We start from the raw sequence: 72,089 nt of genomic DNA, 5'->3' as shown, positions 1-72,089 counted from the left end.
CATGCGGCGGTGACCAGAGCAATACAGGCCCACTGGGGGGCTGGCCTTGAGGAACCTGGGACCGCGGCAGCGTGCCAGTACACTATGATGGCGGCGGGCACGATCAAGGCGGTAACGTGCCTGTACAACCGAATGGTCAGAGAGGCTGCTCCCCCCCTTCCAGCCCTAAAAGCCAAGTGGGAGGCGGACCTGGGTAGGGACATACCCGACACAACGTGGGCACAGCTAATCCGTAGGGCTCGCAACAGCACGAGAAACGCTCGGTTCCAATTAATCCACTATTACATATTACACAGGGCGTACATGACCCCGGGGAGGATCAGGCGGTATTTCGGGGCGGTAACAGCAACTTGTCCCCGGTGCCCGGAGGAAGGGGCGGAATTAGTGCATATGCTATGGGCGTGCCCGGCCCTTCGGGATTACTGGCAGGAAATAGGGGAAGTGTTGAATGAGGTGACAGATAGGACCATAGACTATGGACCGGCGGAATGTCTCTTGCATTGGTTCCCCCATACCCCCAAGACCAAACTCACGAGCAAATTCATCGATATGGGGTTGATGGTGGCTAAGAGGGAGATCACTAGGAACTGGAAGGCGAGGGTGGGGCCAACTCCACGGAGGTGGCGGCAGGAATTTCTAAAATGGGCAGCGGCTGACAGCACACATAGGTACCAGCTGGCGCGCAGGACTCCTACCCAAACTGCAGCAGACACTGCGACCTCATGGGAAGTGATGGTTCAAGCACTCAGGGATAGCGAGGCTAACGAAGAGGAGGAGGCCCCCGACGTAGACAGGGCGGGAGAGGCCAGTTGAGCGCCCAGTAGCAGCAGTTATGCAGGGGGGCTCTTACCAGTACCCCAGGCATGTCCGCTAGAGAAGCCTTAGTTGGGTGGTGGTGGGTGGGAAGGGGCAAGGGGGGGGGGAGTTATAGGAATAGCGCAGGGGGTGGGAGTTGGGGGTATTAGCGCACAGTTGGGTAGGACTATAAAAGTAAGCATACACATGATCCGATTGACAGCCACTCCTCAATCTAGAACGTCAGGCATGAAAGAGCAGAGACATCATCGCCGCCCAACCCCCGGGTTGTGGGCATAACGGCTGTGTACTGGTTGACGTACCACACTGTATACCTGCTCGCTCTTATGACGCTGTTTCTATATGTAAAGGCCTGTACAGGTATGCTTACAATAAAAATTATTTAAAAAAAAAAAAAAAAATGATTTACATATCAACCATTTTCAGGGCTTGGCTGGTGCATGGGCTCGATCTACACGTGGTTTGGCTCGGCTGCTCTCCCTGTTAAATTGTTGGCTCAGCCACCTGTATGTGTGTGTAGTTTATTCAGATCAGAATTTTACTTTGATTTCTGGAACTTGTAGTCCTAATTTAAATAATGAGAGAAAAATAGTACACATTCTAGAATACAAGGGAGAAAAAACAACTTGGACTAGGTAAAGTACTGATGCTTGGACCTGGGATACGTGAGGGCTCAGCCACTGCAGTGACACCCCAGGCAAGAGGGGAACGCAGCCCGTGCCTTACAGGTACTCAGAGAGGAGCTATCCATCTTTTAAAGCGCATATTATCAGTATTCGTGAAGTGGTAAGACGGGATGCGCCGCCTATGTGTGAATAAAAAGTGATCTGAGCAAAGCAAGCGACTCTCATGACTGTACATCCATCCTTCTGACACTTTTATTGGCATTTTGTGCTGCGAAACTAGTCCGAACCTGCTGATACAGAGTGGAAGGCTTCTTTTCATTACCGCTAACGTTTTTTTTCTGCAGTTGGAGAAATTTGTAGCCGCTCCCGAATACCGCAGAAATTTGTTTGAGCCATTAGCAAGTTGGAGTTAAAGCGACCCATAATCCGGGCGGATTTTTACGAGGTTTTAAGAGTGACAGCGGGTTAGATCAAGCAGGATCGCTGTGCACTGAGCATAAGGCGTGTGCTCTGATCTGGGCTTGAATTCAAGTGCTTGAAGCGCTCATTCTGTTTTAATTGTGCGTAGCTGTCGGCGGTTCAACCGGTGCAGCGGCACCGGGACCCAGAGGTGCGGGTGGGGCCAGCGTGCCTTGCTGACATTCATTTAACAGCCCGCCACAATTTCTTCCTCGCTGGTATTTTACTGTGCCTGCATCAGTGTTAACTCTTCCCCGGAAATGGGTGGATATTGGGGGGGGAGGTGGTTGGGGGTGAAGGTGCTCTCTGGGGTAGGAAGTGTAACGAAGCGAGCCAGGAAGTAAGTTGTAAAAAAAAAGCTAGGATTAAAAATTTTTACTGACGGAGAAGAGATCGGAGAGGAAATGAGAAAAGGCATGAAGAACAAAAATGTGGAGAAAGGTGGAAGGGAAGATTGTACGTAGAGAGAGAAAGTGTGAGCAGAAATGGAGAATGTGGGTGGAAAACAAGGAGAAAATGCGAGCTATGGAGGAAAGCACGATAAGGGAGAATTGGAGGAGTAAGGAAAAGGGGGGAAATGAGAATATCAAAGTGAGCAGGAAGAGGAAAGATAAGAAAAGAGTGCAGGAAGCAAGAACACAAGAGAAACCATCGAAGAACACGAAAAGGAACAGGGAGGGGGAGAAAGAGGGCAGAAGTTAGGGGGCCAAAGAGGATGCTTTAAAATGAAGCGTGGTGTGCTGCGCTGATCCTTTAGCAAGCAACAAAAACAAGCTCTTGGCATTGCTGGGGGGGCGGGGTGGGAGCGCATGGCTTTGAAGTCTGATGCTAGGCTGATGGGTTTGACGTGCACACGCGCGTCTCACACGACTGCATCACATGAACTGGACGTAATCCGCAGTTGGTAGAGATTTTGTTTGGCCTACTATATACTCGCCTTTTTATCCCTGCGGGATATAATAGGCGAGACCTAAAAAATGTGCCAGCCAGGTGGGACCAAACACAGGTTTCCCTTCCCATGCCGTCGGGAGCTGGGAAACAACGGTGTCCCGGGGGTGGGTTCAACAGGACACAGCATTTGAGCCAAAGGCATAGGGAGAGGGGGCCATGAGCTCCACCTACATTTCTCTGAACATTTCAGCCTTGGCGGTGGGCTCCCCGGGGCCTTTAATGGCTCAGGAGGAGGTCTCTGTGCCCCCGCCCCTTATCAAATGTGGCAAAGGTGGTCTCCTCGGGGCCTACAATGGCTCGGAGAAGTGGCCCACACACCCTCTCCTCTTCTGAAATGGGATCCCAGGGATGAGCCCCCCCCGGGCATATAATTGATCAATGCGGCCCGGTCGCAATTTTTGTTTTGTTAAAATTGGGTTTGGAGGACTCTCACGAGAACCCAATCATCCAGATATGCAATTATTTTTTAACTTTCATTTCTCAAAAACGAATTAATGGATTTACACCAAATCACAAAAGTCAAACGAGACCAAAGTTATTAGCAAAACAAGAATTATTTTTCTATGGAACAGCTGACCTAACAATAACTACTCAGTAGGAACCACCCCTGGGTTATATTAATATATAAATATATATATATATATTCACTGGAAAAAAACAAGGGTTAGAGGAAAGTTATAGTTAGGATATTAAATAAAAAAAACTTACAAATTCGCTGGAAAAAACAAAGGCTACAGAGACGTTAGTTATAGTTAGGCTCAGGTGTCTCTCATACAAGACCAGAGAAATTCAGCCGTTATAGTTAGTGAGCTAACTATAACTCGAGCCCTGGCAATGCACTGCTTATGACCTCACATATGACATCACTTTTTTAATATTAAAACAGGGCCGATTTTGCCCACAGGAACCATATCCTCCGGGGCACGGAATTTCTTTTTTTTTTTTTTTTAAAGGTAGCGGGACCACGTGGCCCACACTTCACTGCCCAATTTTGGCCTCGGGGACCCCATCCCCCGGGGCCTGCCCTTTATTTAAATTATTTATTTATTTATTTTCATGGGAGAGGAGCTATGCGCCCCCCCCCTCCGGTGGCCGGGTCTGGCCTCAGGTACCCCATGCCCGAGGCCAGACCTTTATATATATTTTTAACAAAGGGGAAGGGGACTGCATGGCCCCCTCCCTGGGCCGATTTCGGCCCCGGGGACCCAATTCCCCAGAGCATGGCCACCTCGTTGGGGAATGCAGGGGGGGGCCTTAAGGCCCCTAAAGTCCTTGCCTGCTCCCTGCCTTCTGCGATAGCCGGCATTGCTTTGAGACCGCTGCAAACCTGCAGCTCCCTGGATCTCAAAGCAATGTCTCTTTCCCTGCTCGCTTGATAGCGGGCAGGGAAACAGACATTTGCTCTGCTTTCAGTAAGAAAGAACATTTTTCATGCTCTCGCTTGGTGAAAGCAGAGTGTTTGCTATGGCTTGGTGGGAGCGGTGCTCCCGCCAAGCTATAGCAAACTGCAATGTCCCGGGGGTGGACACCCCAGGACATTGATAGAGCCAGCCCTAGAGGGTGGCGGTCCCCATGGCCATGTAGGTCTCCATGAGGGAGGCAGCACGGCCCCCTCCAAAGTAATTAAACACAGGGGAGGTGGTGGTCCCCGCGGCTGCGGGGCCACATAGCTCCCATATGTAATTATAGAGAGATGCCCTGGGGAGGCAGAGGTCCCTATGGCTGGGTGGGGGGCCGGAGCTCCCCCCATGCCTTTTTATTTAATCTATCCCTGGTGAGGTGGCCGTGTGCCCACCCCGCATTTGTCTCATTTAGCCCCAGGGAGGTGGCAGTCCCCGGGGCTGTGGGGGGCTATGCAGGACTCTGCATCACTTTTCATATCTTTGCCCCTGGGAGGTGGCGGTCCCCGGTTTTTGAATAGACCGAGGAGAGTGGCCTGTGTAACCCCCTTCTATATTTACGCATACCCCTGGGACCTGACCCACCCAGGGGCCAATTTAAAATGAAGAACAGGAGCCTGCGCTTCGTTTTTAAAAAAAATTTGGCGGAGACGCTGATTTGGCGCGACTCCAGCTGAATTTTATTTTTTTATGCATTTTTTTGCCTGGGGGGGGGGGCCTGTGGGACCACTGCAAGAGGCCTAGGGAGTCAGGGTGTTTCTACCTTACCCCTTTTGTTATTGATTTACGTTTTTTCTTGTGACTCATTTCAACCGAGTCACATGATGCCTGCCAACACTCCCTGGTTTGAAGTGTTGGCAGGCAATCAGATCTCAGGCACAGGATTGGGAGGGGTTGCGGATCCTCCGCGGCCTCAATTGTATATCTTACAAATCTTTAAATTTCTCAGCAACTACTGAACGAATTTACCCCGTTTTATAAAAAGATCGGTTTCTGGACCAAGACCTACCTTTCTGCCAAATTTGGTGTAATTCCTGTTGGAACCGGGACTGCCGGTCCACTTAGGGTTGCATGGTCCTGGGTGGAAAGGCTAAATCAGGAAGGCGACTGTGTCGTGCTTGCATCACACTCACTACAACACCCCAGTGCAAATCCACCAAAAATGACACCACACCATCTGAGTTGTTTAGTAAAAATATTGAAGCTTTATCTCTTTATATTGTGGAGGTCAAATGAGGATTTCAATATTCAGCAAATTGTTCTTGGTCATTCTTTTCAAAAGTTAAATACAGTATCTGGACAGTACATCAAATCACTTATGGCAGACCAAACACCCAAATCTTAAATACATTCAGCTTGAGCTACAGTAGACAATATTCATTGAATGGTTTAACTGTATCTTGGTGTTATTTCTCTGATCAAAAAGGTACATTGACTAATAGCATAACAAATGTGTGCAACTGTCAAGCATAAAAGATTAATGACATTCCATGTCAGCAGGGTTTTTCCTTTTTCTCATTCTGAATTAATCTGGAGAAGACATTTATTCTCGAGTCATCAATAGGGAGAGTTTGAGGGCACTTCCCCTTTACCACTGGGCAGAAATATGCTGAAGCGGGATCTATCTCTGGGTGAGTCTGAGGATTATTATCTACTCCCACAAATCTTAATGTCACTTTTGGTTCGTCGAGTGAATTCCTCTGGTCCTGGATTCTGTCACATTCCCCACTCCTTGGCAGACCTCCCTCTCCCTACACATTTTCACTTCTTTCCTTCTCTACCCTTCGCTATGGGGGTTCCCGGTTTACCTCTGCGCCTTCTTCAGTTTACCGGGGATCGAGTCGGCAGTCCGGTCTTCCTCCTACTTCCCCACTCGGTCTTAACACTCTACCCGAAGTGGAGCGGGGACTGAGACTGGACCGCATTGTAACTCTTCCTGGGCCTCGCAGCGGTCAGGCCACACCCCGCGCACTCTCCCGATCCGCTGGGGAGTCAGCCGCGGGACAACCTGGCACCGCTGACAAGCCGCCCTACTTCCGCCACAGCAGAGCGCCGTCTTGATAAGAAGTAATGCGCTGAGCGGGAGTCTGGTTGCTAAGCGACCCCGCCCAGCGTCTCTCCCCGGCTGGCGCTGCTCCACCTCACCTCACGCCTTGAGCGGGAATTGCTTAATCACGCGATCTCGGCGACACAAAAGCTCAGGAAGACATGAAGAAAGGGGTAAATACAAGAGCTCTATCCAAGTCACTGAGGTCAGAGCTAGCGATCTGTAACCTCAGGTAGTACAGCACCACACCATTGAGGCAAATCGGAAAGTCAGAGCAAGCTTTATATCTCTAGGCTATTCCAGGGGGTTTAATCAAGGTTCCTGCTTCCGCTTGACAAATTTTCCAGCAGCACCACCCTCAAAGGTTCCTGAGGTAGAGCCAGATCACTCTTACCGGTTAGTTATATAGTTTAGTCCTTTTCATCTGGTGGACATCTGGGAATGGTACTCTCTCCTTTTCCTCCATCAGGGTCAGATCAGCAGGAAGGAGGGCAGCCCCCACTACTAACTAGCAGCCCCTAAGAGCAATCAAGTCAGCCTGAGTCACAATCCCCTACTCTACAGTCTACACTCCAGCCAGCCTAGACATGAACAAAATGGCCGCCCAGTGTCCACCCTTATATAGCCTGGGCCCTGGTCACTAGAGTGGCCTGGAAGGTTCTGGAACTCTCCAATGTTATCCTATTTCCCAAAAGCTCTGAGGTAATTCCTGACAGGCGTCCATCTTAGGAACCCGTCCACCATTTTAGGAAGGCACACCTGTACCTCAGTACTGGATAGCAGTGGTGGGGCACCCGGAGACCTAAAGACGCACACAAACAAAGGGCTGGTGGACAAAAATAATGGGAGGCAGAAAGGGACTAAATATATAGATATATATATATAGATAGGAGTCCACCCAAAAAGCTGACTGGTCTAACAATTCCCTTTAGCAGTTTCCTGTGGAAATTAACATTGAGAAAAAGCATTTTGGGACCCCTCCCCTTTTTCTCTGCCCCGCTTGACGGATCACCACGAAATTTTTCAGACAGCAGCTGAAGTGACTGGCAAATTATTTTGAAAATTTCACAAAGATTCGTAAAAGGACACCAAAGTTAGTGGCAAAAAAACGCTCTTCCTATGGAAACGACATCCTAACTATACCTACCTTACAGTTCGCTCACTATCTATAACGGCTGAATGTCACTGGTTTTGTATGATTGAATCCTGAGCCTAACTATAACATCCCTGTAACCTTTGTGTGTGTGTGTGTATATATATATATATATGTATATGTGTGTGTGGTCCGACACCTGCTCAGTGGCAAAGGATGAAATTTAATGCCAAAATTGAAATGCATGACAGGGGGTTTGCTGTGTCCATGAAACGCTGGGCAGGCGCCTTTCGGCTTTCTTCAGTGCCTATTTCACCTCAGCTTGGATGTTGCACCTAGGGGCCAGATTTTAAATCTTGGTAGGTCTTCTCCCATTGGAGTGCAATGCTGGCCCATCCTCCACGGCATCTGACTGCGCTGTTCCTGCAGCTGATCCGTGCCAGGTTTTGTGCCTCCCGCTGCGAGTGTCAATTCAGTAATTAATACACAGATATATAGATATTGCGCAAAAGCACAATAAGCAAATTACAGCTTCCAGAAAATAAATGCATTATTTTAAAAAAAGGATGTGATGAGGAGGTGTGGATAGACTTTGATGAAAGCAAGTAAAAGCCTTGAATGTTTGAAGTTGGGATGCTCGGGGGTCAACAGTAGGTTTGGGGTTTAAAAATAAGTGAGGCAGTATTGGGGAAGCAGTAGCTGAGCATGGGGGAGCAATATGGAGAGTGCAGAGGGAAGGGGGTGAGGATGTACCTGTACATGAGGAAAAGAGCAAGATAACTCATGCATTCCAATGGAGTGAAGAAGAAAAAAAAAAAAAGGAGTACCCTAATGTGAAACCATGGAAGGATACAAGTCATCCAATCAAAAGTATGTTAAAGAAACAATACTCGAGGGAAGGGACCACAGAAGAGGTAGGAAAGCAGTCAAATAATAAGCAAACAAATGAGAATACCAAGAACGGCATCCAATGGGCAGCTGACCCAAACCGCAGTCTCCATATTAGTATTGTACACAATAGTTCTTATACAACAGACAGATGAAAACTGCAAGCTAGACCTAAAAGCAAATTCAAAGGTTAAACATTCTTATCCAGTGGCCTAAGGCCCGAGGATGAGAATAGGAAACTAGAAGAAGACTACTGCTGTGAAAAAGCCAATTTCAACCTACAGAAGTTACAGAAAAATAGCAAGACCTGACAAAGCCCATAGTGTGTTTTTTTTATAGTGAAAATGTTTTCTCACAATTTACTATACCAAACAAGTATACCATAATTATCAGCTGAATTGCAAGCTTCCTACACATAAAATATGGAGCAGAATTGGAAACTTATAGTTCATACACAGGACACATACAATTACAGCAGCAGTGCAAGCTTCCCTCGCATACAGAACACACACAGGACTGGCAGCGGCAGTTCAAGCTTCCTTCACACAGAGAACTCATACAGTACGGACACCAGTAGAAGTTGAAACTTCCCAACACACAGAACTCATGTACTACTGACAGCAAAAGCTTAAGCCTCTCTCATACACTGAACACATACAGGATTGGCAGCAGCAGTTCAAGCTTCTCTCATACACAAGAACACATTTGGTCCCAACGCCTGCAATGCAAGTTTCTCTCGCACAGAACGCAGAGAACTGACAGAAGTAGTGCACGCTTCCCTCACACACAGACCACATACAGCACCAAACATCAGTGCCACCTTCCCTCCCACAAACACACAATATTAACAGAAGCAGTACAGGATTCCTTAGATGCACAGGACAGATGTCAGCAGGATCAGGGTAAGCTTCCTTGTGCACACTGGATGAATCCCGGATTACATGCACAAGACAGAATCCGGTCGCAGCAGTGCAAGCCTTTCTCACACATGCCGGTCAAAAATTGGAAACCGCAGTGAAATGGAGTAATCTTTACCTTTTGAACAATAAATCGCAAACAGCACATTCATTAGGAAATCACACAAAATAATATCTAGCTGTCTGTTCAAGCGAACTGTAGAATAAATGCCTTGTTACCAAAGAATAATGAGAATTTTAATTACATTTTTTTTTCACTTCCAAAGTATCAAAAAGTTATTAAAATGACAAATATATATTTTTTAGAGAAAGGTGACTACTCTATCAGCAAGAGCGGTTATAAACAACTGGGTTAAAAATGTTCTCAACCAGAGGAAATTTTAGAAATACCTTTAGACAGCTACCTGTCCACTGAACTTTCTTAGGCATTTTTTTTTGTTATTGCATTTATAAAGCGCTAATCACCAAAGGTCTCTAAGCGCATTCTTTTGGAAGTTAAGTCATTCAAATGGCTCACAATGGGTCCATATCCTTTGACAAACCTCCTATAGTACCCAGTCAGACCCAAGAAAGCTCTGACCAGAGTCTGGGTGGTTGGAGCAACCCAGTCCATGATGGTCTGGATTTTGGTTGAACCTGACCTCAACCCACAAGGTGGCCTAGGTATAAAACCTGACTCTGCCCTATCTGGCACTTGGTGGCCTTGATAGTGAGGCTTGATTTCTGCAGGGCCTCCAAAACATTTCTCAGGTGGACCAGGTGATCCTCCCAGGTGGAGCTAAATACAGCAATATAGGCTTCCAGGCCTGTAAGGACTTTGTTCACCAACCTTTGAAAAGCGGCAGGTGCAAAGGGAAAATGGCCGGGGAGCTGGTGGAGCCTTGATCAACCCATCAAAACACCTGCTCTGAAAATATGGTGGGGTCATCAGATCCCCAAAACAATCCCCAGTTTTGGATGGATCTAGAATGGTAGGGCTTCCAGGAGGTGGGGGTCTATCAATTGGATAGGCCAACAAGGATCTGGGAGATGCATCCTGGGACTACAAAATGAACTTTGAGAACCTCCTTTTATTTTTCACAAGAAAGTGGCGAGTTATGTAACAGGGGAAAGCAGCAAAGACTAGTGTGAGATAGAGAAAACGCCTAATCATGTAATCCAAAACCAGGGATATATATGTACAGACAGCAAGGATTTGTACATCCCGAGGAGAAAAGTCCTAAAAAAGAAAGACTCTATTCCCCATAATACGAGTCACATGGGCGTTGAGAATCCACATTAAATTTAGCTTCCTTGGGATAAGATAATAAACATCTAATTCTGTTCCGACTCACTTGAAGCCTATTGTATATGTTTCCTCCTACCAACTATCCCTATAAGGACAAACAGGCTGACCCAACTCCCACTCTATGTACATGTAATGCATTGGAAACTATAGGTCTTGCCAAAAGCCAACTAAGGCGGTCTCTAGCAAAGACTTAAAATGTACCGGCATCCTGCTACCCACTCTTGCCTATCTATGCACATTCCCTTCCATTCTCTAGCTACTGCATCAATCTCTGCTCTGAATGTGAGATGGTGAACTCTGGGTGAGTGGATGCCATCTTTGTGTGCTCTTGCTGATCAGTGTGGGCTTGCTTAGACCCATGCCTGACAGTGGAAACACTTGGAGCAAAAGTATCACTTTGAAACCCTGCCTCCCTTCAGTCTATCTCATCACCCTCATCATAGCATTTGCTTCCGAGCCTGGTGTATCTGTTCTCGGATGTCGAAGCAGGAAAGACAAAATTGTTGTTTTCACTCTAAATGAGAGCAGGACTCAAGAAGTTGATTAATGCAGGGGGCATTGTGAAGTGTGGATTCTGCAAGCCTGGCCATTTGGCATTTGGACATGGTGTAGAGCATCCTGCCTTAGATTGATAGACTTGACTGAGCACATGTTTCATGGAAACAGCTTGGAAACATCTGTGGGGCTTAATGCAACAATGCATCTTTTGACATTTAAGTGGGGCCCTAAAAACCTACAGCCTGCTGGGGAACACTAAGGATGGTATTTTACGCAGTAGGGCCCCAGAAACGCACAACCTGCTGTGGTGCTCTGAGGATTGTATCTTACACAGAGGGATCTACTACAGAACCTGGATAAGTTGTAATATCTGTGAAACTGATGGCTGTCCTCGTGATGTCCTGCAACAATGGTATGTGATGTAGTCCACTGATGAACTAACCAAATGTTAATTGCGATGGGTGATACTTTGCCCATGTATGTGGGTACTGGTGTTGATTGCTGCAGGCAAGACTGATATTAATGCACTTTGGCTTACCATTAAAATTGGTTCTCTGCTTTAAAAAAAAAAAAAGGGGCAGGTGCATTCCTCAAACCAAAGGACATCACCACAAATTGGTAGTGCCCACTTGGGGTTGAGAATGCTGTTTTTGGCTTTGCATTCTCAGCTAATCTGATTTGCCAGTAGCCAGCTGCCAGTTCAAATGTACTCAGAAACTTGGCTGAGGCCAAAGTATCTATAAGTTCATCTGCCCTGGGTTTTGGATTGGCCTCAGTCCTAGTGACTGCGTTGAGACCCCTGTAGCCAACACAAAACCTCAACTCTCTCTTACCATTCTGGGTGTGAGGCTTTGGTACCAAGACTACTGGACTAGCCCAAGGGCTATCTGAGGGCTCAATAACTCCCAGGTCCAACATTTTCTGGATTTCAGTCCTGAAACAGTCCCCGACATGGTCAGGTTGCCTGTAAATTTTATTTTTAACAGGCAGACTGTCCCCAGTGTCCACTTCATAAGTGCACCAGGTAGGCTGACTTGGAGTCAGTGAGAACATATGTCTAAACTGATTCAGAACTTGTCTGCAATCAGTTTGCTGATTGTCAGTGAGGCTGCCTGCCAAGGCTAAACCATCAACTGAACCATCATCAGTGTTCTGTGAGCAGGTCAGGGAGTGGATCACTCTCTTCCTCCTGTCCCTCATCAGTAGCCATGAGCAAGGCAATGTCTGCCCTGTCAACATATGGTTTGAGCCTGTTCACATGGAGCACCCTATGGGGGCTCCTGGGAGTTCCAAGGTAGGTAACCTCTCCCTTTTGCTCAATGATTGTATGAGGGCCACTCCACTTGTCTTAGAGGGCTGCTGGGGCCACAGGCTCCAACACCCATACTTTCTGTCCAAGCTGATAAACAGTCAACACAGCCTTTTGGTCACGCCTGGCCTTTTGCAATTCCTGGCCAGCCTCAAGGTTTTTGGATGCCTTCTTCATGTACTCAGCCATCCTGGAGCAGAGACGAAGCACATAGTCCACAATATCCTGTTTAGGGGTTTTGAGAGGCAACCCCCATCCCTCCTTCACTAGACATAAAAGGACCCCTAACTGGATGTCCAAAAAGAAGTTCAAAAGGGCTGTGACCAACCCCCTTCTGAGGAACCTCGCTGTAGGCAAAGAAGGCAGGGCAAAAGTGTGTCCTATCTACGTCTGAGCTATTGAGGGAGACCTTCAATCATGCCCTTGAGTGTGTTGTTAACCTTTCAACTACCCCATTGCATTGTGGGTGATAGGGGTGGTAAATTTGTAATTTACTCCACATAGCAGTCAAGTAACTAGACATGAAGGTTGCATCTCTATCTGATACTACCTCCTTATTAAAAGCCAACGCGGAAAAGATGCCCAGGAGCGATCTAGCCACAACTGGAGCTGTGGTAGTTCTATGGGGAATTGCCTCTGAATTCCTAGTGGCATTGTCCACCACCACTAGTATAAATCTGTGTCCAGATGCCGTTTGAGGATCCATGGGACCAACAATGTCAATCCCAACCCTCTCAAAGAAAACCCCCACCACAAGTAGTGGTATTAGGGGGGGCTTTGTAGTACCACCTGCCTTACCACTGGCTTGACTGGTGATACAGGAGCGACAAAACTCCTTTGTGTCCTCAGAGATGTGAGGCCAATGAAAGTGAAGGACAAGCCTGTCCCAAGTCTTGTTTTGGCCTAGGTGACCTGTTAGTGGGATATCATGTGCCAGTGTCAATAGGAAGCCCCTAAACTTCAGAGGTATAACCAACCTCCTGGTAGCACCAGGTTTGGGGTCTCTACTCTCCGAGTAGAAGAGTCCATCATCACAGTGATCATATGGGTCCCACTGGCACTCCCAGCAGACGCTTGCTGTCTGAGGGGTACAAGAGAGGGGCAGCTCAGCTGCTCCTGTCCCCAAGAACTCAACCTGATCAGGTTCAAGTCCCTCTGAGACAGATCCTTCTTCAGGACTAGGATCATCTCCCTCAAGAGACTGATCTGTACTCCGAGTCAGGGGGGGAAGACACTGCCTTACCCCTACTGCTCCTTCTCGTGGAAGTCACATGGTCCATTATTCTAGAATCCTGGGCCTGTTCAGTGGAAGACATTTTGCCGGTGATCTAGTCATAGCAAACATCTGCAGGGATGCCCAACATTTCTGCATGTGTCCAGAGTTCCACCTCAGCCCAAGCTGAAGTTTCCACATCATGCCAAATAAGCATTCAACAGGGAGGTCTGCACTTACCACAACCTTCTTAGGGCCAGATACCCCTCACCAGGTGAAATTCACAACTGCCAAAGAATGGTCTGTCCTGACATTGCTTGCATTGGTCGCTTGGTACATCTCACAAAGTAGGATTTGCTCATGGGCCATAAGATCTTTTTTCACCATTGTTAGACTTGCACCTGTGTCACTGAATGCCAAGGCCTCCTTTCCATTGATCAAAGGCTGTTTATGTTTGCCCAGATTACTGGGACTGACAAATAAGGAGGCCATATCCATGCCTCCATCATAGACCAACACAGACCGAGTTGGAACTGTCAAGGCCAGATTCCATCTCCGCTCCCAGGGTTAACCACCCCTACTACACCCTTATTCTGTGTACCACCACTTTGAGCTGAACTAGGGGGAACAGTTGCCTTAGGGAGCAGTGGTGGCTGGAGTGGAGTCCTTGGTCTTTGAACAATCATTTGTCCAATGGGTCTTCTGTTCACAAATATGACCCCATGGTTTCGTCTTGCCTTTATTCTTGTTTGATTGTGACTCCCCACCAGATGAAGACTTTTGGGGCCCTTGAGAAGACTTCTGGTATCTGCCCTTCTCCCCACCCTTATTTGAGGTTTTAGAATCTTGCTTCTTTGAGTTCCCACCTTGGTTCTGACCCATTTGTCTGCCTTCTGGCCCAATTCTCTGGGAGAGGTCAGATCAGTCTACCAGATACTGATGCAACTAGTTTTGACAATTATTAAGGATCTGTTCCCTCATAATTAAATTGCCCAATCCTTTGAAATCAGACTTTACTGCTAAGTAACCAGCCTTCCAGCGCCTTAGTAGCACAATCTACAAAGTCAACCCAGTCCGGAATCGGTGCCTTCTGGGTGTCTCTTAACTTAATCCTGTATTGCTCAGTGGTTACGCCAAACCCATCAATGAGAGCACTCTTCAAGACTTTGTAATTAATCAGCATCCTCTTTTCTTACAGTGAGGAGGTTGTCTCTACCTTTGTAAAGGAGAGCCACAGGATAGCCGCCCACTGCTCTTGAGGGACCCTCTGTACTTTACAGGCCTTCTCTAGTGCAGTTATCCATTTGTGGATGTCATCCCCACTCTAGTAGGGAGGGACAATCTTGTTCAGGTTCCTATGATCAGGAGTATATTCTCTAGCTCTAGGGACACTGTTGCTGCCACCATTGGGCTCTAGCCCCAACCTTCAGGAAGCTCTTTGGAGCTCTAGGGATTCCCTGTCCAAGGCCAATTGTTCCCTCTTGATTCTGAGTTTGGTCCTCTCACACTCAAGTAATTGACACTCCTTCTCATAATAGGATTCCCTTCTATGAGATGCAGAGTTCCCTATAGAAGTACCTGAATGATTAGATTCTTGAGAAGGAGATCTTGATCTTTAGGTCAACTGTTTACTCTGGTGGAGTAAAGAGAGGGCCACTGGGCCTTCTCCCCCACCTGAAGGAAGAGTTGGATTTTCCAGGTTAGAATAATCTTGATCCTCCTGGACAGTGTTTGAGTCCATATCAAAGAAGTGTTCACTTCCTGGTCTTTCCTCATCTCCTGTCCCACCCAACTTGCCTCCCTCGTCTTTCTGGGGTAATCTAAAAGCAAAATCTCCTTGAGACGTTGGGTGCTTGCACTTCTTCCTGCCCTCAGTTTCCTAGATGTACACATATTTCTCAGTTCCTGAAAGGTGAAATGGTCATATTTAGTTGTCAGAGACCCACTGGCTTCTGGCCTAGAGGACATACTAGTGTTATGTGGTGTAGGCACCTACCTAACCTAGTGGGAACTAAACTCTCTTGAGTTGGAGAAAGGGTGTGCTAGACCCTGGACTACCCAACTCCAAGTTCAGTAGAACTTACTTATTCTAGTCTTGATGTATATGTACCCAATACCTTTAGTGGTTTTCAGTTAATCACTCAGTGAGATTTATCCATATACTAAGAAAGTGGTATAAAACCCCGACTTAACTAGACAGTGCCTACAGCACGTAGAATCGCTGGGACCCCAAGGAACCACCCAAAGTAATAACACAGGTGACCCATGGAGGACGGGTGCAGTGAGAGTACACAGGCGCGAGCTCCGTACAATACTATGGGAAAGTCATGGTTGGAATTTTAGAGTTTAAGGACACTTCAGAGAGAACTTCAAGCAAACCCTTTTAAAACATAGAAGGTTCTAAGGCCAGCACCCTTGAGAGTACCGAGATACATGTGTTGCCTATCCCAGAGGAGCTAGGTGCATAGGGGTCAAGTGATGTTAGAAACCTTCGTCGTTTTAATGCGTGATGCGAAAAAGTGCTGCTGCTGGGAAGATGAAGTGTCAGGTGGAATCCAAACCTGGATCCAAGGTGAGAAGAACCTGAAAGCAGAGGGGACAGAGTCTGGGTCACTTCAGGGTGACCAGGGGCTCATACGAATGCCCACAGATGTCTGGTGCGAAGATAGGATGCTTGACTCTGCAGCCACGGGGAGCATGGGACGTTGACAACAACCAAAGTCCGGAGGTGCGCTGTCCCGCGAGGGATGTCGAGTGCTGGAAGGCATGGGGAAACAAGCTACGCTGAGGACCAGCAAGGTCCTGGGGACTCTCCAAACAATGGAGAGTCAGGGCACATCTGGAGCAACCAGGAAAGTCAAAATTACCTTGACAGGGGCCAACGGACCAGGGATCGCAAAGGGACCTCTAGCTGAATCACAAAATACAAGCCCATGGAACATTCGCTGAGTATAGGCAAGAAATCTTTGGTGCAATTACTGCTCGGGTCAGGACTACACATAGCCCAAAGCACGGCCTCAGGGATCGCCAAAAAGCATATACTGCTGCAAAAGTACACTGTGCACAGGGGTTTGGGATACACGGTCTCCACGAGGGATACTGGTGTCAGAATTGCTGAGAGGTTAGATCAACCTCAGGGACGCTCTGGAACCCACCTCCTTTGTTGTAGAAATCTTTCGAGTCCTCAGGAGCTTGAGAGATGCAAACCGGTCAGATGCGTTTAGGTGCCTGCTGCTGCAGGGGAGTAACTGCTTTACTCCAAGGGAGATTCTTCAGTCATCCAGCGTAGTGTAGATCGAAGTACTTGGTCTCTGCTTGCAGGGTTTAGTCCAGGTAAAATTCAAAGTCCTGTAGTCAGGGTTCCTACTGTATACCCAAGGAAGGGGTGAGACAAACTATGGGGACCCACCTAGGGGAGGGTCAAGACAGAGGGGTGGCTACACCCATGTCCTTTGTCCAGTTTCACACCAGAGCAGAGGCCAATGGCTCCTGCAACCGTTTTGAACTGAACTATGCACAGGGACACCACATGTGCCCCCAGTGAAGACTTCAAACACTGAGTACACCCACCCAGCCCCAATACACTAAATACTGTCTGGGAGGTGGTCACACCTTCCTGTGACAGGAAACCTATTGTCAAGCCTTCCCCTGCTAGCGCTTGGCTCAACAGCAGGAGGGCGGACTCGTGTCTGTGGCAGCATCAATCTTGTGATGCCCAGGTCGAGAAAGCTGGTTCCGGGTTGCCCGGTGTGCCACAAGTCCCTCTAGAAGGGTGGAATCATACCTCCCACAGTTACTGGTGTGGAGGTAAGATTCCAAGGTGTTTGACACCAAACACAACATATTTCTAAGCAGCCGTTTTAAAGTTCGCAATTACCACAAGGTTATAATGCACTTAAATATATATGGTTGGCTGTGTCACAAACAACCCCGGAAAATAGGTTCCAGAAGGGCTCTACTCATGCAGGGGAACCCTCACATAACCCAGCACCCTGCCTTTAGGATTGATAAGAGTTGATATAATGAACCTATATCCAAGTAAGGAGCACATGCACCACTTTATACAGGCTGCAGTAGCAGACCTGTGGTGTCAGTTTGAATTGTCTCTCAGGGGTGACATAATACATGCTGCAGCCCCTGGAAGGCCTCTGTGGTACCTATGCCCTGGGTACATAGTATACCTTATACTAGGGACTGATAAGCGTACCCTAGAAGCCAATCTGGAGTGTACCTAAAGTACATGCAATCAATTTAGAGGAGAAAGCAGCTAGACTGGGGTCCTGGATAGCAGGATCCCAGTCAATCTAATTTGAACAGTGATACATCAGCAAAAAGTGGGGGAAACTATAAGAAGCAGATCCTACTCTCCTACAGTAATTACTCAGTTTTTAAGAGTGCTCTCATTGATGGGGTTGGCTTCTCCACTGAGCATACAGAATTAAGTTCAGAGACATCCAGAAAGCACGAACCCAGGGCTGGGTAGATTTTGTGGATAGTGCTATTAAGGATCTTGAAGGTTGGCTACTTGGCAGCAAAGTGCATGAATACCAAGGATTTTACAATTTGATCACGAGGGAACAGATCCTTAATAATTGTCAGAACCAGCTTTTGCACCAGTACCTGGTGGACTCAGATCTGACTTCTCCCCCAAGAATTGGGAAAGAAGGCAGCTAAATGGGCCAGAACAAGGGTTAAGCAGAGCAATAGTGGTGACAAGAAGAAACAGGATTCTTCAAAATTCCAGGATACAGGTGCGGACAAGGGCAAAGACAAGAGTCTTCTCAAGGGCCTCAAAATCCTGCAGCTGGGAGGGGTCATCACAATCATCCAAGAAAGGCAAAATAAACCTTGGTGTTACTTTTGTAAGGTGGAAACCCATTAGACAAAGGGTAGTGATTGTCCAAAAGCCAACAAGGATATTCTACTACCACTGCCCCATAGGCAACTGCTACCTCTAGCACAATTACACGTTGTGGTACAGGAAACAAGGTATTAGTGGGGTTAACCTTGGGTTCCAAGATGGGTTCTGTCAGAACTCCAGCTCAGGCTGTTTTGGTATGTGTTGGTAGCATAGATCTTGCCACCTTACTAGTCAGTCCCAGTAACCTGTGCAATTACAGACAACAGCCTTTGGTTAATGGAAAAGAGGCCATGGCCTACAGGGGCCAGTGTCACAATAGTTACAGAAACGTGTGTCTCCTCACCAAATCATACTTGGACAAATGTACAAAGTACCAATGCTAACAATGTCAGGACTGATAATTCCTTGGTGGCAGTTAATTTCAGCTGGGATGGGGTAACTGGACATAAAAGGGTTGTGGTATTTTTAGACCTACCTGTTGATTGCTTGTTGGGCTAGGATTTCCAAACGTCAGCCTGGGCTGAAGTGGAGGTCAGGATTCACGCAGAAATGTTGGGCATCTCTGCAAGTGTGTTTGCTGTGACCAGGACACAAGCCTAACAGCTTTCCACCAAACAGGCCCTGGATCCTGGAACAATGGACCAGGTGCCTTCCAAGAGAAAGAGCAGATGGGGCAAGGCTGTGTCTTCCCCCCAGACTCGGAGTGAGGATCAGTCTCTTGAGGGAAGAGGATCTGAGCCTCTGAAGGAATTGCCCCAGTTGAACTTGAACCTGATCAGGTTGAGTTCTTGGCGTCAGGGGTCCCTTCCAGAGTAGATCTGAGTTTGGAGCGGCAGACCTGCCCCTCTCTTGAACCCTTGAGACCACAAGATGCTGCTGGGAATGTCAGTGGGATCTACTTGGATGAAGGACTTCTGTACTCAGAGGGTAGAGACTCCAAGCCTGGTGCCACCAGGAGGTTGGTTATACCCCAGAGGTTTAGAGGCTTCCTGCTCACCCTAGCACGTGACATTCCCCTGGCAGGACACTTAGAGCAAAGCAAGACTTGGGACAGGCTTGTACCTCACTTTCACTGGCTCCATATGTCTGAGGACACCAAGGTGTTTTGTCACTCCTGTGCCACCTGCCAATCCAGTGGCAAGTCAGGTGGCATTGCAAAAGTCCTCCACTTCCAGTGGTTGGGGTCCCCTTTGAGAAGGTTGGGGTTTATATTATTGGCACCATTAACCCTCCAACTGAATCTGTGCACAGTTATATTCTAGTGGTGGTGGACCATGCCACTAGATGCCCAGAAGCTATTCCCCTTAGGACCACTACAGCTCCTATGGTGGAGAGGGCACTCCTAGGATTTTTTTCCAGAGTTGGCTTCCCTAAGGAGGTCTTAACTGACAGATACAAACTTCATGTCAAGTTATATAACTGCAATGTGGAAAGAGTGTGGAGTGAATTGCAGATTCACCACACCCTACCATCCTCAATGCAATGGGTTAGTTAAAAGATTCAACAAAACCCTAAAAGGTATGGATCATGGGCCTACCAGGAAAGCTTAGGTGAAAATGGGATGTCTTTCTACCCTGCCTCCTCTTTGCCTATAGAGAGGTCCCTCAGAAGAGGGTTGGTTACAGCCTTTTGGAACTTCTGTTTGGGCATCCATTTAGGGGTCCCTTGGGTCTGGTGCAGGAGGGATGGGAGTTAACCCTCAAACAATATAAAGTGGACTATGTACTTGGTCTGCGCACTTGCATGGCTGAGTACATGAAGAAGGCAAATAACCTGGAGGCTAGCCAATAACTCCAAAAAGCTTGCCATGACCAAAAGCCTGTCCTGAATGTTTACTAGCCAGGTGTGGGTGTTTGAGCCTGTGGCCCCAGCAGCTCTCCAAGACAAATGGAGAGGACCCCACACTAAGAACAAAAGGGGGGAGGTCATCCATTTGGTAGACCTTGGCACTTCTAGAAGTCCCCATCGGGAACTTCATGTGAACAGGCTAAAGCCTTTTGTTGACAGGGCCGACATGGGCTTGCTCATGGTAACTGATCAGGGCCAGGAGGAAAAGTGACCATCTCCTCTCACAAAACCCTGATGATGGATCAGTTGATGGAGTGGCCTCGGCAGGCAGCCTTACTGGTCAGCAGCAGATTGATTGCAGGAAGGTCCTCAATCAATAAAGGCATATGTTTTCTCTGACACCCAATCTAACCACCCGTTGTACCCATGAAGTGAACAAAGGTGAAGGTCTACTTGTCAAGAATAAAATCTAAAGGCAGCCTGACCATGTCAGAGATTGCTTCAGGTCAGAGGTCCAACAGATGCTGGCGTTGGTAGTGACGGAGGCCTCAGATAGCCCTTTAGTCCTAGTACATAAACCTCACACCAAGGGTGAAAAAGAGATTAGGTTTTTGGTAGACTACAGGGGACTCAAAGCAGTCACTAGGACTGAGGCTCACCAAATTCCCAGGGCAGATGAGCTTATTGACACTTTGGACTCAACCAAGTTCTTAAGTACATTTAACCTTACTGCGAGCTATTGACAAATCAGACTAGCTTAAGATGACAAACCAAAAACAGCATGTTCAACCCCAAGTGGGCATTATCAATTTATTGTGATGCCCCTTTGCTTGAAAAAGGCACCTGCCACATTCCAAAGATTGGTGAATAAAGTTCACAGGTCTGGAAGCCTATAGTGCAGCATATCTAGAGGATATGGGTGTCTAGTTCCACCTGGGAGGATCAATTTGTCCACAAAAAATGTTTTGGAGGCTCTGCAGAAAGCAGGCTTCACTATCAAGGCTACTAAGAGGCAGATAGGGCAGAGTAAGGTTGTGTACCTGGGCCACCTGGTAGGTGGAGGCCAGGTTCAACCACTTCAGAGCAAAATGCAAACCATAATTGAATGGGTTACTCCAACTACCCAGAGTCAGATAAGAGCTTTTTTGGGCCAGACTGGTTACTACCGAAGATTTGTCAAACAATATGGGTCCATAGTGACTCCCTTGAATGATCTTACATCAAGGAAAATGCCCAATAAAGTTCAGTGGACAGTTAGCTGTCAGAAGGCATTTGATGACCTTAAGCAGATCATGTGCACTGCTCCCATTCTGCAAAGTCCTGACCACTATGAAACATTCACTGTCCAAACAGATGCTTCTGAGTTGGGGGTAGGGGATATGTTGTCACAACTTAATACAGAGGGCCAGGATCAACCAGTAGCTTATCAGCAGATGGTTGACCCCCATAGAGAAACACTGGTCAGCTATAGAGTGAGGCCTTTGCTGTGGTCTGGGCCCTGAAAAAGTTGAGGCGATACTTGGTTGGCACTTACATCATTGTTCAGATAGACCAAAAGCCCCTCTTACGGCTTAAACAGATGAAGGGTGAAAACCCTAAACTTTTGAAGTGGTCCATTTCCCTACAGGAGATGGACTATACAGCAGAACATACACCTGGGTGTTTCTCCCTAAATTGTTATGTTCAGTACTTCGGTACACCCCAGATTGGATACTAACGTACCCTTCTAAGTCCCTAATATATGGTACCCATGTACCCACGGCATAAGTACCCCAAGGTCACCCATAAGCTGAAGAATGTATGATGCAACCACGAGAGAGCATTCGAAATGGAATTAAGAGGATTGCCATTGCAGCCTGTGTAAGTTGGTGCTTACTTCATTGCACTTCAAACCAATGTCATCCCTCTAGCAGGCCTTTGCAATCCTGAAGGCAGGGTGCTTGGTTCTCACTAAGAGGGTGCCCCTGCATGAGCAGGACACCCCTACAGAGTCCATTCTCCCAGATGGTCAGTGAAGAAGCCATATACTATATAGAGGGGCACCGCGTACACCATAGGTACTTACAAACTTTCTGTCTGGGGCCAAAATAACAGTGTGCTTTGTGGCCGAGGGCCGCACTGTTAGGGGTGGGGTTAGTGGGGACGGGATCAGTGGAGGCGGAGCTAGAGTAAAAAAAACGTTTCAAAACATTAGACAATGCGACAATGCTGTATTTCAAAATCGTGCACACGCAGAGATGACTACGCCCCCTCCCAGGGGTCTTAGGTAGAAACACACACACTCAAGGTCTCAGCAGACAAATAGGTGCTCCCTAGCCACCACACCTTCTCGCTGGATAAATAAGTCGGCCATGTTACATCTCAGAAAGCACGTACATGCACAGCCTCAAAGTATCACGGCACGGGGTAGGTTCTCGGGAGGACGCACCGAGGGCCTCGTTGGCTGCACTGTTAACTTCAGGGTTTCTGGACCCTGGTGAGTATAGCGCTTTGAAATAAGAGTTGTATGAACAGCCCACCTTTCTTCTCAGAAAGGAGGCGGCTTACAGCACCCTAGGCTTGGAGGTTACAGGCGGGTGAACCCCCCTTACGCCCCGGGTAGAAGGGTACAGGTGTGCACAGTCTCGGGTGGCTGGTGTTCAATGAGGACCTGGTGGAACATGGGAAACAGTTTGGAGGTGCAGGTGAGCGCATGAAGCCACGTGCACGTCTGAGATGACATTTGAAATGGAAGTCACCCCTACAGGGTGCTGTCATAGAGCAGTGGTTTCCAAACTTTTGACTCCTGAGGACCCCCAAGCAATTTGTACAATTGAAATTTCTTTTTAAAAAGGCCTTTTGAAGCAGAGGCAATTTCAAGAGGGAGACAGCCTGAATTGGGTCTATTGGCATGGACATGTATGCATACGGCAGTGTATTATTTAGTGGTACCCAAGGGCTTGTGGAAAGTGAGCAATCAGACAGCAGCACGAAAATCCTACTGCTGATCCTGGCTGCATCTATTTTTACCTGCCTGCCAAGTAACGGTAACCTATACACATGTGCCTTTCAACGTTTTATTGCTTTTATTGTATTGTCTGTATTTTCATTGTTGTTTCTGTGACTGCTGTGGTCCGTCTTTCCCCGCTGCCTGTACGTGGTCTGTGCCCCTTTTTCTTCCCTCTGTTCCCCTCGCTGTCCCCCTGCTCTGTCTTCCCGGTCTTTCCTTCTGGCAAGGAGAGGTCTGGTGGGCCACAAATGGCCCGCGGGCCGTGCTTGGAGTACCGCCGCGATGACCATCTCGAAACTGGCTGCAACAAATCCGATATGTTTGGTATCAAACATGTTGTAATCATACCCCTGCGCCATAAACAGTGTGAGAGGTACGATTCTGAGCACTGGAAGAGCCCTCCGTTAGGCTCTCAGTGTTCACAGTACCAGCCTGCTCGACCAGGACAGCACAAAATGGTTGCTGCCGACCAGAGACACGATTCTGCCCTCCTGCTGTTGAGCCAAGCTCGAGCAGGGGAAGGCAGCACAATAGGCATCCCGTCACAGAGAGGTGTGACCACCTCCCAGACAGGATTTAGTGTATTGGGGTAGGGTGGTTGATCCTGCCAGTGCCACTAAGCCTGCATGAGGGGCACATTTGGTGTCCCTGTGCATAGTCCAGTTCAAACCAGTCCTGGGAGCTGTTGGCTCCCGCTCTGGTGTGAAACTGGACAAAGGACATGAGTGTAAGCTCCCCCTGTCTAGACCCTCCCCTGGGAGGTTCCCCTGAATCTACCCAACCCGTTCCTTGGGTACTTAAGGGCTTACCTGGGTGTAGGTCCCTAGATTCGTCATGGGACAAGATTCAGATCAGACACCACTTCTTCTACCGCCTGGGCACTTTGGCACTGGATTTTGTTTGTGCCTGACTTTGTTTTCCTTCCAGTCTGCTGCAACTGCTGTGCCTCATACCTTCCAAGTCCTGTGAAGCATCAAAGACACTTTAAGGAATCTCTCTTGGAGTGAAGGAGTCTCTCCCCTACATATGCAGGCACCGTAACCAAGTCGATCGGTCTGCTGATCGCAAGCTTCTCCGGATTCCTTAAGGTTCTGCAACACAGGTGGTGGTTTTTCACAGCTCCTGGGGCCTGTCCTGCCCTCTCACCAAGTCTGAGGCCAGTATCCTTCATGGGGGTTGCAATAACGGACCCTCTGTGCCCTGCATCAACTTGCAGTTGCAAAAGCTTGTTGGCTTCCTTCCAAGAAGATCTTCGGCCTCCAAGTAGCCATAACCTCTAGCACCTCCAGTGACTAGAATCTTCTGCAACACCACATCATGTACATCGTGGCCTGCATCTTTTGGTGAGCTGCTTGAGGTCCTCTTCTGACTCCAGTGGCTCTGGCCTGTGGGTACATTAGAGGGTCACAATTGTTTCTTTTAGGCTCCCCCGATTGCTCGGGCCTGAACTGACTCCCCTGCTTGTAGCGTCACCCCTGGACCTTATTGGTCCTGACAATGCTCATTTTTCACTTCCTGCGTTGGCTGCATTTACGATGGCTTGTTGGTGCTCCTGCCGGACACCAACCCCATAGCCCTCGACATCCTTCATGGGGCAGCTTGTGCACGGCTCCTGGTCCTCCTCAGCGTTGCCTGGTACTCACGGCTGCAAAGGCAAGGTCGTTGTCAAACATCATGCAACACCCGACATCGGAGGGCATTAGTCTACCAAGTCTCCTGGTCCCTCCTGAGTGACAGACTCGGACCCCTCTGCTTGCAGGTACCTCATCTAGAATCCACCTTTGGATTCAACAAAACACTTTCTCCTTCATCAGCAGTGACACTCTCCTGAAGTCTTCCATTGGGTTCGACATCTGTTTCTGACACCACTTCACACGTATGCATCCCGCTACCCTGGTGTAGGTAACTGGGTACAAGGGTATCCATGGGTAGGGTGGCTCTCCAACCTGTCTTCCACTGGGTTTCTTCAGGGTCCACTGGGAACGATCCTTAATCTTTAAAAATCCAACTGCGACTTACATGTTGATTTGTACGGAGCATGCAGTTGTGTTCCCACACTGCACACTCTCTCCATAGAGTTCCTAGTCACTCACCTTGGGTGGTTCCTTTGGTCCCCAGCACTTCTGAGTCCTCTCGACATTGTCTTGACCAGAGTTGTGGTTCTTGTACCACTTTCTTAGCATTTTGGTTTGCCCCCCCCCCGGGCCCGCTGTGTATTCTGTGCTATTTACGGAGTTTCTTTGCAAAGTATTGTGTGCATTGTGATTATCTCCGGGTAGGAGATATCTAAACGTATTAGAGAGTATCATATAATAAATACATATTTTTGTAAATACTTGGAGTCGTTCTTTTTCACTTAATCTTTACATATAAAATTGCATTCTGGCAATACAAGCTGCTTTACATTCCTTCTGGAGTAAGCCCGAAGGCTGCTCTCCACAGCTACCACTTGGAGAGCTTTCTATGGTTGTCTAAAACCTCTTAAATCACCATAAGGGCTGTTTGGGCAGGTGCATGGTGCCCACTTACATTAGTGAACATCATACCATGCCAGCTTCTCAAATTGGCCACGTTCACCGGACCTCAGGGTGGCGCTAGACAGATGCTGTGCCTAGAGGTACCCCAGGGGACAGCAGCTCGCATCCCACCATAGCCAGGCCACGCTCACCAGTCCTCAGGATGGTGCTAGACAGATGCTGTACCTAGAGGGCAGCCTGGGTTACAGCAGCTCGCACCTCACCATAGCCTGGCCACACTCCCCAGTCCTCAGGGTGGCCACAGACAGATGCTGTGCCTAGAGGTCAGCCTAGGTTACAGCAGCTCGCACCTCACCATAGCCAGGCCACGCTCACCAGTCCTCAGGATGGTGCTAGACAGATGCTGAGCCTAGAGGTCAGCCCAGGTTACAGCAGCTCTGATACCACCATAGCCATACTAATCGGTCCTCAGGATGGTGATAGACAGATGTGCCTCAAGCTGCTCCCATCCCACCATAGCCTGGCCCTCCTCCTCCGTCCTCAGGATGGTGCTAGGCAGATGCTGTGTCTCGCGGTCAGCCCAGGTTACATCAGCTCACATCCCACCATGGCCTGGCCTTGCTCACTGGTCCTCAGGATGGCACTAGACCGATGCTGTGTCACCTGGGCTGACCGCGAGACAGCAGCCTGCAGTTTTTTGGCGTCTGCTGCACCTTTGCTGTGAGACAGAAAGCCTGCATTGCTGCTACCTGGGTGTGAGGGATGTTTTCACAATTCCCGCCTAGGATGTGGAAGGATATCTTGCAACCAGTGCTCACCTATGGTAGCTTGGACAATCAATTGTTTTGGCTCTTTAGAGTGAACCATGTTGCTTCACAAACACAGTACAGCTACAGCAAGGGCCGCAGCAGTGCAAGTTGAGTCTAACAGACGAGTCACAAGACAAACTTGCATCTCCTTTATGGAGGGGCGGCAGAAGTGGTCCACTGAAATATCACAATGATGAGGTCTGCCTGGGACACCAAGTGGGATTTCAAAAAACGCAACAACAAAAAAGTCAGCACTGATGAACTCTGTCAAAGAACAGATTCTGCCACAAGTACGTTTCCGGTTGCTTAGCACAGAAAACAATTGACTGCTTTTGCCTTCCTGTACCCAATGCTATTTGATGGACTGCCAGCAACCAATGAAGACGGTAGTAAGAAGTTACCCAATTTTTGTTTTTTATTGAAATAAGTGTAATATTGTTCCAGCATCCCATATGTCACCCCTAGAACCAACCATCGGGTACTGAAGTGCATACCTAAACGTTTAGCCGTGGGCTGTGTGTGGAAAAGATTTCCAAGGGGGAAAACAGCAAATGAAGTTACAGGTCAGGAAAGGGTTAGGTGAACATATCCTGATGGAAGATTTTTTAAATCAGGGAGCAAAAACGAGACAGGGCAGCAAACGGGGTCTGTGGGGGTTTCAATCTAAGCACCAGGAGTAGTGGGGGAACTCAACGTTAAAGTGAAAACCCGGGTTTCTCCCACAAAGAATTGGCACATGCCCCATGCACACAAAGTAGGAACACAAGAGTCTTTTATTTGTGTACAAACTCGAGGGTCAGGCCCCGGTTTATTATTTACAATCAAAACTTCAAATGTACAGCGGTCGCACAGTTGTAGAATTAAAAAGGAAAAGAAATAGCAGAAGGAAGAAAGGAAAAAACAAAGACAAAACAAACTGCAACCCTCCCCCAAAAAGAGTGAGGGTAAACCAGAGCATGGTCAGATGACAACCCATCAACTCTGAGAAAGAGGTTGGAAACCCAAGATTGGGCACTCAAGTGCATAACCATGCGGTATTTAGTGACGATTCAACGCCCTCCACTCTCACTGGCAGGATGGAAACCAGAAAGAAGCGAGACATCCTTCCCAAGCTCCAGGGGTGGGCATCTTGCAGATCCTGCCCTCACCTCACCCAACATGGACAGGATGGAGTGGGAGCTTCAAGTGCATACAAACAAACAAAAGGGGCGGTTGAAAGCTCCAGGCGCACTGGTAATTATTACCAATTCTAAGATAGACAATAGTGCTTCGCCCGCTGCCCCCTTTGCCCCCCGCGAGTTTCCATCAACCTATTACTGGACAAAAAAAAATGCCTCTAAAGCATTTTAGACAAACCACCTGTCCGATTCTGCTACAATCAACCAACCAGGAGACTGATTTCCCAGCTAGGGAATCCCTTTCTTTCCCTCAATTACCATTTCTGCGATTCATACACAGATCATGTGACCCTGGATTTATTCCCATTGTGGTAAACAAGGATCAGAGAACAGGTACAAACTTCTCTCATTCTACTTCGAGCTGGTCAACAAAGTCACCATTTTGGTAACCACATCGAAACAGCCAACATCCACTTGTACGCAGTCAGGGATAATCAGCTTTCTCCATGAACATAAAAGGGATGACCCACTTTCTACAGAAGGGCACCAGGAGTGTATCACCTGTTACTACCACTGTCCAGAGACAATTCGGTTCGATCAGATATTCCACATACAGGCGATCACACACCATTCTTGCCTGAAGGAGATGGTTCTTGTTCTAAAGAGGTCCTAGCAGCATCCATCTTACATTGAAGACTTAACCAGCTGGTCAGACAAATTCAATGGGCACTTGATTCATGTAGCATGTTCCTCATTGTAAAACCAACAATGAAAACCTGCCCATGCAAAGATCTAACCACACCTGCCTAGCCACAACCAGCTTTTGCGGAGTCCCACAAAATGATATAACCAAGACCAGCTGCCCAAGTCATACATATCTAGAAACTCCCCCAGAAATACGAATAGAATCTCGTAGCCAAGTAGCACATCTAGGAAAAGTTACTCAAATAACCTAACCAAGATATGCCGCCAAACTTGCACACACATACCTGGCCGGACTCTGCTGCTCATCTCAGCTGGGGTTCTGCTGCACAGTGCCTTGGGCTGGGATTGGGTCTCATAGCAGCCCAAGTATCCTTGTTTACCATCTTAGAACCTCCAAACAGTGACCTACTTGAATGAATGATCAACCGTTGAGGAGATAAATTGGCTCCGTACAGTAGCATAACAGACTGAGAAGTACAGACCACATTCTTATACCCAAATAACCACCCTCAGGTGCCCTTCATGCCCAGACTTTCGAGCCAACCAGAGGTACCACTTAGTGACCAACGTTTCAACCGCAGTGACATTACAAATTAATCAGAGCCACGACCGTCTTGAGTGCAAATTTTCCTGACACTGCAGGAATAAACATTTGTTTTTGTCCGATTCAGTCTCTGTACATCAACGGTAACAACTTGCAGGCCCCCTTTGCTCCTGTGCCACGGCCAGTAACCTCCAGACTGGTCTATGGCAGGGCCACACTGCACCAGAAGCTTATAGAACCAAGCTTCAAATGGTGCCATTGCCCCTCAAGTCAGATCCTTCTCTGGACAGAGAAAAGAGGGGCCACTATGAACCCCATATTGTCAGACCTTTTAGAAGGGGTCCAGATGTTATAGCCAGAGTTGGCTATCCTTCCGTAGGACGAACACATATTCCTTGTGTGGCCTAGGAGGAGACCTGGGGTAGCTTTGAAGATCATCTCCAACTGCTACAGTTCTCCTTTGGTCCCAGACTTTCGAGCCTCTCCTGGCCGCCCATCTTTACACTTCTGGCAGAAGAAGATGTCCGGGACATTTGTTTTCTTTATCTTGGCACAGGAGAGGTGGATCCATGTGCCACACTGGTTACACTCAATCATGGGCCGTCCTGCAAAAGGCTTCTGACAATAGCACGTTATCAGGTCCCACGAGTCATCACCTATTTTTGGGAAGATCAGAAAAAAATATTAGCAAAGAGGTCTCCTCCCTTCTCATTCATACCACATAAATAAACCACTTCTTCTACATGTTGCCATTGACTAAGCAACCCCACGGCCCAAATTCCTAGTGTTTGCATCAACTACAGTGTCACAACACACCCACAGCTCCACTGTTTTCCGTCAACACATCCCCTGCCCTAAGGTTTACTTATTGATTGTAATATTGAATGCACATTGGTGCCTTCTCTGGTAAAAAGTGTTACCAAATAGTGGCTCTCCGGTCTCTTGTAACTTCTATCGGCAGTTGCTACTAAATTTTACTTTCCTGCACAACCGAGCTAGAAAGCAAGCCTCATAAATGAAGAAACCAACACATAAGGAAAGTGCTTTCTAAGGTGTGATTGAGCGCCATCAAGGTGCTTCAGACTCAAAAATGAGGCAGACAACAATGTGCTAAAATGTAAATAAGGGGAGTGCCTATGCGCTAGCCTAGGACACCTTTCCTCTGAAAGCATGCATCAGACTTGTCCAAAACACAGAATCCAGGACCACTGTGGATACAACCCTAACAGGGAGCAAGAGCGAATTTGTGGCAACCCAAAATGTTATGTTGCACAGCTGTGTATGGCCATGGTAGACCAAGCAAAGTTAAACTTGCATCTTGTAATACAATGGCAAAGTTTCAGCCTAAAAATACTGTATTGTAGTGTATGGTGCCAGCACAAAGGGATAAGCGGAATTAACTGATGACATATCTACTTTGAGGCGTTTGGAACATGGGGCAGAGAGGATGTGTTAAATACCACACCAAAAACAGCAACACGGTTGCAAAAATAAAATAAATAGATAAATAACCTTCCTATTCCTACACTCTTGATAACTGCCCAACGTCTGCAGATAAGATGATACCACAAGTACTATGGAAGAACAACCAATATTCATAACCCATTTAAGTTTCATTTTACAAACTAGCAGCGCTAGGCTCGAACACTAAACTAATGACAAAAGAGGACCATGTACACCCTTTAGAAGAAGGAGCAAGAGCATGGTATGCACAGAACCAGTGCATACCATGAGGCCAAACCTCATCTAAAAATGCACCACAAAGATGGGCAAGAGACCACTGGGTGAAAAGCTGTAAGACTGTCCCAATAACATTAATTTCTATTCCAGCAGTACCTTTCCAGGCATTCACAGCCCTGAAAGAGCACATACAGCTAGTTTGCCAAGAAACAAGCAAAACAAGAGTTTCACTGCAGATGGTATTATTACCCTTATCAAAAGGCTTCATCACATTGGAATCCAATGATATGCCCTCGAATGGATCACCCCCTGCCTCACTGGAAGATCCCAGAGAAGCTGCCTACTACCAGTCACCTCAGATCACCATCTGCAGCGTCCTGCAAGGCTCGTACATCAGCCCTACACTGTTCATCACCTATATGCAAGGCCACTGGAGTTCGGCAGAAGGAGAGGGCGAAATTATGCTGCAGGTTTGAGTAAATTATGTGGAATAATGCGGGACATTTTTAAAATCGAATTACTTCTGTATTTCATCATTTGTAAACTTTGTAACACTCTCTGGGCATTGGTTGCACCTCATTCGTACCATTTAACATCCAAATATAGCAAAAAGCAACAGAAAGGTGTCTATTGCAGATTTGCAAAGGGCCTTCCACTGCACTGCAACACGGGTCATTGCACTTTGGAACTTTTGAACCATTTGATCTAGAGATTTTTTTTTATCTGTAGATTATGTGGCAGATGATGGATAATGTGGCAAAACTATAACTATGCGACAACCGCCACACAATCGCATAATTCCAGTGGCCCTGTCTATATAACTCCCTTGGCCAACATTGTCAGAAACCCATGAACAAAATATTGTATCCTACGCTGACAACACCAAACTCACCCTCTCAGTATTAGAAGACCCCTCCGCCACGATAGACAACTTCTGCAGGAGCACGACATGCACCACAGACTAGATGAAAGACTGCTTACTAAAGCTTAACACAGACAAAACTGAAGTACTGACCTTCAAAAAGTATCCATCCCCCATTGAACGACTCCTGGTGGCATTCCCAACTAGGACCTACACTCACTCCGACAAAACATTCCTGCAACCTTGGCATCCTGGAAAGCAAGCTCACCATGAAAAGCCAGACCAATGTAGTCTCTTCCACCTGCAACCTCACTCTTTACATGCTACACAAGATCTTCAAAGGGCACCCTATCAAAACCAGATGAACTGTCCCTCAAGCCCTAGTCACCACGCGGCTAAACCCAGCCAGCTGGACTACGGCAATGCATCCTATATAGTAAACACCTCACATCTTCTGAAGAGAAGGCAGACCACACCGAATTCAGCAACCAGACTCACCCTCTACCTCCCATAGCGGACCCCTTCATCACCGCCCACCTCAAGAAGCTCCATATTCATAAGAGATGTCAATTCGAAATTCTAACCCACGTCCACAACACCCTACAGCATACATCAACCACTGCCTTAACTTCCACCAACCCTCCAGATTCCTGCACTCCTCTTGCCTCTCTGACAACCCCAGCATCCGTCATTGCGACAGTGGAGGACGCTCCTTCCCAAACCTTGCTGCAAAGTCCTGGAAAGACCTCCCCCATCACCTCCGGAACTCACCCTCTGCTGAAATTCAGGAAATGACTCCAGACCTGGATTTTCAACTGAACCTTCCCTGGCAGTAGGGTTCTCAGTACCTGGATACCTTCACGGGTGACTAGCCGCACTTTATTTGATTAATTTTATTAGACTCAAGCGGGAGTAACAGTCAGGCCATGAGTAGGCACAGTAAAGAAATCCACCATTCAGAGAAAGACCACCAGCCCATGCTTAAAAAAATAGGCAGAAGGATGGGGCAAAGAGAAAGTGCGACATCACCCCGCAATCCCTTAAATTGCAACAGAACTGAAACCTACACTACTTGTCATTGTAGAGACTGCAGACAGGACCATACTAATCATTCCCATTCTAATCCTTTTAACACAGCACTCGTGCATGAAAATCCACAGGTGTTAAAGCACAGCCAACCACAAAAACTGTGCCAAAAAGCATTTTAGGATTCAACATACCAGACTCCACCATGATATCCTCGTCCATGACCCGCATCTCACCCTCGCTGGAGCTGGCATCCCCGTCCTGACTAGTCTCTGTGCTCACACAGTCCTTGCTCTCACCAGCAGAGAGCTTCTGCGTCAGGCTGCCATTCAACTCCAAAACCCCACTGTGAACCCCAGAGAGTAGCCTTAGTCCGTGAACACCTTCATCGTCCTCTTCATCCTCTTCCTCAGAGTCCGTCTCACTAAGAGACCCTTTGATTTTCTTTTCACTGCGATCAACCTTTTTTAACTTCCTTTTCTTACTCTTTTTAATGCGGGAGCGTTTCTCAGCCAGGGCGTCACGACATTTTTTCGTAGCCTCTGGACCCATCTTACGGTTTTTCCTGTCCTTTTTACGGTCCATCTGCGACTTCTCTGAAATGTCATAGAGGGAGTCCTTGAGTGTCATCTTTTCCAGCAGTGAACTATCTGATTTCAAGCGTCGGAAGGCCTTCTTCTTAGAGGACTTGGCTTTCTTCACAAATGTTTCTATCGTGTGGAGATCAGACTGGTTTGACTCCCAGCAATCGCTGTCTGCTGCGCTTTCCGTCTGTATAGGAGAGTTTGAGCCTGATGGTGTCCAATCATTTTCCTAAGGATGAAATAAAAATTAGAAATAAGGACAGGTTGAAGGTACAAGCTGCATGTCACACGTTCGCTTTGAGGATCTCATGCTCTACAACACACTAAGAGCGCGCATCTGATCACAGAGCTGCCTTGTGGGATTCAGAGACGTCACAATACATGCAGGCAGTAACAGGGGGCACCGGAAATGTAAGCATGGGTCTGGCAGATTTGAGACACCCCACCCAATACAAGCTTACCAACCACTATTCAACTTTAGTTTTATATCTTTCGAATATTTCAGTGGGTTTGGAAAGCGGATAAAGACAGTAGGCTATATAGGGCATACAATATGAACAAAATCCCAGCTAACGTAGTTTTCTGCTCTCTAATGTGCCTTGCACGAAACACAAACATAGGGGAAAGAACCTGTATGCGAGGTACAAACAGTGCTAACGGTGTGCATCGGAAACCCTGCTAGCTAGGCAGGAGGAAACGGTGCACGCTCCCAAATGTTTGCCGTGCTAAGATCCCGATTCCACAGATGGGCAGATCTGTTTTGCCCAAACATTTGTGCCCTTAACCACTTCTACTGGCATTCCCTATCAATTTGAAAATGTCTGGGAGGAAGTTTCAGGAGGACAAGCGGATACTCACAAGATGTAGAAGGCTAAAATAATGAGTGGGACTTCCATGTCAGGAGAAGCTGGCTAGTCTTGTTCTGTTGGGGTGGTAATCTACCAACCAATTCTTCTCACCAATGCACATGAAGAGGGAGAGAGCAGAGGCCAGTGACGAAGACCAGAGAGGAATCCCACCTCGATCCAACTCTTTCCACATAAAGAAAGCATCAGTGGCACCAATGAGGTGGAAACAGTCAAAGCTGACAATCAGACAGGTGCTAGCTGGGCAACAGAATAAAAGACTAAACGCAACGTCACTTCTATGGACCCCATCAGGAGCAGCAACATCAGATCAACCAGACACCCACCCCCTAAAGGAAGGGGGAATGATCCCCTGGCAAGAAAGATGGCCCTCCCTCTTTTTCCAGCGATAAGAATAACAATGGCCTGCTCATTCACCGTACACTGCCATGCTACAAATAAATCAAATGGCAAATGGGAAGGAAAGACTACTCGGTGTGCCTGGGAGGAAAATAATGATCAAATCCATAACATCACTTGCACACAGACAACCGCCTCTAATGGGTAGGTAATTATGCCACTTAAACACCAGGGCACATACAGGTTAACATCTGAACAAGAACTGTGCCTTTGACAAGCCTTTGATGTTTGTTATTATGGCAAATGTATGCGACAGTCGATATCAATTCTAAAGCATGCTAACGGTAGTGCACACGTTTACAAAAATAAAAAATAACCCGGTGCAAAAATAAATTTTAAAAATTAAATAGAATCAGATTGGAATGCCAGCCATGTACACCAAAGTCTACTACATGAAAAAAGGTAGGATGCACACATACTAATTCACAGACAAGAGCCAATAATGGAATAAAATGCGAGGGACACATTAACAGACCGATAGATGAAGGGGGTTGATCAAAAGTCTGTTTGAATATGTGTATTTAGATTTATGGTTTTTGGAGGAAAGGCAAGACTAGCAAAACAGCTAACACTACCTCTGGGCAAGCTCTAAAAAGAAGTATGTTTAATCATGGCACCCACGAGTCTTAAAGGGGCAAAATGACGGTGCAAGATAAGCCGCTGACAAAAAGGTGATGTCGGACGTGTCTCCATTCACCCGCCATACTACCCACACTCGCCATTACAGTGGACTCTGAGGATGGGGCAAGGTAACCAGGGGGAGCAGGGGCAAGGTAACCAGGGGGAGCAGAGGCCACTTTACCTCCTTTGTGGAAGAAGGCATATAGCCTGCATAGGCCAGCACGAAGCTGCAGAACTTGTTGAAGTCTTCGATGGTTCTCCGTCGCTTCTCTGGAGGCTGCAAGAAAGAGAAAGACAGTCAGTGAGAATTCTCCTCCGTGGGGCACACCGCCTCCAACTTCAGCGTTCGCCATATTTCACCACAGACCCATGATGGGACGGCCAGCCAGCTCTGAGGTGGCATTCAGGAGTCACGCTGAAATCTCAAGGAAACGTTCACAACATCCCAGCGGCACCCTAGTTTAACGCGCTCATTGGACAATTGAAAGCATGTTTCTACTGCATGAAAATTAATGAATCACACATATTTCCATGCTATCAAACTGGACACGGTTGCTTTTCGGCCCACTAGGCGAGAATTTAAAAAAGATGAAGTGGGTGGAATAAAAAAAAAAAAAAAACAAAACAAGCATTGGAAATGCAATAGGGCTCGCATTAGGAAAGTTTGAGCTATTGGTATTATAAATTATTTTTTTTTATTTATGCGTTATTTTTTAAAATAGCTAAATTAATAGCTTTGTCATTCACAATGCCAATAGTTATAACTTTTGCAAATGTGACACCTATAGCATTTGTAATGCAACATGTTTTGTATTTACGTGAATTAGATGTATTGATATTACAAATAACAATGGCTTTTAATTTTTTAAAATAATTATTACTTAAATAAATGTATTTAATTTGTAATGGCAATAGTATAAACTTTTGTGAAGATTATGTTCAGTGTTTTTTTATTGTGACGAAAATCCAAGAACAGAAGTGAAATATAAACATCTTTTTGTGATTTGTAATAAAGCTTGAAACATTGAGAGAACAGATTTGAACGAGTGATGCTGTGGTGGTGCTGAGTGATGCTGTGGTGGTGCTGAGTGATGCTGTGGTGGGGCTGCTGAGTGATGCTGTGGTGGGGCTGCCGAGTGGCGGTGGTGCTGCTGAGTGGTGCTGAGTGATAATGTGGTGGTGCTGAGGGGGTGAGTGTGTGAAAGGGTGAGTTGGGTGAGCGGGTAAGTGGGGGTGAGTTGGGTGGGTGGGGGGTAAGTGGGGGTGAGTTGGGTGGGTGGGGGGTAAGTGGGGGTGAGTTGGGTGGGTGGGGGGTAAGTGAGGGTGAGTGGGGGGTAAGTGAGGGTGAGAGGGTGGGTGGGGGGTAAGTGAGAGTGAGAGGGTGGGTGGGGGTGAGGGTGAGAGGGTGTAAGTGAGGGTGAGAGGGGGGGTGTAAGTGAGGGTGGGTGGGTGTAAGTGAGGGTGGGTGGGTGTAAGTGAGGGTGAGAGGGTGTAAGTGAGAGTGAGAGGGTGTAAGTGAGGGTGAGAGGGTGTAAGTGAGGGTGAGAGGGTGTAAGTGAGGGTGAGAGGGGGTAAGTGAGGGTGAGAGGGGGTAAGTGAGGGTGAGAGGGGGGTAAGTGAGGGTGAGAGGGGGGTAAGTGAGGGTGAGAGGGGGTAAGTGAGGGTGAGAGGGGGTAAGTGAGGGTGAGAGGGTGTAAGTGAGGGTGAGAGGGTGTAAGTGAGGGTGAGAGGGTGTAAGTGAGGGTGAGAGGGTGTAAGTGAGGGTGAGAGGGTGTAAGTGAGGGTGAGAGGGTGTAAGTGAGGGTGAGAGGGTGTAAGTGAGGGTGAGAGGGGGTAAGTGAGGGTGAGAGGGGGTAAGTGAGGGTGAGAGGGGGTAAGTGAGGGTGAGAGGGGGTAAGTGAGGGTGAGAGGGGGTAAGTGAGGGTGAGAGGGGGTAAGTGAGGGTGAGAGGGGGTAAGTGAGGGTGAGAGGGGGTAAGTGAGGGTGAGAGGGGGTAAGTGAGGGTGAGAGGGGGGGTGTAAGTGAGGGTGAGAGGGGGGGTGTAAGTGAGGGTGGGTGGGTGTAAGTGAGGGTGAGAGGGTGTAAGTGAGGGTGAGAGGGGGTAAGTGAGGGTGAGAGGGGGTAAGTGAGGGTGAGAGGGGGTAAGTGAGGGTGAGAGGGGGTAAGTGAGGGTGAGAGGGGGTAAGTGAGGGTGAGAGGGGGTAAGTGAGGGTGAGAGGGGGTAAGTGAGGGTGAGAGGGGGTAAGTGAGGGTGAGAGGGGGTAAGTGAGGGTGAGAGGGGGTAAGTGAGGGTGAGAGGGGGTAAGTGAGGGTGAGAGGGTGTAAGTGAGGGTGAGAGGGTGTAAGTGAGGGTGAGAGGGTGTAAGTGAGGGTGAGAGGGTGTAAGTGAGGGTGAGAGGGTGTAAGTGAGGGTGAGAGGGTGTAAGTGAGGGTGAGAGGGTGTAAGTGAGGGTGAGAGGGTGTAAGTGAGGGTGAGAGGGGGTAAGTGAGGGTGAGAGGGGGTAAGTGAGGGTGAGAGGGGGTGGGTGAGAGGGTGTAAGTGAGGGTGAGAGGGTGTAAGTGAGGGTGAGAGGGTGTAAGTGAGGGTGAGAGGGTGTAAGTGAGGGTGAGAGGGGGTAAGTGAGGGTGAGAGGGGGTAAGTGAGGGTGAGAGGGGGTAAGTGAGGGTGAGAGGGGGTAAGTGAGGGTGAGAGGGGGTGGGTGAGAGGGGGTAAGTGAGGGTGAGAGGGGGTAAGTGAGGGTGAGAGGGGGTAAGTGAGGGTAAATGAGGGTGGGTGAGGGTCAGGGGTGCGAGGGTGGGTGAGGGGGTGTGCGAGGGTGCTGAGTGATAATGTGGTGGCGCTGAGTGATAACGTGGTGGTGCTGAGGGGGTGAGAGTGTGTGTGAGGGTGAGAGGGTGGGGGTGTAAGGGTGAGGGGGTGTGGGGGTTAGGGTATTTGAGTTTGAGGGCGAGTGAGGAGGTAAGTGAGGGTGAGAGGGTAGGTGGGGGTAAGTGAGGGTGGGAGAGGGTATGGGGTGCGAGGGTGTGTTAGGGTGAGGGGGTGTTTGAGGGTGAGAGGGGGTGGGTGAGAGGGGGTGTAAGGGTGAGAAGGGGTGTAAGGGTGAGTGAGGGTGTTTGAGGGTGAGGGTTGTGCACAGAGGAGACGAGTAGGGTGAAAAACGGAGCCATTGCTGGGACTTTTCTGGTAAAATACTTGATGAGAACCCAGGCCTGTATAATGCTGTCTTCTGCGTGCAAGTCTGTGAAGTCTGCGGAGCTCATACTTTGTAGGTGCCCGCTGGACCCGTGTAGGCGGGGTGTAGGGAGTCAGGGAGGGTCGGGCAGACCAGGGAATGGAGGACGAATAAGGAAGCGCTGACACTGGATAAAGAAAGGCTCCGTTTGTGCTCCGAGGGTGGGGAGGGCTGGTAATGCGAAGCAGGATGGGGGAAGCTAAATTATAATGTTGAAGCGAAGGTCAGCATTCACCGCCATTATCTTCGGTCCCTACCGTATTGATGCGGACTGCGGACCACTTCGAGTCTCCCTTTCTCCCAATGCCTATTAAAACAAGCTTGTGTCCACTTTTGTCTACTCCGACGAAAACAGTGGAGTTCACGCACTGTTTGGAAAGGAGGGGGAGGGAGGAGTGAAAGGAGGGGTAGGGAGGAGAGAAGGGAGGGAGAGAAGAGAGTTGGGTGGAGGAGCGGGGGTAAAGACAAGACAACGAAAGCAAATCCAGCGCGACATTCATGAAAGGGCACCGTCCTGGGGCTCCAGCCTCTACTGTCTCACAGCAGAGCTGAGGGGTCAGGCAGGTGCAGAGGGAGGGCTGTGCTGGAGCCTGATGACTAATTGGGGGAGAGGAAGAGAGACCAGATAAGATACGCAGCAATGAATGTGAAACCAACGCAGAGCTTGTAAAAGGGGCGCAGTGCTGATAAAGTATGTTGACACATTATCCTGCCTGCAATAGTAACGAAAGGTAATACCGTATTTCTCCTGCAACCTCACGCACTTTAAAGTCACCACATGCCTACTGGTAATAAGGTACATACGGTTAGGGAACGTATGAAGTGAAGAACTTCTAACAAATGTTTTATGTTTGAGGAAGTGCCATCAGAGAAATGCGTAGAAAGGAGACACGGTCTGGCGGCCGTAAAACTGAAAGCACCGCCGGCCAGCCTTTGATGCAGCGGGGGGCAATTAGGGGAGAAGGATGGCTGGGCTAGCGGCACCAAGCTGACTATTTGATGCTGTGCACGCGCATTTTAACTCATTGCGCTTGCGCAATGAGTTAAAAAGCACATGCACTGCATGGAATCGCCAGTGGTTAAACTCTGGATAAGCCACTACAGAGCTTCGCCAGCTATGCGCAAGCGCATCAGCAGGCGAACCCTAAAAAAAACTGTAGCTAACTGGCCGCTGGGTTCATGCAATTAGTACACTGTGGATTGAGATAAAGCAGCATTCACCTACCTGTGGCTCTGTCTTCAGGCTCGGTGGAGGGTCTGCAAGGCAGAAAAAACACGTTTAAGGCTAAGCAAGTCCTTGTGCCCAGCTGGCGCCCTGCCCTTTTACACACAAACACAGGCTCCAGGCTAACCTAGTCGTGACTCCTTAAGTCCCTCTCTGGCACTGCGGCAGACATGGACTCACTTTCAAGAATGTACTGAACACCACACTCGGGAAGCAAGCCCCAGGTGCACAAAACACATGCTCACATACCGCACACCCCAAACAGTCCGTACCATACAAACAACCAACCTTCCCGCCTCCTGACAATGTGCCAGGATACCAAGGAGTGGATATCAGTGCCGGACATTGGCCCTTCCAAAAACACGAACTTTATTAGATGTACAAACATCAATCACAAAACTGCTCCGCTAGCTGAGAGGTTCCAATAACAACATACTCCCAAGATATGTACAGGTGTGCGTTGGAAACACCACATGCTAGCAAACCCATAGGACATGGAAGGGCACTCTCCCAGTCAAAATAAAGGGCACAGGTTAGCAGAGGGTCGAACACCTGACCCACCCCACACAGGCAGCATATCCCAAGCCCGACCCTTATTGTGTACCACAGCACGCTTCCCCCCCCCCACCCCCACAGTAACCTATCCTAAGCCAGCCCTCTTCTGGTGTATCACAGCGTGCACCCCTCCACAGTACCATATCCCAAGTCAGCCCCCATTCTTGTGTACCAAAGCGCATAACGCTCCACAGTAACATATCCTATGCCAGCCCCCTTTTGGTGCACCACAGAGCATACCCCTCCTAAGTAACATATCCTAGGCCAGCACCTTCTTGTATACCACAGAACGCTCCCCTCCACAGTAACATATCCTAAGCCAGCCAGCCAGCCTCCTCCTGTTGTACCACAGCGCGTACCCCTCCACAGTAACATATCCCAAGCCAGCCCCCTTCTTGTGTACTACAGCACGCTCCCCTACACAGTAACATATCCTAAACCAGCCCCCTTCTGGTGTCCCACAGCGCCTCCCCCTCCCCCCCAGAGTAACATTCTAAGCCAACACCCTCCTGGTGTACCACAGTGTGCACCCCTCCACAGTAACATATTCTAAGCCAGCCCCTTTTTGTTTACCACAGCGCACACCCCTAAACAGTAGAATATCCCAAGCCAGCCCCTCATTGTGTACCACAGCGCGCACCCCATGGACAGTAAAATATTCCAAGCCAGCCCTCTTCTCGAGTACCACAGCGCACACCCCTCCACAGTAACATATCCTAAGCCAGCCCCCTCCTGGTGTACAACAGCGTGCACCCCTTCACAGGAACATGTCCTAAGCCATCCCCCATTCTCGTGTACCACAACGCATACCACGCCACAGTACCATATCCTACGCCAGCCCCTTCGTGTACCACATTGCGCACCCCTCCACAGTAACATATCCTAGGCCAGCCCCTTTGTGTACCCCATCGCACACCCCCCCACAGTAACCCCTCCTAAGCAAGCAATCCCCCTCCTTGTGTACCACAGCGCTTACCCCTCCACAGTAACATATCCTAAGCCAGCCCCTTATTGTGTACCACAGCGCGCACCCCATGGACAGTAAAATATTCCAAGCCAGCCCTCTTCGAGTACCACAAAGCACACCCCACCACAGTAATATATCCTAAGCCAGCCCCCTTCTTGTGTACCAGAGCATGCTTCCCATCACAGTAACATTTCCTAGGCCAGTCCCCTCCTGGTGTACCACAGCGTGCACCCCTACACAGGAACACGTCCTAAGTCAGCCCCCATTCTTGTGTATCACAGCGCATACCACTCTACAGTAACATATCATACGCAAGGCCAGCCCCTTCGTGTACCACATTGCGCACCCCTCCACAGTAACATATCCTAAGCCAGCCCCTTCTCCTGTACAACAGCACTTACCCCTCCACAGTAACATATCCTAAGCCAGCCCCTTCTCCTGTACCACAGCCCTTACCCCTCCACAGTAACATATCCTAAGCCAGCCCCTTCTCCTGTACCACAGCGCTTACCCCTCCACAGTAACATATCCTAAGCCAGCCCCATCTCCTGTACCACAGCGCTTACCCCTCCACAGTAACATATCCTGAGCAAGCCCCTTCTCCTGTACCACAGCGCGCACCCCTCCACAGTAACATATCCTAAGCCAGCCCCATCTCCTGTACCACAGTGCTTACCCCTCCACAGTAACATATCCTAAGCCAGCCCCTTCTCCTGTACCACAGCGTGCACCCCCAGTGACATATTGTGTCACTCACCCACCTCATGCTACGCAGTGCACACCACTCCACAGTAACATGTTGTATGTCTCACCCCCGCTCCCCTCATGCCACACAGTGCACACCTCTCCACAGTAACATGTCATAGGTCACCCCCGCTCCCCTCATGCCCGCAGTGCACACCTCTCCACAGTAACATGTAGTAGGTCACCCTCACTCCCCTCATGCCCCTCAGTGCACACCTCTCCACAGTAACATGTCGTAGGTCACCCCCGCTCCCCTCAGTGCACACCCCTCCACAGTAACATGTCGTAGGTCACCCCCGCTCCCCTCAGTGCACACCTCTAAACAGTAACATGTCGTAGGTCACCCCCGCTCCCCTCAGTGCACACCTCTCCACAGTAACATGTCGTAGGTCACCCCCGCTCCCCTCAGTGCACACCTCTCCACAGTAACATGTCGTATGTCTCACCCCCGCTCCCATCAGTGCACACCCCTCCACAGTAACATGTCGTAGGTCACCCCCACTCCTCTGTGCACACCTCTCCACAGTAACATGTTGTATGTCTCACCCCCGCTCCCCTCAGTGCACACCCCTCCACAGTAACATGTCGTAGGTCTCACCCCGCTCCCCTCAGTGCACATCTCTCCACAGTAACAGGTCGTATGTCTCACCCCCGCTCCCCTCAGTGCACACCCCTCCACAGTAACATGTCGTAGGTCACCCCCACTCCTCTCAGTGCACACCCCTCCACAGTAACATGTTGCATGTCTCACCCCTGCTCCCCTCATGCTCCTCAGTGCACACCCCTCCACAGTAACATGTCGTAGGTCACCCTGGCTCCCCTCATGCCCCCCAGTGCACACCCCTCCACAGTAACATGTCGCATGTATCACCCCTGCTCCCCTCAGTGCACACCCCTCCACAGTAACATGTCGTAGGTCACCCTCGCTCCCCTCAGTGCACACCCCTCCACAGTAACATGTTGTATGTCTCACCCCCGCTCCCCTCAGTGCACCCCCCTCCACAGTAACATGTCGTAGGTCTCACCCAGACTCCCCTCAGTGCACACCCCTCCACAGTAACATGTCGTAGGTCTCACCCCCCTCCCCTCAGTGCACACCCCTCCACAGTAACATGTCGTAGGTCTCACCCCCGCTCCCCTCATGCCCCTCAGTGCACATCTCTCTACAGTAACATGTCGTATGTCTCACCCCCGCTCCCCTCAGTGCACACCCCTCCACAGTAACATGTCGTAGGTCACCCCCGCTCCCCTCAGTGCACACCCCTCCACAGTAACATGTCGTAGGTCACCCCCGCTCCCCTCAGTGCACACCCCTCCACAGTAACATGTCGTAGGTCACCCCCACTCCTCTCAGTGCACACCCCTCCACAGTAACATGTTGTAGGTCACCCCCGCTACCCTCAGTGCACACCCCTCCACAGTAACATGTCGTAGGTCACCCCCCCTACCCTCAGTGCACACCCCTCCACAGTAACATGTCGTAGGTCACCCCCGCTCTCCTCAGTGCACACCTCTCCACAGTAACATGTCGTAGGTCACCCCCGCTCCCCTCAGTGCACACCTCTCCACAGTAACATGTCGTATGTCTCACCCCCGCTCCCCTCAGTGCACACCCCTCCACAGTAACATGTCGTAGGTCACCCCCACTCCTCTGTGCACACCTCTCCACAGTAACATGTCGTAGGTCACCCCCGCTCCCCTCAGTGCACACCTCTCCACAGTAACATGTCGTATGTCTCACCCCCGCTCCCCTCAGTGCACACCCCTCCACAGTAACATGTCGTAGGTCTCACCCCGCTCCCCTCATGCCCCTCAGTGCACATCTCTCCACAGTAACAGGTCGTATGTCTCACCCCCGCTCCCCTCAGTGCACACCCCTCCACAGTAGCATGTCGTAGGTCACCCCACTCCTCTCAGTGCACACCCCTCCACAGTAACATGTCGTAGGTCACCCCCTCCTCTCAGTGCACACCCCTCCACAGTAACATGTCGCATGTCTCACCCCTGCTCCCCTCATGCTCCTCAGTGCACACCCCTCCACAGTAACATGTCGTAGGTCACCCTGGCTCCCCTCATGCCCCCCAGTGCACACCCCTCCACAGTAACATGTTGCATGTATCACCCCTGCTCCCCTCAGTGCACACCCCTCCACAGTAACATGTCGTAGGTCACCCTCGCTCCCCTCATGCCCCTCAGTGCACACCCCTCCACAGTAACATGTTGTATGTCTCACCCCCGCACCCCTCAGTGCACCCCCCTCCACAGTAACATGTCGTAGGTCTCACCCAGACTCCCCACAGTGCACACCCCTCCACAGTAACATGTCGTAGGTCTCACCCCCCTCCCCTCAGTGCACACCCCTCCACAGTAACATGTCGTAGGTCTCACCCCCGCTCCCCTCATGCCCCTCAGTGCACATCTCTCTACAGTAACATGTCGTATGTCTCACCCCCGCTCCCCTCAGTGCACACCCCTCCACAGTAACATGTCGTAGGTCACCCCCGCTCCCCTCAGTGCACACCCCTCCACAGTAACATGTCGTAGGTCACCCCCGCTCCCCTCAGTGCACACCCCTCCACAGTAACATGTCGTAGGTCTCCCCGCGTGCCCCTCAGTGCACACCTCTCCACAGTAACATGTCGTAGGTCACCCCCGCTCCCCTCAGTGCACACCCCTCCACAGTAACATGTCGTAGGTCTCACCCCCGCACCCCTCATGCCCCTCAGTGCACATCTCTCCACAGTAACATGTCGTATGTCTCACCCCCGCTCCCCTCAGTGCACACCCCTCCACAGTAACATGTCGTAGGTCACCCCCGCTACCCTCAGTGCACACCCCTCCACAGTAACATGTCGTAGGTCTCCCCGCGTGCCCCTCAGTGCACACCCCTCCACAGTAACATGTCGTAGGTCACCCCCGCTCCCCTCAGTGCACACCCCTCCACAGTAACATGTCGTAGGTCTCCCTGCGTGCCCCTCAGTGCACACCCCTCCACAGTAACATGTCGTAGGTCACCCCCGCTCCCCTCAGTGCACACCTCTCCACAGTAACATGTCGTAGGTCACCCCCGCTCCCCTCAGTGCACACCTCTCCACAGTAACATGTCGTAGGTCACCCCCACTCCCCTCAGTGCACACCTCTCCACAGTAACATGTAGTAGGTCACCCTCACGCCCCTCAGTGCACACCTCTCCACAGTAACATGTCGTAGGTCACCCCGCTCCCCTCAGTGCACACCCCTCCATAGTAACATGTCGTAGGTCACCCCCGCTCCCCTCAGTGCACACCTCTCCACAGTAACATGTCGTAGGTCACCCCCGCTCCCCTCAGTGCACACCCCTCCACAGTAACATGTCGTAGGCCACCCCTGCTACCCTCAGTGCACACCCCTCCACAGTAACATGTCGTAGGTCACCCCCGCTACCCTCAGTGCACACCCCTCCACAGTAACATGTCGTAGGTCTCACCCCCGCTCCCCTCAGTGCACATCTCTCCACAGTAACAGGCCGTATGTCTCACCCCTGCTACCCTCAGTGCACACCCCTCCACAGTAACATGTCGTAGGTCTCACCCCCGCTCCCCTCAGTGCACACCCCTCCACAGTAACATGTCATAGGTCACCCCCCGCTCCCCTCAGTGCACACCCCTCCACAGTAACATGTCGTAGGTCACCCCCGCTCCTCTCAGTGCACACCCCTCCACAGTAACATGTCGCATGTCTCACCCCTGCTCCCCTCATGCTCCTCAGTGCACACCCCTCCACAGTAACATGTCGTAGGTCTCACCCCCGCTCCCCTCAGTGCACACCCCTCCACAGTAACATGTCATAGGTCACCCCCCGCTCCCCTCAGTGCACACCCCTCCACAGTAACATGTCGTAGGTCACCCCCGCTCCTCTCAGTGCACACCCCTCCACAGTAACATGTCGCATGTCTCACCCCTGCTCCCCTCATGCTCCTCAGTGCACACCCCTCCACAGTAACATGTCGTAGGTCACCCCCACTCCCCTCAGTGCACCCCCCCCCACCCCCCAGTCATTGTTATCTCGGTCACAGGGGCCGTGTCACCGCTTCACACGGCCGCGGGCCTGACACCCCCGCCCACTCCATTGTAACGCACACCCCGGGGTTTTGCGGTCGTTTCACCCCGGGCCCGAGGCACTGCCTCCTCCCAGGCGGCACACTCCCTTCCACCGGGGTCCTCGCGCCGGTACTACGGGGCACTCGGTGCCTTCCGGCGGCAGAGCCTCCACCCCCCCCCCCCCCCCCCCCCGTCCAGTCACGTGCTCGGGCCGCACTCCGCCCCGCGCTCCCAGCCTTCCCTCCGCTCGGCCTCTGCAGCCCTCCCCGCGGGCGGTGCGCCGCGGCCCGGCTGCCGGGGGGCTCGCTGGGCACAGGTGGGGTCTCGGCTCTACCCCGGCGGCTCTCGCCCTTGTCTTGCCTCCCTGAGCCCCTCTCCGGCCCTGCAGTCTCCCAGTCAAGCTGCGGGGCCGTCCCATCAGCACCGAGCCGAGCTCCCCGGACATGTTGTGCTCCCCCCCCCCCCTTAGTTCTGACCCTCCACACCCCCGCTCCTCGGCCTCCGCTCCCCCCGGCTCTGCTGCTGCGTCCGCTCCCCTCACCCCGGGCCTCCGCTCTCTCCAGCTTCCCTCCCTCCCAGCTCTGCCCGCGGCTGCCCTCCCTCTCGTCCGGCTTTACTGGTCTCTCCTTCCCCCTCGCCTGCACCAGCCCCGCTCCCTGGCCCTCTTCACCCCACCCTCGGCTCCTTCACCCCACGCACCTCTTTCTCTGTCAGATCCTGGTCACCCCCATCCCGGTCTCCTCTCGGGGGTTCGACCCCTGCTCCCCCAAGAGGACCCGTCTCCCCCACCCTCGGCAACTCTCCACCGCGCCCACCCACATTCAGCACCCCATGTCACTCCACCATCCGCACCTCTTGTTCCCCACCTCCGGGTGACAGTGTCTGTCCATCGCTCCCCCGCCTCGGGGCCGGCGTGAGTCTCCTTTCAGCGGCAGCCCTCCCCTCCAGCCCAGAGATCCCGCGGACTGCGCTCTCCCAGGCTTGGATCGCGGGGATTGAAGCCCCCACCCCAACGCAGAGATAAAGGGGGGGGGGCTGCCTGCCTCCTCCTTCAAATCCAAGTAATCCGGAGACTGAACCCCCCGGCCTAAGGTGTCCCCTCCAACCCCGAACAACCAGGAGACTGAGCCTCCTGCCGCCCAGAGACCCCGAGGAGAGCCCTCGCCGCTCAGATCCCGAGGACTGACCACCCCATACAGAGCACTGACCCCCCCCCCAAGAGATCCCGGGGACTGACCCCCTCCCCTTCAGAGATCCACGAGACCGAGGGGCCCCCTCCCTTCAGAGACCCCGGGGACCGAGGCCCCCCCCCCTCTCCCTTCAGAGATCCCGGGGACCGAGGCCCCCCCCTCTCCCTTCAGAGACCCCGGGGACCGAAGCCCCCCTCTCCCTTCAGAGATCCCGGGGGCCGAGGCCCCCCTCTCCCTTCAGAGATCCCGGGGACCGAGGGCCCCCCGTCTCCCTTCAGAGACCCCGGGGACCGAGGCCCCCCTCTCCCTTCAGAGGGACCGAGAGACCCCTCTACCGTCAGAGATCCCGGGGACCGAGAGACCCCCTCTCCCTTCAGGGGGGGGGCGATGGCCCCCCTCCCTTCAGAGATCCCGGGGACCGATGGCCCCCCCCTCTCCCTTCAGAGACCCCGCGGACCGAGAGACCCTCTCTCCCTTCAGTGGGACCGAGAGACCCCCTCTACCTTCAGAGATCCCGGGGACCGAGAGACCCCCTCTCCATTCAGAGGGACCGAGAGACCCCCTCTCCCTTCAGAGATCCCGGGGACCGAGAGACTCCCTCTCCCTTCAGAGATCCCGGGGACCGAGAGACCCCCTCTCCCTTCAGAGATCCCGGGGACCGAGGCCCCCCTCTCCCTTCAGAGATCCCGGGGACCGAGAGAGCCCCTCTCCCTTCAGAGACCCCCTCTCCCTTCAGAGATCCCGGGGACCGAGGGCCCACTGCCTTCGAGGGGACCGAGGCCCCCCCCCACTCCCTTCAGAGATCCCGGGGACTGAGCCCCCAGGGTCGCCCCCTCGCCCCAGGGTGTACGGTTCTCCCACTCCGGCTTCTCAACCGACCTCAATGTTGCTCTGCCCCCCTCCCGTCCCTCCGGCTCTCCCCGGATCCGAGGGCTCCGCACCCCCGGGCTGCTCACCCTCTCCTCTCAGGAGTGTGGTGCTCGCCGTCCCAGCCCCTCTTCCCCAGCTTCTGGCCCCTGGTGTCAGTTGAGCCCCCTCAAACTCCCCTCTCCGTGAGCAATCACTCGCCACCGGGCCCCCGCGGCAGGGCCGCCCCCTCCTGCGTCTTTTCACCCCATCCTCGATTCCTCTCCAGGGCTCTTACCCTCCAACGCCTCATCGGGCTCCTCCATGCTCCGCTCCCCCGACTCTCTTCTCCTCCTCACTCCCTCCGCCTGGCTCGCGCTCCCCCTCCCGCCGCACGGCCCCCTGGGACCTGTAGTCCCCTCTGCTCCGCCCCGGTTCGTCCCACCGGAAGGGCCCGCCCCACATAGAACTAGAAGCGCAGGCGCGATGCCAAACCGCCGCCAGCCAGGAAATGACGTTCCCGCATTTCGCACGGCCAGTCGGGGGATGTAGTGCTATCTCTGCTTTAAAGCTAAAAACAGGACTGCGTTGTGCTTCTTTGTCATGCGACATCTGTGACAATGAAGCCACCGCACAGCCGATGAACGCTTCTCCTTCCTGCGCAGTAGATTATGGGAGTTGCAGTTTTTGAAACCCCGTCGGTTCTTTCCGTTTTTTTCCTGCACAAACTCTAGAAATAGAAAATGGACTTCGAACACGACACCGCCAGCGTAAAACCTTTGTGACCTCACTTGACAATGAAAACAAGAGCGCTGGCTGTAGCCTAGACACAGAAGAGAGACTATAAACAAAAACTTTATGACATCATGGATTTTAATTTCTCAGGCCCAGAGGCGAGGATTATGCATTTCTTTCTCCAGTTTTATTATTAGCCGTATTTTTAAAGTTCAATCCTGTAATACCCACAACAAACATTTCTATGTCAGGACTGAAGTGGAGGCGAGGATGAACATTTTTCTAGCTAGTGTGAAGGAAAATTTAAAATATCCTAATTGATATGAAGGAAAGTTTCAGTTCTTTAAAGGACACAGAGGTGAGCATTATGCATTTCTTTCCTCTTTAACCCCTTCGATGCTGATGAGGAGCTCAGCTCGTCATCACCCACGGGTGGCGTGTGCTGATGACGAGCTGAGCTCGTCATGTAACGCGGAAAAGTGAAAAAAGCCGCGCAGCGCAAAAATCGCCGCAGCAGCGATGCGGTTAATATACAGCAAGTTCATAGATCAAGTAAACTGTGAACACTACATATCCCCTGTGAAATGTAACTGGTGCTCATGTAAAGCACTCCGATAACTTCGGGTCAAGTTCGCGCTATATAAAACTGCAAAAACAAAAGGGATAAGTGTCCATGATAACCATTAACCAATCATAATACAGTACACATATTCATATAAATCCACTCTTCACAAAGTCCTTCCTATTCTTCACTGTAGGAAGTCATTGACGGTTTCCTCTATTTCCTCGCCTTTTCCCTTGTTTGTAGGACCCGTTGCTAGATCCGCTGCTATTGGATGAATCCGCATCCGGATGATCAGTGTTGCTCGGGTTTCTTGTAGGTGGTGTGAATGAGGCTGCTGAATAAGGATAAACCTTTTCAAATTCAAACTTTTTCAGGTTTTTCTGAAATTTCGTGACCTTTGCTTGCATTAAGTTATTCTTGTACTCATTTAATTCTTTATTAATTTCGTCCAGCTTTCCGTCTTCGGCCACGCCCCACCCGGAAATCAATCACCGCCTCGCTGTCTAACCGGTATATACAGAGCTCCCGGCCCCACGTCCACATCTTCGGGGTCCAGTTGAGGGTGATGCAGGTACACTGAGGGTGCCGAGCGTCGAGGGCGTGAGAAGAAGCTGCAATTCAGCTGCCATTTCATCTCAAAGCTAAGTATCGACACTGTGTTACAGACTTAGTGTATGTCTTTCTTTACCCCTTTTTGACAAACGCGCAGGGTGTGCCAATTACGTTCCCACCCCCCTCCTGTGACCCATGGTGTACTTCCCTGACACCACAAAAGTGAGACATTTTAATTTTATTGTTTGAAGCGATCATACCATAACCTTGATCGCAACCAGGAAGTTTACTTTCATTTTACTTTCACCATCACGATTATCTCATATCACGTATAGTACACAGCACCTCCTTCCTGCTAGTGAGTAAGAACCCAGGGGCTAAGGTGGTGATAACTATATCGTTATTTTGCCACGAATGTCTCTATACCACGAACTGGAGCACCATAGACTTACAACTGCGATCAGTACTATTACTAAACGTTTGTTCTGTCCTACATGTGCGTCTATGTCCTTTTGTTATTTCCAGGTGCAGATACCATAAAGCTGGAAGCCTCCTAAACCAGGAGTAATTAGGAAGCAAATCTTACTTCCTAAAACATTTTTGCACTTTTTCACCTTTTTTTGTTATTTTCACTTTCACGTCCCTAGGTAAGGGTGGGCCTTAGCGCATCCATACCGCCAGGGTTTAATACACCAATAAGTCCTGAAGAATGCCTGGTAACATTACACCGTTTCATGGCTGAAACATGTCGACTGATTTGTAAGGAAACTACCACTCAATTAATTGTGGACTCTTTTCCAAACACATAAAATTTTAATAACCTGTCCTTAGTGATCAAAGAATACAATTATTTCTGATGCACTACTGACTTTTTAAACCCTCACCACTCATTTGTTTAATTTACTATGCACAACACGTCTTAATCTCACTATCCTGCTCCGCAGTAGATCTGGCGTTGTAGCACACTAAAGAGGCACTCGGTCTCTTTGGTGGGGCCTGATGATGAAACATGTCATCACCAGGTGGTGAGTGAGGGCTTTCCTTAACATCCTGAGTGAGGCTGTCAACCCCTTTCTTAGCTTCTCCTGACTGTGGTCTGGTATAACCATTTGACACTCTTTTCTTGTTTACTGATTATAACCGGGGAATAAGAGTGTTGCTTAACTCTCCCTACCTCTCCTCCTGTTGAAGCGTTTAACTTTCATCTCCAGGACCCACATCAGTGACCATTTTTTACCGCCGCAACTGTTGCAAGCAGTGCTTAAACAACAGTATAGGTGAGTTCTTTGACACTGTCTATTCTGCTGCCCTTGTTCGTAGGCCCCCATTCCCATGAGTTTTTAATAGAATGTACTTAAAAATAATTCTGAAACACTACATGTATGACCACAACTTGGTGTGAGGAATGTATGACTACTGTTGCATCATTCATAAATGATTATTTTTACAGCATATAGTTTGCCCCTCACGGTGAACCAACGCATGTTTACAGCTGCAACTTAAATAATGTTTTTTAGATTCTTTTAGGTTGACGAGATACGACATGAATGGAGACATCTGGTTAATTCACTTTCACCTTTTGTTTGTATTTTAGGTCATTGACCTGGGAAAGTGGTACGTAGATTTCACTTTACCACATAGTGTAGATAGTGTTCGCTTGAGATCCTGAAGAAGTGCCCGATCCTCCCGACATTAGAGGCACGAAACATGTTGATCACTTTAGAGTAGGGCACACACAACTAGAGACATTGAATCTAGCTTAGTGTCACGCTCTGTACCATTTTAATCAGGCAGTTTACCTTATGAATAAAATGAAGGTTAGGACTAACTGACTCATTTTTTTTTTTAAATCTTTTTATTAATGCACATTTATTTATTTATTTTTATTTATTTACAGACTTGTACCGCGCTGGGAATCGACTCCCTGAGGAGTATCTCCGCGCCTTTGGCAGCATCTGAGAACAAAGAGGCCCTGTCTGATGTTAACAATTGCCCAACCAGAACTAGTAATTAAACAGGAAAGTTTTTAGTTTTTTCCTAAAAGGAAAGTGTTCCTTACAGACTCTGATATCATAAGGGAGATCGTTCCAGAGCTTCGGGCCTGCTACAGACAGAGCCCTTCCCCCTTGTCTGGTCTTCCAGAACCTAGGGACACATAACAGTTCTTGATCTCCAGATCTCAGAGCTCTCGAGGGGATGTAGGGAATGAATTTTTTAGTTAAATAATCAGGACCTTTACCGGTGAGGCACTTATGGATAATGCAGCACGTTTTAAACAACACCCTCTGTTTCACTGTGAGCCAATGAAGTTGATTTAGTAACGGTTTTGAGGGTGTGCGGGCCGGGGCATTGAGAACGAGACGTGCAGCCGTATTCTGCACGACTTGTAGTCTGGCAATGATCCCCTCATTGGCGGCTAACAGCAAACCATTACAATAATCCAGCCTGCTCAGCACGAGCGACTGAACTAGTGTTTTCCTGGTGGTATCAGGTAACAGGGGGAATACCCTTCGGAGAAGACCAATAAAGTGGAAACAGGAGCTTACCACTTGATTAGAGTGATGTTTAAGGGCAAGCTCCTGATCCAGTTTAACTCCTAGGTCTTTCACTACCACTTTGGGCTCAGGGACTGTGCCTAGGTCTTGAGGCCACCAGTCAGGAGTCCACAGTCGTTTGGCTTCCCCAAAGAGCATCACCTCAGTCTTAGAGACGTTACACTGAAGGAAGTTTGCTGCCATCCAATGTGCCACCTCTTTCATCCCCCGGGCAAAGGAGTTACGTACTTCAGGAGTCATGATTTTAAACGGGAAGAGGAGTTGAGTATCATCTGCATACGATACAGGGATGAACCCGTGGGATCTCATGATGTTAGCTAGGGGTGCCACATAGATGTTAAAAAGCGTTGGGCTCAAGCAGGAGCCCTGTGGCACCCCCTTTGAGATCTCCACCTCCTCTGACTGGTAAGGACCCAGTATGACTCTCTGAGTGCGATTGGTGAAAAAACTCCTTAACCAGGCCAGCGCCTTGCCTCCCAGACCGATGTCAATTAGTCTGGAGGTCATGATATCATGTGACACAGTGTCAAACGCCGCTGACAGATCTAAAAGCACCAGGATAACGGAATAACCCTTATCCTGTAGCATATGAAGATCGTCAGCGACGGACAGCAAGGCGGTCTCAGTGCTGTGCCTGGGCCTGAACCCCGATTGGGAAGGATCAAGTCCCCCCGCACTTTCGATGTATTTAGATAAGTGCCGGTTTACAAACTTCTCAGTGAGCTTCCCTAAAAAAGGGAGGAGGGAGATGGGTCTCAAGTTTGTCAGATCGGTCCAAGGAATGGAGTTATTCTTCCGTAGAGGTCTGACCAAAGCATGCTTTCAGCCTTGGGGAACTTCCCCTGTGCTCAAGCAAAGATTGACTACCTGCCGAATTCCAGCACCCAGCTCGTCACTAAGATGTGACATGACACGTGCTGGGATAATATCTGAAGGGCACCCACTCTTTGTTTGGGTGATAAGAGTGGTTATCTCCTCCAAAGATATTGGCGGGAATTCTACAAGCTTACTGGTCTTGTTTTCTGCTGAGCTGAGGTGTGGCTGAACCATGCTATCAACTGTTCCCATGTTATTGGAGGTGGATTTAGAGGCTAAGATCTTAGTGTAGATGCCTTCCATTTTTCTGACAAAGAACTGTGAAATGTTATTACAAAGTTCCTGGGACTCAATCCCCTCTGTTTCGCAGGCCGAGGGCTTGGTAAAGGTTTGTAGAATTTGATAGAGTATTTTGGAGTTTTTACCGGCTGCTGATAATTGGGCTGCGATATGGTGTTTCCACGCAGCCCGAATAGCTTTATGGTAAATTTTTAAAGAGGTCCTGTGATTTTCTTTGTCCTCTGCCATACGTGTAACTCTCCATCGTTTTTCTAACTTCCTCGCAGTTAGCTTTAATTGTCTAAGATCGTCTGTAAACCAAACTTCTTGAAATGAAATCATAAAACACATACAATAAATACACTGGGTTGCATCACACACGCATTACATATATATATGACCTCCTGATCAAAGAAATACAGCAGAAATAACAACATACGGGTTCAGGGGTTTTCCGACATTACTGGATCATCCGGTTCGGCAGGAGGAGCGCATATATCACCCCTATATGCATTCCAGGATCCCCAGATCTTGCCCCATTTCTTGGGTCTCCCCCTGGCCACATACACCACCCGTTCCCTAAACATGCACCAATCCAAGTCTTCCATCCATTTCCCAACAGTAGGCTGCTGATTCGCCCCCCCACAATTGTGCGATGTTACGCTTGGCAATACCGCATGCCAACGTGGCCCACACCTTTTCCATGGGACGAGAAGTCAGTTGGGTCCCAAACATTCAGTAGACACTGCCGTGCCTCCAACTCAAAGCTCACTCCCCACACCTCATGTACCTTGGCATGAATAGCAGACCAATACCCCCGAATAAGAGGACAGTCCCACAACATATGAAAGAACGTTCCAGCCTCGCCACATCCTCTCTTGCACGCATTACTCGCAGCCAAGCCCTTTGCACCATCCGTGGGCCAGTCACATAGCAGCGGTGGAGGATCTTTAATTGAACCAGTCGGAGCCTCATTTGAATTGCAACGACCCTCGGAGAGGCCACGGCCTCCCTCCAGTCCTCATCATCTTGGATCAGTCCATCAGCTGTCCACTGGTCCCTAAGTACCACCAGGGGATCCTCCATGTTTTTTATAAATCAAGGAGATCGTCTTCGTGGGAAGATGACCATCCAACACTCGATCCTCCAACGAGGAAGCCTCTGGGAGCGTCGTTTCCCAGGGAATACCAGCAAGAAGCGCATGCCTAATCTAGAGGTAACAAAACCTCTCACTCCCTTGCAATTGATATCGTTCCTGCAGAGTTTCAAACGGAAGTTTACCATCCTTACCCCAGAGATTTTCCACACAGGAAATCACAATGAGGTCCCATTTGTCAAAACCCTTGGACTTTCATAAACTGCCCAGGCGTTCAGAATTCCAGAGAGGTGTAGCCAGTGTGATCTTCCCCTCCCATTTAAGGGAGCGGTTAGCCTTGTGCCAGACCTGAACAGCAACAGCCGCTGGTCCCACCAGGGGTAAACGTCCGCGCCTTGCAAATAATGTCCTAGTAAATTCTCCCCCGGGAACCTGACCACGGTCCATGGTATAGCAGGGGTCCTGATTAACCGCCGCCAACTGTGACGCCAACTGTGATGCCCAATAACACTTACGGATATTAGGCAGACCGATCCCCCCGTCATACCACGGCAACTTCAATTTCGCAAATGCAATTCTGGGCCTACCGTCCCAAAGAAGCTGTCTCTGGAGAGACTCAACCTCCCTGAAGTACGACGGAGGAACCGGGTCCATGGAGTTCTGGAGCGCGTACAGGAAATGAGTAAGAGCCATCATTTTACACAGAAGAGCACAACCAAGAAGAGAGAGCGGAAGCGATTTGCAACGAGTCACATCGCGTCTAAGCCGAACCAGGGGCGGCAACAGGTTTTTGGAGTATCTACTCTGAGGGTCCAAGGATATAAAAATACCAAGATATTTGAATCCCTCCGTTTCCAGTTTAACCGGACAACCTGGAGGAACCTCCGGGGGATCACCACTCAAAACAAAAAGGACCGACTTCGTCCAGTTAATGGCGAAGCCTGAGTATCTTCCAAACACCTCCAGAACGTCTAAAAATGCTATGAGCAAAGTCTGAGGAGAGGTCAGATACAACAAAATATCATCTGCATAAAGCGATATCTTATCCTCCAAGTCTAGTGTCCATCTGAGCCCCTTGATCGACCTGTCCCAACGGACTCAAGCCGCAAGTGGCTCGAGCGCCAACGCAAATAACAGCGAGGAGAAAGGACATCCCTGTCTGGTGCCCCTCCCCAACGCAAAATCAGCCAATCAACTGACCTGTTTTAAATTCACTTCCACTGACATCTACACACACTAGGCCCCTCACCCCCACTGCACCAACGGGCAGGAACAAAAGATCCCCGCCAAAGAGTCCCGGTTCCGGGTGCCCGTCAGGTATTGCAGCGCTGACCTGACGAGGGGCAGGCTCAAATGATGAAGCATGACACCTAGCTTGCTGAGTGTGTGAAAGCCCTAGTTCCAACAAAGGGAATTCCCCCTTTGCTTACACTTGACCAGGTGTGTGGTCACCCCTTACTACGCATACTCCACCAGTATCTCATTTCCCTATTCTTCATTTCAGAGGAACTTCGTTCTTTCTTTGCATTCAGTATCTATGGGGCTTGTTCATTGGACCTCGTTGAACTGGCCCCCTCGTGTTCCCCTCTTTTGAATCATCATCATCAACTCATATGCTTGGCCTGTCGTCCAGTCTCGTAGGAAGGCATCTCCCGCTACTGCTCACCGGTCTGGTCTTTGCAGGAAAGTGCCCCTTTTTGCATGGTTACCCCCCCCCATACACATACACACACACACACACTTTTTGCCTGACATATGATGCAACTTGACTTGATGTGCCCTGGGTTCCTGCCAGTAAGGTTCCCAGGGCCTGTGTTCTTTCCAAAACTCTACATTTGTACCCACAATTGCCAAATCTCTTGCCATAGGTAAGCCCCTTGTAAAGGTACCATGAGTACAAAGGGCACTGTGACGGAGGAAGGCTCCTAAGGGCTGCAGTCACCCATAGAGACCATGTACCTTAACACCCACCCACTACCATAGCAGGCTGCCTGTTTTGTTGCAGAGAAAAGTGAAGAGTCGACATGACACATCCCTTTGTGCTTTTCCTCCAACCCACTGCCTGAGGTGCAAGTAAGTCACCCCTCTAACAGGGTGCACTAGCCCTCAGGTGAGGGTACAGAGGCATGAGCCCTGTACCCCTACATTGTCTAAGTCCATTCTTAGACATTGTAAGTGTAGTAAACCATAAAGAGTATATGGTTGGGGAGTTGGTCATTACAAACTCCAAAGAAATTGGTAGCAAACTTCTCAACACATTAAACTCACACTGATGACAGTGTTGGATTTAATATAAAATGCACTCAGAGGGCAGCTTAGAGATGCCTCCTGAAGAACGACCAGCCCTGGTGTGGTTCCTGAATAGCTGCTTACCATTTGCCACCACCAGACAGGTTTCTGGACCCCTGAGTAGAGAGCCTACGCTCTCCAGGAACAAAGCCTATCTTGGGAAGAGGTGTCATGCCTCCTTCCCCAGGATGGGCTGGGTCCACGAGGGGAAGCTTCAAAGGCCTGTTACCTTTGTAAGCTGCCCTGCCTTTTGCTGCCACCAGAAACTGGCTCCCACTGGGTCTGCCCCCTACTTTGGGCAGGAGAATCGGAGTGAAAACAAAGCTAGGAGGACAGGTGTGCCCTCCATTGCCAACCCTACCCCTCAGGTAGGGAAGGCGAGGTGAAGCACACATCTCAGTTCCCTTCATCTTGAAGATGAGGGGACCCAGCCAATTAGGAAAGAACAAGCTCCCCCCCCCCCTCCCCCCACTGAAGGGTGGCATAATAGGGGGTGCACCCATCCCAATCAATTAACCCATTGGTCCCAACTTGTACACCCCTTTGACACCCCTACATTTAGTATTTAGGGGTGACCCTGAACTTTGCCTCTCAGATTCAAGGAAGAAAGAAGAAGGACCAAAAAGCTGTGCTGACTCAGGAAGAAAAGGACACCAATTACTTCCGCCCCAGCTCTACCGGCTGGTAAAAAGAAGCCAACACCAAAAGACACCCCTGCACCTGACACCCCACGTCCCAGCTGATGGTGTCCAGGCATCCCCCAGGTACCAAACTTACCTCTCCAGCCAGTGGTTGCATTCAGGAAGTCTTCCTGCCCGAGCCTGCAGCATCTCTCACGAACCAGAGATCTCCATTGGATTCCACAGGGTCCTGACGTATCCGTGGGCCTCTGCACCTGGTCGTCCCTGTCGTGCACCTGGTGCAGCTGCTGTGCTTATTGTTGGCCCTTGCAGTCCTGATCTTACCCCCAGAAGCTTTGCTCCCACAGCCAAGTGCCCTGCTAGTAAGCAGTCCCTGATCGAAGGTCCCATCAACCCCATTGGGTCCCTGCACTCTGCATCCGGTTGCCCTAGTACTGCAGGTGGTGCAATTTGCATGCCTACCTGAACCTTGGGGAACCTTGGTTCTAATCCCCAGAAATTATTCTTGCAGGTCGATTACTTACCATCACACCGATAACCCTCTTTTCTACATAGGAACTAATGTTGTGATGTTTTGTTCCTAAAAATTTTGTTCAGTTTAACTTTTTGCATGAAAAGATAAGTAACTGTGCTTTCATTTAAGAATTGATGTATTTACCTGTAAGTGAAACCAGTCAGTGAGTGATATCTCAGCATATCACCTCAAGATCTAAAAGGAACTGAAAGTAATCCAAGAGTATTCTAAAATAATTTCACTGTATTTTAAACTGTTTTAAAAGTAATACAAACCTGTAAATGATTCCAATACAATCCGCAATTGCTTTTCTGTGTACAGCTTTGCCTTTTTGAGTGTCTTCTTACATACCTGTGCCAAATCTTGCTTGGTTCTACAAAATAAAATACAAGTATATCATTTTATACTTACCTAATTTGTCTGGATTCACTCTCTGAGTGTGTGCCGTCAGTCTTGAGTGAATGAATACAATAAATGCTTAACGCACCCTCTGGTTAAGCCTAACTTCTCGCCCACACTACCACATAGAGAGCTGTTTGTACTTCTCTAATTTAGCCTCTGATATACCTCTGGGGACTCCCTGGATTCTGTGCACATTATACTTTACTTTGGTATAGTATATACCGAGCCAGCTTTCCACATTGGTGGATCAGCGGAGGGATGTAAAGCCTAGCATTTATTGGACTAACTTAGTCAATCTCTGATCGCATGACCAGAATCCAAAAATTGACTTTAGTACAACTTGTTTTTTTATTGACTATTTTTCAAATTTCTAAAAGTCTTTTTTTTAGAAACTTAAAAATCACTAAAGTTAGGGGGAAGTACTTTGCATTGTTGTAGGTTTTCTCAAAAGAAACTCCACTTTAGAAAACTATGAGCAACCCAGAGAAGATGGCTGAGAAGCTCGACCTCACCACTCCTTACTCCAACCTAGAGGTTAGAGAGTTAAGGCTTTTCTGTAAAGCTAAGCAAATAAGAACTGGGTCCAACCCTTCGGTTCGCTACCAGAATACAACTCCAGGAGTTGCTGGCAGTGTATGCAAGGGACCACCCCACAGAAGAAGGTAAAGACCTTCAGGAGAATGGGCAAAGTAGTGAGGATGATGAGGTCTTAAACCCCCTACCTTAACTACTTAGGAAGTATGGGAACATGATGTCCTACCCTTCAAATCCAAGGAGTACAGGATCTAGAGCCTACAGAGGTTGGGCTAAATTTGTACCAGACAGTGAAGGCAAATTCGCTGAGGAGGACAACCTTTTAGCAAGGTTGACCAAGAGACTAGAGCTAGAGACTAGGCTCCTAGCTCCAGAGAGAAAGAGAGCGAGCAGAGATGGGCCTAGGACCCATTCATGGTGGCAGCAATTTATAAAATCAAGATAAAGAAGGATCCTATGATCCTAAAGTCCCCAAAGGGATGGTGATGATATCACCAAGTGGTTCAAAGCTTTTGAGATGGCTCATGAGGCTAGAAAAGTGAGGAAAACGCCCCGGGGAGCACCCCTTTGGGAACTGTTCTCTGGTAAATGCAGACAGACTCCTGTCCCTTACTGGGCAGAAGCAGAGTCCTATAAACTTATGATGGGCACCCGGAGTGAGGGATTTGGACTCACTACTGAGGAGTACAGAATTAGATTCAAGGGGGCTCAGAAATCTCAGAATTAGCCCTGGGTGAGATTTGTAGAATACTCAGTAAAGACACTAGGTGGCTGGTTGAGTGAAAATAAAGGGCAGGATTATGAGGAACTTCATAATTTGTTTATGAAAAACACATTTTAAGTAACTGCATTAATGAAAAGTTGCATCAGCATCTGGTAGAACTAGGTCCAATTTCTCCCCAAGAATTGGAAAAGATGGTGGACCACCGAGTCAAGACAAGGGTGACCAAGACAACTCTGGGGGTGACCAAAAGATGGGGGTCACAAAGCCTCCCCAGTGGAAAGAGGGTGAAAAGCCCAAATATAAAACACAAGAGTCTTCTAAAGGCCCTGTGGTCACTACGTCATATATGACTCTCAGATGCTAAGTGGCATTGCTGTTTATTTGAATAAAGTAACAAGGAAAAGGAAACAGTGAGTATAGTTTGGGGTGGTGGAGTAGCTCTCAAGCAGGAAGAGTAAGTCCAGGTTTGGTTGCATCAGTTTCTTCACTGTACACTGGGGTAGCTGCTTTCTCTCCAGCACCTGGTCATTGGTTTCCTGTTCCTTCCCGTCCCAACAAGAGAAGGGGGATGATGTGTTTCCCTCGGAGCAAACAAATATAAAACAAGGTCAGGCGTCTGGGTTTTTGCCTAAGACACACTTTAGCCCTTCACCTTCACCCAGGGTGCTCTTGTGCTTCCGTCAGTGTTGCACACTCTTATCCCGCTCAGTGCTTGGTGTCTCGTGTACCATGCACCTTTCCTCAGTAAGTGCAAAAAAACACCTTCTTACGTGCACACTACAGCAGGGATTGCCCACACCCTATTGGTGTTTCTTCTTCCACCTCCCCAAGGTAAAGAGGCTTAAGAAGTGTACTTGCCTTGAGCCACGGCCCTCCAGGTTCGTGGCCTGGGAATCACACCGTCCTTTTCTACTCAGGGATGGTTAGACTTGATGGCAGTGCCTTCCTGCGCTAATTTCCCAATCTTCTTCTTTTCCTCCACTTCCGCTCTGCTAGGTGGTTCTCTGGGGTCTTGAGGCCTCTCCTCCCGCGTCGGTGTCTCTCTCTAGTGCTTCCGGTTCGATGCTGCTCCCTCCTGATTCCTTCCATGTTCCTCCCTCTTGTTCTCATCTTCCTCTTCCTTTTTCTCCGTCTTTCGGCCTCCGATTTCCTGTCCCTGTGTCACGTCCTCCCCCAAAGCTAGTGCGCTGTGCCCATTTTTCTGGCATTTTGACTCCACCGGCAAATTGAAAATCCCGCCCGGGTGCAACGCTGGATTACACTGCCTTTCCTCCAAGTATGGATGATAAGGCCATACCGACACCGGGCACTGAGACAAAAAAATCCACATTTCCTTGAGACATTCCTCGGGCGTTAGGGCCTGAAACGAGAAAGGCTTTAGAGATAGAAACCAGCGAAGTACCTTTGGATTCGTGTGGGTGGCCAGCCAAGTCAAGGGAGCATGGTCTGTTATCAGGAAGAAGGTACGTTCTAGCAAATAGTATTGCAAGGCCTCCATGGCCCACTTAATTGCCAGAAATTCTTTTTCCATGGTTGCGTAGTGTACCTCCTGAGGTAACAGTTTTCGACTATGGTAAAGAACAGGCCGAAGATCTCCGTGTTGGTCAGGTTGCGACAACACTGCCCCTAAACCTCGATCATAGGTGTCCATTTGTAATGCAAAAGTATTCTCAAAATCGGGACACATCGGATAGGGGCTCTACACAACAATGCTGTTAACCTTTGGAAGCTCTCCTCTTGAGCATCAATCCATACTACTTTGTGATTCGGTTGTTTGTTGGTGAGCAAATCAGTGGCAGGACATGCTATATCTGAAAATTGGGGAATGAATCCTCTATTGTAGCCCACTAATCCTAGGAAGGCTCTTATGTCTTTTATTGTTGTGGTTCATGATATTTCCTGAACAGCTTTTAATTTGTTGTGCTGGGGTGTGGTGTTCCTGCCTGTATGGAGTATCCTAAGTACTCTATATTATCCGTACCTAAGGTCGTTTTCTTTGGATTCAGAGTCAAGCCGGCTTAGTGAAGGGATGAAAAGACATTCTGCAAATGTTGTTTGTGTGTCTCCCAATCTGAACTGTAAAAGTAAATTGATACTTGTATAGCGCACTACTCACCCGCAAGGGTCTCAAGGCGCCTTTACGAATACCGCTGTGGAACCCATCCTGGCTTTCCCTGTGAGGCGTCCACTCCTGGGCACCCTCAAGGTGGAGGCCAGGCATCCTTAGCGTTGTGGGGGCCGTTGTGGAGATTAAGCAAGCTATTGCCCAGAGTTGCAGAGTGGGACTCCATGATTGGAATAGGCACCGAGGCAAGAATTATCAGGTCAGTGGAATTTTGAGCCAAAGACCTGCTGAGGAGGGGACTTGAACCCTGGTCCCGGGCTAGACCTCTGCATCAGGATCTGCCACTCTACCCATTGACCCACACTTCTCCACAACGATATCATCAAGATATTGCACCTTATATTGTTGATGAGGTCGTAATATCACATCCATTAACCTTCGAAAAAGGTTGCCGGGCGCCATGTAGTCTGAACGGCATCACCTTAAAATGGTACAGACCCGAGGAGGTGGAGAAGGCCGTTTTCTCCCTGTCAGCAGGTTTAAGGGGTATCTGTCAAAACCCTTTTGTGAGGTCAGTGGTGGACATAACCTGTGCTCCTCCCAGTCTCTCTATCAGTTCATTCACTCGGGCATTGAATTTTTGTCAAATTTTGAGTGTGCATTAAATTGGCGAAAGTGAATGCAAAATCCAGGGCTCCCATCTGGTTTGGGTACCAACACTACTGGTGAACACCAATTACTCTGGGACGGCTCAATAATCCCAATCTGTAACATTGCATCTACTTCCTGCTCTACGGCCTGTCTTCTTGCTGCCGGAATGCAATAGGGTATCAGTTTTATCACCTTTCCTGCCTCCGTCTTAATTTCATGTGTGACCAACGAGGTGTGCCCTGGCTTACTAGAACACAGATCTGGGAAACGATCTAGTAGGTCATATAACTGACGCTTCTGATCAGAAGTGAGCATTTTTCCAGTGTTGGATCTTTCTCCTGATGTTTCTGTAAAAGGTTGAATTGGGATTTCCATACTCTTATTGAGAGTAGCATGGTGAACACCTACCGGTGTATCTCCTCACTTTGGAGTGAGGTCTTCCCATTTCTTTAATCGGTTGATGTGGTATATCTGGCCCCTTGATCCTGTTTGTGCAACTTTGGAGGATGGCTTTCACTCTGAGGAACAGGGGTGCTGGATATTCTTGTCAAAAAGGTTCTTACCCAGATCCTGGTCATCTTTGTGATGTGACCGAATTGGTCTTCAACTTCTTCTTAGACCCCCCCTGAGGGATGTCAGTCCCTTGTGCGTTTAGACACCTTGCCCAAATACAAGGAGGAGTGGCAGTTAGTGTTGTCATGGTCACAATCTGGATATTGGTCCAATCATGGGGCCCCCACCAGGGTGTCCTCAGTTGAAAAGAGCCACTGGGACCCACCCCGACCTGGAAAAGGTCCACCTGGGTAGTTTGTAACAAGTGGTGTAATTTTCTAAAGGAGTCCGCCAGGGCTTTAGAGGGTTTGTAACCCGAGGTCCCACAGGAGGCCTCCCATACACCAGAATGGTGTGTCTGTAATAGAGGGCTCACAGGACCCTTGCAGTGCCTAGTGGGGGCACTCTGTAATTTCAGCAATGTGATGGCCATGATCACATTTTCGACAGACGTAGAAACCCGAGGTCTATCATCTGCACTGGCTCCTGGCTTATTGCTGCGCCACCTCCTCCTTGTGGTCGTCGGCCATCATCAAAGTAGGGCAACCTAACACTACATACCTAAAAATACAAGGGGCTACTCTAGCACCAATGAGACAAAAGCACAGGCTGAGGAATGAATGTGCTTTGAAAATGAGCGTGTTGAGGCAACTCTAGCACTAATGGTGACTAAGCTCATGTTATGGAATGAGTCTAATTTGAAAATAAGCCCATCGGCTTAAATCCAAAATGGCTGACATAACTATGAGGAGAAAGCAATCAATTCAGGTAGTTGTGTAAAGAGGCGCACATCCGCTACCCAACTCCTCAGCAGGTTGGCAAACCCCTCTTGATCCCTCTCCCACCCCCTCACCGATCGCAAGAGTTGAGTGGGGGTGAGACTGTGGTGGAGCAGGAGAGGTAGAGTAGAACCCTTCTGCATGCTAAAGTGCACACACAGAACAGTCCAACCCAGCGCAGTCTCCGAAAACAGCTGATTGGAATTTGGTGACCGGGAAAAACTGAAATAATCAACAACAAGGCAATTTGAATATATAAAAATATATGTGGTGAAGAAACACTTAACTGCAGGATTGAGCAGCAAAGAAAGAGGACTAGAAGATGATGATGTGCTGTTATATACAGTTAAGGACATTGTAGGAAAGTGCCCTTTTTGACATGGTCACCCCCACTTTTTTGCCTGACATTTGACGCAATTTTTACTGAAGTGCACTGGGTTCCTGCTAACCAGGTCCACAGTGCCAGTGTTCTTACCCTAAAAAAAGAAGGCTGTGCAATTGTTCCCCATTGACCAGTCCATTAGCACCCCTGTAAGTCCCTAGTAAATGGTACCCACGTTACCTAGGGCATATGGGTACTAAAGGGGGTCCTTAAGAGCTGCAGCATGTATTGTGCCACCTTAAAGGACTCACCACCAAAATCATGCAGACTGCCACAGCACATTGCGTGAAGTGGTGCAGACAAAAGTGAAAACAAGTGCCATGTCCACAGACACTGCAAGAAATATGCAAACAAAGTTATCCCCAGGCGAGGCTGCACTTGAAAAAACAGGCGGACTTCTGCATGAAATATATGTAAGTCAGCCGTACAGCAGGCCTTACAGCACTAAGGCAGGGTGTATTATATTACATATGTGGACATATCTGCATGAGCAGATATGCCCCTGTGTTGTCTAGTCCAATTACTAGATAGTACAAGTGAGCAGGGAAGCCATCTTAAGTATATATACTAGGCACTGGTCATTGCAAGTTCCCCAGCTTCATCATGGCTTCACTGAAACCTGTGGTGTTTGTTATCAAACACCTTGTCTTTATAAATCCGTAGTAGCGGATTTGTTAAGACATTCACCCAGAGGGCACCTTAGAGGTGCCCCCTGACAATCTACCAGCCTCTAGTTTGAAGACTGACAGGTGTAGACCAACCTGCCTACACTTATGGGTTTTCTGACCACCTGCAGGTGAGAACCTCTGCTTTCTAAGGTCAGGAACAATGCCTGTTCCAAAGGAAGGTGTGCACCTCTTCCCCAAGCAGGATGGCTAGTGATTTAGCATGTCAGGGCCAGGGGCTTCAAAGTCCCTGCTGCCTTTGATATGCGACCCCAGCTTCCCCCGGACCTGGGAGAGACCACCCCCTGCCCTAAGGCTCATTCGGCACATGGACAGGTGAAGAATTAGATATGCAGGGAGGTGTGGTGCACCACCAGGCCAGTCACATTGCAAAGGTGGGTTGCCTGATGTGGCCCATGAAAGAAGAATTCCGCTATCTTGATTTTGGTGGAAATAGAAATTCTGGGAAAGGGTTAAGCCCCCTCCCCACAGCAAGTGGTCATATAGGGGGAGTATTGGCCCCACGGGTAAGTAGCACATTGGCTACTACACTCCCCTATTGCCCCTAAATTCAGTATTTAGGTGGCCCCTGACACCTGGAATGTTGACTGACTCCAAAAGAAGAAGTCCAAAGAAGTAAGTACTGAGGACCTGCGATTAACTTGGTGCCAACCCTGCCGGTCTGTCTGCTGCTCCCGACAATTGCGATGACTCATCCTGCTGCTGTGTGACCTTTGAAAAGCCTGGTAGGGCTACCAGCCCTTCGCCCAAACAGCCAGCATCTCCAGTTGAGTAGAGGAGCTACTTCCCTGGACCCTGAAGGTAATGAAACACAAGCTCTGATTTACGGATCTGTTGACCACCGGACTCCCTGACGCAGCAGCCACCCATGAGGAGATGTTCCATGCTTCCAGAGGTCAGACCCATCTCCCCAGAGAGTAACACGACCCTAGACCCTCCAGGAGCCCTCCAGAACCAATACCCGGGGTACCGGACCCCTTGCAGCAGCCAAGACTTGTTGGTGGTCCAATCCAGACACCGGCTCTACAGCAACTGACCAGCTGATGAGGGTCATCAGCCCCACAGAAGCCAGCCCTGAGAGTGGCCCAGCTGTCCTGTGGTGTCTCCATCTCCAAGTCATCACCTGAAGCAAGTGTCTCTCACCGCCACAATCTGCCAGACAAAAGACCGCTGCACCCGAGCCCTACAGCCCAAGTTCAGCATGACCAATGGTGTCTCTAGCACTCAGAGACCCCCAAGACCCAAGCTCACCCGTGAGTTCCACCAGACTGGTCCCCTAGTACCCACCTGCAGCTTCTTTCTTCAAGCCCTCTGAACCAAGTGCACCGGACTGCTGCAACCCACCAGACCAAAGACCACTGCACACGAGTCCCACAGCCTGAGTCCAGTTTGTATCCCGGCTCCAGAGACCCTAAAGAACCGAGCCCCCATTTGGGTTCACACGGACTGGTCTCCCAGTCCCCACTTGCAGCTTCTTTATACAGGCACCGTTTCCTATTGAATTCAATGGAGCTCCCGACACCAAAAAGCACACCTGCACCCAGACGCTGCAGAGCCAATTGAGATGATCTGTGTTTGCTGCCTTGGACCTTGACCGTTATTTTCTTTAAGTCCTGAAGAACAGTCCTGTATCTTGTTGACAAGTGACCATATGCAGTACATGTTTTTCTCAATCCGATTACATTACTTTGTTACTCTACAAATACAGTGTGTTTTTTTATTCCTTCTAAAATCACTATCTCAAAAAGTACTTACCTAAGATGGAAGTTCTTGGTGTAGGAAAATATATAAAAATAAGTGTTATTTTTCTAAATTGGTCTCAAGTTACTTCTTGAGTTTGTCTCATTTATTGACTCTGTGTGTGTTTAACAAATCCATTAACACTGCCCTCTGATAAGCCTAAACTGCTCACCCACACTACCACAAAAGAGAGCATTTGTGATTATTAACTTAATCCCTGTAAACCAATAAGGGTCGCCTGGACTTTCTACATAGTGTAGCTCTTTTTGGCACCCCACATAGAAAGCCATCTTCCTACAAACATTGTTATTGGTTGGACTGGTCACTTGTTGTGGCTGTACACCGTTATCATGGGAGTTATAGGTTTCATATTTTGCTGCTATGAGAATAAAGCAAAGAAGTTACAACATAATCAAGCCTCTGGTCCTGACACTGAATGATGTATTATCCCTAAGTCCTACATCTTCATCCAAATTAATTACTCTGGAGGTAAACCCCACCTCATTGACAGGACCAAAACCAACAAGCATTTACAATGCAACGGTCTCGCCTTTGCAAAAGTTAGAGCTATTGGCATTGTAAATTACAACATTTTTATTTATGTATTGGTTTTGAAAACAGATAACTAAATGGCATTGTCAATTACAATGCCAATAGCTTAATCTCTTGCAAATGCGAGACCTAGTAGTAGAGTGAGTGATAGTGAGTAAGTAGTAGAGAGTGCATAGTAGGGAGTGTGTAGTAGAGTTGTAGAGTGAGTACTAGAGAGTAATAGAGTGATTAATAGTTAGTGAGTAGTAGAGAGTTGTAGAGAGGACTAGAGTGAGTAGTAGTGAGTATTAGAGAGTCAAGTTTTCCATACCTGTGCCCCCATGGTGCGGCCCCCTAGGATCCGGGTGGGCGCTTGTTCCTGGATCACGGATCCGAGCAGATCTGCCACTGTTGATGAGGACAGCTCAAAAGGGCAGGAGTGCGGGGTCCTCGGAGCACAGGGGGGTGGGGGGGCTCTGTGCGAACCTCCTCTCTTTCTTCAGTCTCATCCCTCCAAACCATCACCCCTCCCCATTGCTCTCTTTGCTTTAATTCCTTAGTTAGGATGCCACAGCGAACTTATCCGTGAGGCTTTGGAGAAAGAGTCTGCACGCATGGCAAGCCCGGGAACACCACAACAGCAGCGCAAGTGACTAGCTGTTGTGTCGCTATGCAGTTGTCTGGAGCACTTCCGCTGTGCAGCGAATTTGAATGCGCTTGGTGTCAAGACCGGTCTCCTCCGGCAGGCAGCCTAATGATGCAAAAAAAAAAACAAGAACAAGCAGTAAAACGAGCCAACAGACCCAAATCAGGCTGGATTCTCTAGATTTTCCAAGCCCAAAATGGCTTGATGTAGCTGTAGCCCGCCTGAACTTGCCTTTACTTCAATAGAAGTCAATGGAAGAATACATGCACTAGATTTTTTCATGCTCCCGGTTATAAAACCTTGGCATGTATGAGGGTCTGAAAACCACACTACTGCTTATTACCTTCAACTGAACTTCAAGAACTACAATTAAAAATATCTGTCTATAACCCAAACACCTACTGTACTCTTACCGTTCTCTACATTTATACTCTGTACTACCTAACAGCGCTCTGAAGGGACAGACCCCTAGGAGTAACAACTTCTGGGAAGTTGCTGTTCCATTCTTGCTCCGAGTTATAGTTGAAAACACTGCCTTTCACCGAAGATGGAATATTTCCAGCAAAGTTAAACATTGGCCTTGGCATTTTTAGATGCACGCTTGTCCCTTCTGAGCACAGACACGATACGCTGCAATGTTCTGCCTCTGTCGTGACATCTAAGGTTACAAAGCTGGCAGCACACAGCGAGTTCTCCAGCTACCTGCTCAACCTTCGCTCCCGGGAAAGGCCGCCCCGGAGACCTATTGAAGCTCGTGCTTTCACACGGTTTACCACCGGTCTGCACAAACAGAAACCTGCATTCGCTTGCCCTCAAAACACACATCCAAAGGACGCTGTGTAATCACGTGATCAGGAGATAACAGTGGGAGGAGGAATTCAACAGGGCTTCAGCCAATCAGCAGGTCGCGTCTTCCTCAGATATACTAGCGCGAAAGAGGAGGCACGCAGCGTACCCGGGGGACGTTCGGATGTGAAGTGGGGAAGCATGGCTGCCAAGCAAGGTAAGTCTAGCAGTGCTACTGACATAAGGGTCAGAAAGCAGCAAACGTTTTCCGCTGTGCTGCAGGTGCTCAAGGTAGTCAGGCAGCACTGGCACAGACACTGCCAACACGAACTCAGAATATTCTTCAAACCTCATAACAACCCAAAGTTTAACAAAAAAAAAAAACATTTTTGACGATGGAGGGGTCATGCCCTGTTATCCTAAAGAAACTGCATTTTGACGAGAAGCAGTTTATTTGGATTTGCGCTCAACGAGGATATGAGGCTCTCCCTAACTAAGTGCTTTTTATGCAAAGATGTGAATTTAGGTTATCCCATCAAAGCACCGCATAGCAGCTGACAATTCACCTTCACGTCGCAGCTCCCCTTGATCAGAAACACTCGCTGCTCTAGTTGAACCCATCGATCACTCCACAGAAGTACCTGGCGGAGAGAAAAGAACCCTGCTTCAAAGTGGATTGCAGTTTTCAGACAAATACCTTAACAAGCTGAGGATCGCCAGGCGCGAAACAGCGCGGTGAGAGCGCACGAGACGCAGTGCCGTGAGCGTGCACATCAGCTGTCGCGGCGCAAGCTGAAGATCACCGGAGGAGACACGCCGACCACCGACTCTGCCTGCTGCCGAGACTGAACCAGAGAGGGAGGGGATGTGTGTGTGTGTGTCTGCGTCTGCGTGTGCGTCCACAGTCCCGAATTGCCGCGCGTGCCCCGGTCTGTCTCCCTTGAGCGGCATCTCGGCAGCAAGGACGAGACCTAACAAGAAAAAATGAAGACTGTTGCGGTTCTACACAGCATTAAAATGTAGTCTAGAATGCCAGTAATATAGCTTAGTAAGTTAATGCCTAGTAGCAAAGAATTGAATACAACATGAGAATCACTCATTTCATGACTTAATTTAGAAGTAAATAAAATGAGCACCACTGAGTTAGTTTTTAAAGTAGTATCAAGTCCCACGACTAATGCAGTAAGTCCTATATTTAAAAAAAGGTTATACCTTACATGTTGCAGAAAGATTTACAACCCACGGCACACATGTTTGCTTCTGCCTGACTGCAGCAGAAACCGGGCAGCCCCATATTAGCAAACTGACTCGAACGTAGTGAGATAAGACACGAGAACTACAGGCTACACTTTACTGAGACTGCCTTTAAGGTCAACTACCCTGCTTGTTGAACGGGTAATATTAATATTTTAGGTGTAAAGCTCTTTCACTTTAGGTATAACACTAACAGTAAGGGTGTCCGCCAAATGAAAGTATTTTGGAATGCCTTGCATTTCAAAAGTGTCTTTTATATTTTTGAACCACGGAATGTCTAAAACCCTATCCAGGATTAGACAATCGTCCAGCATGGAACTACAAAAATGGGCCGCTGGGTTGTTCCATACCTTAAGCCTGAGTAACAAGGGCTGCAGCTGAATATGGTCTTCTATAAATCCTAACTGAACTCGTTTAAGACAGACGTTTGCAGACATCGAATGAGGAACTGGGAGAAGCCTTTTCAAAAATGTGTTGTCTATAATCTGTAAACAATTGGGGTTGAAATATCCCCTTACCCCAGCCCCAAAAATGGCAACAGTGTGGTACTTACTTCTAAAAATACATAGAAGTCCCTTCGCTGGTTTACGTCCCAATCTTTCAGAAAATCTAAAAACTGCATCAACTGACCTTTTAAATTGCAAGGCCCTAACTCTTAAAATACATTTTCAATTAAAACGACACCCAAAAGCACACATACAAATGTTAAATGGAGAACTTGTATAATCTCTGAGTCACCCAAAACAAATGTCCTCGTTTTAGTAATCTAGGGGCCACACTTCATTATAAAAGACTTTGTTCTATTTGTCTTGAGGCCCAGATTGGTCATACATGTATCAAAGGCATCCAGCAAAGTTTGGAGGACATTGGATGTTCTGGTTATGAGAACTGTGTCATTGGCATAAAATAAGTAAGTTAATGCCTAGTAGCAAAGAATTTAATACAACATGAGAATCACTCATTTCATGACTTAATTTAGAAGAAAATAAAATGAGCACCACCGAGTTAGTTTTTAAAATAGTATCAAGTCCCACGACTAATGCAGTAAGTCCTACATTTAAAAAAAGGTTATACCTTACATGTTGCAGAAAGATTTACTACCCACGGCACACATCTTTGCTTCTGCCTGACTGCAGCAGAAACCGGGCAGCCCCATATTAGCAAACTGACTCGAACGTAGCGAGATAAGACACGAGAACTACAGGCTACACTTTACTGAGACTGCCTTTAAGGTCATAGCTGTCAAGGTTTCAGATTGCTAAGTACGACATTTTCACAGGTTCAGTGTAAGTATGAGGGACATTTTAACGAATATGAGTGACACCTTCTCACAAGCAATTCAGACATACAAATAATATCAGAAATTACACCCATTTGAGCAACGAGAAACTAAGAAAGTACATGAACTTAAGTATACTAACGGCAGGCAGCTGAAAACTGAACAGAGGAGCCTTACGCTGCATGACTGCAAAGTTTTTAGAGTCTGTACACCACAGGACAGGGGCCGCAGGCAACCCAGATTGATTGAAGCATCAATGTTATTTATCAACAGTATCCAAAGTAAGTTGGCTTACTTACTAAAAGGCAGATGCCCTAGCAGCCTCGCCCACACTGGCCCCCTGGGTCCTTCTTACTGCTGGCAATTAATTAAGTCAACATGTAGAGAATTAGTGTAGATTCCAGGGCCGGCTCTCTGTCCCACGAGGGACCCAGGCCAGAAACAGAAGGATGTGAGCCCCCAACATGAAAAACACGTACCTCAGCTGTAATGTCTATACGTTGAAACAGTAGTGGACCCACTCATTGCAGTCACTGAAGCTTTTTCTTGCCTGTTCTATTTAGTACTACATGCAGTGCGGGAACCGGGCTCACTGCGCAGAGTCATTTGTAATGATAGCAGAATCACCACTGTGACCCAAGCTCTTGATGCGAGGCCGTGACTGCAAGCCTTGTCACAGCTGGCCTGTGCCTTCTGAGAGAACCGTGCTCGTGGAGCGGCGCTACCGGTATGGAAGACAGCAGGTGATTTGGCATAACATAATTGACTCTAACGGCCCTTACACCAAAAAAAGGCCTCATGGTTTGCATTATACTTAGTAATGTTATTTTATTTTAACATCTAGCACGCAAACCTTTAGTCGAAGATGGAAAGTAGCGTGAAATATTAACTATTGCAGAGTGCACCAGTTGGGAAACCAGCAGCCGCATACATGGAGCAGCGGACGGACCCCATTAAGCTACATAATTTAAACAAATGATAACAGCTCTCTATTAGTGCAGGCAATACAAATGTGCTTAATAAACTTAGTTCAGCAATTAGTTTCTAACATCCATAATCTGTGCAAGAACGTGCAGATGAAACGCTCCATTGACTACATATTTTCCCAGGCAAGTGTTAACAAGCCGTGAGCGTGCACTCTCCCGAACTTCCGGTTTCGGGATGTGCACGCTCACGGCTGTCGTGGGGCGGGACTTCCGTCTTTGCGCCCGCGCCCATGGAGTGGATGGCCAGAGGACCGGTGGCGTCAGGAGTGGCGGCTGAAGCCACTATTGCGGTAAGTGGGGCTTGGTAAGTGGGGCTTGGTGTGTGTGTGAGTGTGCGTGTGCGTGTGTGCGTGTGCGTGTGCGTGTGTGTGTGTGTG

The 72,089-nt window shown here is 49.1% G+C and overlaps 1 protein-coding gene across 1 annotated transcript; it reads right to left on the bottom strand.

The window, feature by feature from the left end:
- Window positions 1–27,200: 27,200 nt before the first annotated feature.
- On the bottom strand, window positions 27,201–48,123 carry PHF23 (PHD finger protein 23). The gene is made up of 5 exons (XM_086946101.1): window positions 47,972–48,123; window positions 39,293–39,324; window positions 35,016–35,111; window positions 32,559–33,177; window positions 27,201–29,452 (listed from the first exon to the last, which is right to left on the bottom strand). Exons 1-5 carry the CDS (start codon window positions 47,997–47,999, stop codon window positions 29,244–29,246), a joined length of 984 nt encoding a protein of 327 aa, XP_086802227.1. The 5' UTR covers window positions 48,000–48,123; the 3' UTR covers window positions 27,201–29,243.
- Window positions 48,124–72,089: the final 23,966 nt, after the last annotated feature.

The sequence above is a fragment of the Lissotriton vulgaris genome, chromosome 12, assembly GCF_964263255.1.
Source record: "Lissotriton vulgaris chromosome 12, aLisVul1.2, whole genome shotgun sequence".
Lineage (NCBI taxonomy): Eukaryota > Metazoa > Chordata > Amphibia > Caudata > Salamandridae > Lissotriton > Lissotriton vulgaris.
The sequence above is the reverse complement of the archived record's forward strand: the minus strand, read 5'-3'. Positions and strand labels throughout refer to the sequence as shown.

Coding starts and splice junctions, on each gene's coding strand:
- PHF23 (XM_086946101.1), bottom strand. CDS start 47,999: ATGGAGGAGCCCGATGAGGCGTTGGAGG. Junction 33,178..35,015: donor TGCCTTCTTCCACAAAGGAG/GTAAAGTGGCCT, acceptor TTTCATCCTTAG/GAAAATGATTGGACACCATC. Junction 29,453..32,558: donor GGATATCATGGTGGAGTCTG/GTATGTTGAATC, acceptor TCCCAAAAATAG/GTGATGACTCGTGGGACCTG.